Source organism: Squalius cephalus (genome assembly GCF_949319135.1).
Source record: "Squalius cephalus genome assembly, chromosome: 14".
In the NCBI taxonomy this organism is placed as follows: domain Eukaryota; kingdom Metazoa; phylum Chordata; class Actinopteri; order Cypriniformes; family Leuciscidae; genus Squalius; species Squalius cephalus.
Genome location: NC_137135.1, coordinates 4,399,637 through 4,471,725, shown reverse-complemented (window position 1 = coordinate 4,471,725; position 72,089 = coordinate 4,399,637). Strand labels below are relative to the sequence as shown.

At 39.8% G+C, this 72,089-nt stretch overlaps 1 protein-coding gene and 5 long non-coding RNA genes across 6 annotated transcripts; 1 reads left to right on the top strand and 5 right to left on the bottom strand.

Annotated features, from left to right (window-relative positions):
• Positions 1 to 8,413: 8,413 nt before the first annotated feature.
• Positions 8,414 to 9,951, bottom strand: LOC307170709. Its single transcript, XR_013823424.1, has 3 exons — positions 9,787 to 9,951; positions 9,110 to 9,247; positions 8,414 to 8,841 (listed from the first exon to the last, which is right to left on the bottom strand). It is a non-coding gene; the product is annotated as an uncharacterized lncRNA (long non-coding RNA).
• A 3,136-nt stretch (positions 9,952 to 13,087) lies between these two features.
• On the bottom strand, positions 13,088 to 14,334 carry LOC307170712. The gene is made up of 3 exons (XR_013823427.1): positions 14,111 to 14,334; positions 13,434 to 13,571; positions 13,088 to 13,164 (listed from the first exon to the last, which is right to left on the bottom strand). It is a non-coding gene; the product is annotated as an uncharacterized lncRNA (long non-coding RNA).
• A 12,338-nt stretch (positions 14,335 to 26,672) lies between these two features.
• On the bottom strand, positions 26,673 to 28,221 carry LOC307170711. The gene is made up of 3 exons (XR_013823426.1): positions 28,079 to 28,221; positions 27,402 to 27,539; positions 26,673 to 27,132 (listed from the first exon to the last, which is right to left on the bottom strand). It is a non-coding gene; the product is annotated as an uncharacterized lncRNA (long non-coding RNA).
• Positions 28,222 to 33,919: 5,698 nt separating this feature from the next.
• LOC307170698 (uncharacterized protein) lies at positions 33,920 to 35,740 on the bottom strand. Its single transcript, XM_079891918.1, has 3 exons — positions 35,621 to 35,740; positions 34,923 to 35,060; positions 33,920 to 34,661 (listed from the first exon to the last, which is right to left on the bottom strand). The coding sequence occupies exons 1-3, from the start codon at positions 35,703 to 35,705 to the stop codon at positions 34,006 to 34,008; spliced, it is 879 nt and encodes a 292-aa protein (XP_079748044.1). The 5' UTR covers positions 35,706 to 35,740; the 3' UTR covers positions 33,920 to 34,005.
• Positions 35,741 to 37,219: 1,479 nt separating this feature from the next.
• Positions 37,220 to 37,791, top strand: LOC307170717. Its single transcript, XR_013823435.1, has 3 exons — positions 37,220 to 37,305; positions 37,527 to 37,595; positions 37,726 to 37,791. It is a non-coding gene; the product is annotated as an uncharacterized lncRNA (long non-coding RNA).
• A 21,748-nt stretch (positions 37,792 to 59,539) lies between these two features.
• On the bottom strand, positions 59,540 to 61,192 carry LOC307170710. Its single transcript, XR_013823425.1, has 3 exons — positions 60,978 to 61,192; positions 60,281 to 60,418; positions 59,540 to 60,015 (listed from the first exon to the last, which is right to left on the bottom strand). It is a non-coding gene; the product is annotated as an uncharacterized lncRNA (long non-coding RNA).
• Positions 61,193 to 72,089: the final 10,897 nt, after the last annotated feature.

The window sequence follows — 72,089 nt, the reverse complement described above, 5'->3', positions numbered from 1 at the left end:
TAGCAGGTTCTTGCGTATGAGTTAAGAAGGCTATAGGTGCTTTTCCGTCTCTATTTGATAAGGTGAGTGCTACTTCGTCTTCTGCCTCTCTCACCTCAACGATTAATGGAACAGTTTCATCGCGTCGTTCCAATTCTCCGCTGTCTAACGCCATTCTTATCAGTTTTAATCTGGCTGACTCCATCTCATCAGTCCACTGCCATTTTCCTTCTTTTGTGCCCTGATATAGCACTTTGGCCTCCCTAGAATACTTAGGAATCAATTCTCTGATATAATTCAGCGTCCCTAGCAGTGATTGTAGTTGTTTTTTGGATTTCGGAGGACTGGAACTCAACAACTCCTCTAGCTTACTTCTCGTGCTAGTCGTCAGAGTCTTGGTATCCTTTCCTAATTTGAATCCTAAAAAGTCTACTTCATGTTTTCCAATTTCCATCTTTTTTAGACTAGGCTTTAGACCGGCTGCGGTCACCCTGTCTAAAGTTTGCTCTAGCAGTTTCATGTGTTCTGCCTCCGTTTCTGTGGCTACCAGAATGTCATCAATATAGACTATTACCGGTATCCCTGCGAGTGTTTCGATCATCATGCTCTGGAATACGTTAGGGGAGTTCTTGTAGCCTTGCGGTAACCTGGTATATACGAATTGGTCACCCCGGTATGTAAAGGCTGTTTTGCCCTGACTTACCTTTGCTAACGGGACACTCCAGAACCCGTTTGCTAGGTCAATCTTTGATAACCACGTTTTGTCTCGACCAATACCTCCACTAGCCTCTCCGCAGTTAATTAGATATCTAGTATCTGGCACTGTGACTTTGTTCAGGGCTTTATAGTTATTTACTAATCTCCAGCCTCCCCCAGCCTTCGCCACCGCTTGGATTGGGGCATTGGTGACGGCTGTTTCATTTTTCTGCAGCTTTCTGATTATTCCCTGATCTGTTAGTTCTTTAATAGTCTCGCCGATTTCTTTTTCAGCTTTGCTATTAATTTTATATTGCCTCTGTGGCGGTGGGATTCCTCCGTGAATTATGTGTTCATAATTCGATTGAACTTTCCCACAATCATTTTTGCTCTTTGAGTAATAGGGCAAATACTTTTTCAAAAGTATTTCCAGCCCCCCTTTGTCTTTTAAATCTGAATCTTTTACAATTCTTTGGATTTCCTCATCTTGATCCACAATCCCTAACTTTCCTATTTTCACTAGGTCATCTGGGCAAAGCAAATTGTCACTTCCTATTACTACGTCTATTTTCTTTTTCTTCCAAACGCGTTTGTCACTTACACGACCATCAAAATCCTCGACAGTTATCATGTCAATCATTTCTCCATGGTTTTCTGAAGGTTTAATTACACTAATATCGGCCCCTGTGTCTACACGGAATGTGGTATCATCGTAAACTTTGTATAGTCGTTTATCTTTTTCTACTGTTTTTAGTAGGGCCGTCTTTAGGGGGGCCGCTTCTTCCTAGTCTTCAGGATCTACTCTCTTCTTCTTCTTTGGTTTTTGCTTCCTAGACTTTTCATCTCTAATCTCTGTGTTACGGTAGGCTTCGTCAACTTTAACCCTGCCTACCTTAGCAGCTGGTGTGTTCTTTTCTCTGTCTTTTCTAACTCGTGCCCTTTCTTCGTGGCTAAGTTTATCCCACTTTTCGGGACTGATAAATGTCCCCCTCTCTTTGCTGTTTTCTCCCCTATTCAGGTTAGATCTCGATCGATCTCTGTACCTGTCTCCTTCTCGACTCATGCTTCTACGATAATTATTTTCTCCTAGATTCCTTTTCTGATCGAATCTAGGAGTATGGGGTAGTGCGGGCCTTCTCTCTGGCTCATGCCGATTGTATGGTTTTCTTTCACGCTCTGACCTCCGGGTCTGAGTTTTTGATGGATGCTGCTTGTTACTTGGTTTACCTTTTTCTGTCTGAATTAGTTCGGTTTTACGATCATATCTGATCAGGGCTTTCTCTAGCTCCTCTGGTGCTGTCTCAGGGCCATATAAGAGGAATTCTCTGGCTCCAGTAAGAGCATTACTCTTTACTCCCCTAAATATGTGTCGCAATAGCCCCTCGACGCCCTTTTGTGCCATTTCCTGGCATGCGGATAGGGCTCCTACAGCGGCCCACTTCTCCTCGAACTGCTTTTGCTCTAACTCTTCTTTATCTGTCGGAATCAATCCTTCTAATGTTTGAGCTAATTTTCTTCCCCCATGAATTCCAAATTCAGCCAAAATATGCGAATCTATGGATTCACCTGTTATTCCCATCTGTTCTCCATAACGTACTATTTCTCTAACCTTTCCCTTTACAGTGATGTTCTTCAGTTTTGCTTTTTTAAGCATACGCATCTCCTGATCGCGCTTTAAAAGGTCCTCCAAGGTTGCTCTAGCTCTTACTGAACCAACCTCTGGTGACTGTGAGGACCGCCCTAAACCACTGGGAGTTTTGGGCCTCTGTCCTGGCGTTCCCAGATGCAGAGCTTCTAAGTGCTGATTTAACTCATGCACTCCAGCAGGACAATCTCTTTCTTTATTATACTGATCGTCTGTGTCAATGGCTTCATCTCTGAACCGCAACTGTCGAGGAACCTGTGGCTTTCGAGCAGGGGTATCCGCCCTCGCACTTTCAACCCTATTTGGTACTTTTGGTTCTTTATCTGTCGGTTCCTCGCTATCTGAGTCACAAGGTGAATCATCATCACTATCATTATCACTCTCTGTACCCACATCAGAGTAATACTGATCATACCATGAATCACCTACACTTCCTTTGATTATTCTCTCTAGGGCTGCCTTGTTTGTTAGATCTTTTTGTGCTAATATAGCCCTTTTAGCCCTTTGAGTTAATCTGGTGTCTGCAAGGATTTCCTCTGCGTCACCGCCATTGAGCAGACACCAAACCTGGCCACAGGTAATGCCTGGTGCATATTCAGTATCCCACATGTCTCTTTTTTCTAAAAGAGTTTCTTTCTTTCTACTTTTTGCATGAGTGGGTCGGTATGATCCCTTACCTATTCTGAAGGTCTCATAACTCTTACCGAGCTTTAATTTGGGGAAGGGATTTTCAACCGGGTCTTTTGCACCTCGGGAGGTGGCTGTTCGCCTTAATACTGGCCATTCCGGGTCCCTTTCGCATTCTGGGGCTTCTGCCCTAAGCTTGTTCGCTATATGACCCTGTCCTGCTCTTTGATCTGATCCCCCTTCGCCCGCTGCTTCATTTTGATTCACCAGTTTTGCTACGTTTTTTAGCACTGCTGAGTCAGGGTGACAGATCATCCATGTTTTAGGCCAGCTAGTCTGGCTTGCCTTTCTTAACAATGCAGTTACAAGGTATGCACCTAACTTAACTCCATTAAATCCGAACTCTTCTCCGGATATTATCGGCATGGCTATTACACGATACTTATTATCTCTAGCACAGGCACAGATTTTGTCTATTAAAATGTCTAGGGCTATTAAGGCTTGTAATTCCTCTTCGAGGTCATGGCCATTACCTCTCTTATACCCTATTGCATGTATTACTGGTTTGCCATTTGGTCCTCCTATTTTTTGTAGGAGGATATCTCCAGTATGGAGAGAGGTTTTTCTACGTTGCATTAACTTGTCTGATTCGTCTTGAAACTTTCGACCTGCCTGTCTTAAAAAGGCTGCGGCAACGCCATCCTCATGGCTGAGATGCTTGTTAGCGGCATTAACCAAAACGTCTGCCTCTTCTTCAAACTGTAAAGATCCTGCTTTTAGGACAACTAAATTAGATCCCTTCGCAAAGTATAATCTGAGGGGTCCTTCGACCTCTGCTATTGCTTCTTCATACGGGCTTTCAGGGTCTTCATAGAGTGGCGCGTCAGGTTCGGTAAAATCTGTACCCATCTCTTCTTGAGAGATGATACTAAAAGCTACCGAGCCTTTGTCTGATTCTTCCTCAGAGCCATCTCCAGCTAGGGTGGGCCAACTTTTCGTTGGTATACCTTTTATCTCTTTCCCTGCTGAATTAAAGACTCGTACTTTAGGGTTTTCATCATTGCCTCCTTTGTTGGAGTAGATGAAGTTTGGAGCCTCCGCTCCTTCCTTTACCCTTAAATTTACCACTGGCGCAGCCTCTCTGACCTCTTGCCAGGGTATATTTCTAAAGCCACATTTACACTTAGTAGAGTCAGACCATTCCAACTTTCCTGCAGTGTCACTCGCAACTAAATCTATAGTCACCATTCGATTCTCCATTTTTTCTAAAGTGTTAGGATTCACTTCCAACCTCCTATTTTTTTCCCAAGTGTTTGGATTCACTGGCTTTGCATTAAAACTTCCCGTTGCTTACACCGAATCTGGTGTTATTATTAGATTTATCAGAAATGCCTGCCCGCACTTCCTTGTGACATGTGCGGCCAAGAAACCAGTGCCCACCAACAACACAACCCGAAGGGAGCAGCGTTCGAGCCGTGTTGAAAGCATGCACTGAAAACTTAGACACCCATGTGTTGCATACAAGTGACGCAACTCTTCACAAATCTATATGTCTCCTTACTCCCTTATTTTCTGCAAGTGTTTGGGTTCACTCAATCCCTTATTTTCTGCAAGTGTTTGGGTTCACTCAATCCCTTATTTTCTGCAAGTGTTTGGGTTCACTCAAAACCGGTTTCTCTCTCTAGACTAACTCACCCTTCTCTCCTGGGCTTCGAGTTTTTGTCTGTCATAACAGGTCTTCATATGAGCCTGCGCGCGCTTATGTTCACTCAGTTCCCTTGAACTCTGCGAGTGAAGTGTGTTCAATATTAGTTTCTCTGAACTATGAACACGGACAGTGGCTGTGGTATGTGGACTTTTCACCTATACGTGTTATTATTCCTGAACAATTGTCTTTTAATTTCCCCTACTAGCAAAATGCCCCACACGTTTGGGCGCCATGTTGTATTTCTATACCGCTGTAACATCCAAATCCTTCTATAACATTCCCATAACCTATTACAATCAAAGATTGCCCTTACCTCTTGGTTAAAGTTGCTATAAATGGCTTCAGGGTCCTCGGCGGTGTCCGATCCAGTTCAGTCCGGGGTCCGTTTCACGGGGCTTTTGCTTAGTAATAATATCTTAACTATATCAAAGTAAAGATATTTCCAGGAAAAAATCACTCTGAGACTTGTTTAAAAAGTTTTTCGAATCACCAAAAAATGGTTTCGTTTTACTTAAAAAGGTTTCAGAATAATACAAAGACAATGAATTCAAAAAGGAAAAAATAACAGAAATGCGTATAGGTCTTCACCTCGAATTGCGGCCCCGAGCAGCTGGAAACAAAACCTTTTATATGGTTTGATGGGGGCCGTCTTAAGCATTTTAGGGCTGTCCCTTACAATGAAATAATTCTTAGAAGAATAAAACAATTGGTCTGGAATTTTCCATGACCCCAAAGCTGTTATGCAATAAGCATGCGTGTATAGGCTATCTCATATGTACCACCTACGCTAAAAGCTTAATATACATTTTGACCGTTTCTTGGCCTGCAGGTGTTAAAACCACAGCTCGCTTCTCGCCTCGTCTCTAAATGCGAGGAGGCCTCTTTCCATCTTCTTTAACCGTGTTAAAAGGTCAACTAAGCAGGCATAGCCTTAACACCTGTTGTTCCACTGAACTCACTCAGAGAGATCAAAGAAAACCACAAACACTGTGGTTGCAAAGCAAGCTTGCAACATGCATCTAGCGTTGCAAACTTCTTTTGCAAGCAATGACATTTAAACTATAAGACATTATCACAGGGCAAGTTTGCATCTAGTGATTCAAACTTCTCCTGTAAGCATGATATTTCACAATTTGGACATTTAAACTGATTCTCTAACATTACTCCCCTTACAATACTAAGTAATCTTTTATGCAATTTCTCCATCTGTCTGAGAATCCTCATAATCTGTTGGCTTTGATCTGTCAGCTTGTTCTGTGGTTGTTGGGTCCTTCTTCTTCCTCTTCTCCGTTTTCTTAGCTTTATGAAGTTCTCTGGCGTGGTCTTTCTGGAGTCGTGCAACTAAAAGATCGTCCATAGATATTTCAATTTTGTCAGTTACTTTTGAGATATGTAAATCATTTAGGAGAGGTTCCAAATCAAGGGATTTATCAGAAGATTTCATATTAGAATCTGGCAACACAACAGTGTGTGTATGTGTCATGTTTTTGTCTGATGTTCGTTTGATTGTTGGTTTGCTGTGTTTCGATTGTATTTTTTAACATAATAGTATTTCTTACTAAATGTATTGTAATTTTTATATTGTTATGTAAATATGTAATTTTACTCCCATTTAGGGTGACTTTTACCATCCGTCTCTAGGGACTGCAGATGCAAAATAGCCTTTTGGCTAATTCTGGCATATTGACAGAAATGTTTATTAATATTCACTGTCCCAGTAATAAAAATAAATAAAAATAAATTATTTAGGGGTGAACTATCCCTTTAAGGACAAGCGGCAGCATGTTTAATAGGTGCTGTCACTTTGAGATTTTCTCTCAACTGTTTTTGTTCACTTTAGGCATAACCAACTGTGTTACAACTGTGAATTACAATAGCTGATTGACTTGCAATGCGGATCCAAGTAATTTTGACTAACAACTAGGGAATACAGCCATGCTCACATCAACGCCACTTTAAAAAAAAAAAAAAAAAAAAAATATATATATATATATATATATATATATATATATATATATATATTGATGATGAACAGATAGAATTTAGGCTGAAACATTTTTATTCAATGGGGGAATACAGAGCCATAAAAACACTTGAATCTATAAAACAATGAAATCTAAATTTTGTATCAAAATCATACATCTAAAACATAAGTTATCTTTTTCAACAGCCTGTTTGTCTTAACAGCTTTACAGTTGTCCTCTATTGAGGTTAGGGAATTGTAAAAGATATTTAAGTCAGTGGAAAACTGTCTACCATTCGGTACAGTTGACGTACTTTGCTTTATGTATATTATATTTCCCAAATAAAATAAGAATTTTAATTAGATTGTCCATTCCCAATAAACCAGTATCACATTCCATAAACAAGACCATAGATATTGCACCTTGGAAACTTTGGAAGCACCAATTACACCACAGCTCACAGTTACAATCACAGCTCATGATAAGGAGCCTATCCCCTCTCTATATATACAGCTATGAAACCCAAAACGGCATTCTAAGACTTGTTCCGGGTGTGGGTAAAATATTTGCCAGTGCAGTGTATCTGACAGTGCAGGTCCAGCTGGACAATCTCTGCCAGCCACAGCCTCCCCGGCCAACGAGGGGCTATCAGAAGGATAGATCATTAGTTTTCTCTTACTCTGTCCAGGGTGGGAGAAATTAGACTCAGCGGTGGGAATGCATAGCAACACGTTCGGCCACAAATGTGCCAGCGCACCCACACCCAAAGGCACATTTTCATCCCTGAAAGAGAAACATACAGAGGACACTTTGCATTTGCCTGCAAGGCGAAGAAATCTACGGCAGCCCTGCCACACATCCCCACAGTTGATTCTGGACCCCAGATTTGTGAGATGAGACGTGAGCATCTCTGTGTCCCATTGAGTGAGCGCCTATCAGAAAATCGTCCAGATAAGCAGATATTCTGAGCTCATTGTGTCTCAGTGGTGATAACGCTGCCTCTCTGCACCTGCTGAACCCATGCGGAGTTAGGCTGAGCCTGAATAGAAGAATAAAAAAAATCTGTACACTTCGCTCTGAAAGGAAAAACTGATATATTTCCAGTGTGCAGGATAGATGCTTATATGAAAGTAAGCATCCTTGAGATCACCCCTGCAGATTGTGCGAGCGAGAGCTTTGTACACACTACTGCAACTCTTTACTTTGGAATTGACAACAAAGCATTGGCACGTCTTCAAAATACAGAATGCTGGCGAGAATGATCCAGTCAGAGTCAATTACTCCTTTTTTAAAATAGTTGCCATTTTGACAAAATTATCTAAGATCATGTTACTTGTTTATAAGGTGTCACAATTTTGCCAGTTATCTTTCTAGTATGCTGGCATTTTAGAATCCATTTTGAGATAATGGTGACAGACTGTTCTCATGTCAGAACCAAACTTTGGAATGAACTCCCACTATCTGTACAGTCACTACTCAAATTTAAGGCCATGTTAAACCCACATCTTTTAAGACTTCCTGAGCATCTTCATGATGGGTGTTTGATCATGTCCTTGTCTATGTATATTTTTTCTCTGTACTGTTATTTGTGTCTAGTTATTGTGAACCACTTTGGGCAACAGCTGCTGCAATAGAAGATGAAACTCTTCAGGCAAATTAATAAAAAAAATAAAGAGACTTCTTATTCTTAAGTATGAGATTTATTTGTTAAACAGAAAAAAACATCCCATACATCAATGGTAAAATCAACGCCATTAACTGCATGCATAGCCACATTCTTTATGGTCAGGAAGACCCCCCCTTAGTGCCAGGACATTGGCCATCAGGGTGAGTTTTTTGGCAGTTTTCAGCACACACTGCAGGCTTTGCTGGTTCAGACGCAGGCTTCACTACAGGCTCTGGAGGACCCCCCTTAGGGCCAGGACATTGGGTATCAGGGTGAGTTTTTTGGCAGTTTTCAGCACACACTGCAGGCTTTTCTGGTTCGGCCCCAGGCTTCACTACAGGCTCTGGATGACTCCCCTTAGGGCCAGGACATTGGGTATCAGGGTGAGTTTTTTGGCAGTTTTCAGCACACACTGCAGGCTTTTCTGGTTCGGCCCCAGGCTGCACTACAGGCTCTGGAGGACCCCCCTTAGGGCCAGAACATGGGGCATCAGGGTGAGTTTGACGACAGTTTTCGGCACACACTGCAGGCTTTGCCGGTTCAGCTGCAGGCGTCACTGCATGGATTCAGATAGTCAGCTTTAGTCAGTCTGTTTTGCAACATTCAGTCTTAGATGTACAGCACAAAACATACAAAGCATGAACAGCAAGTTGTACTTACAGAAAGAATTGTATTTGAAGTATTATTCATCATCTATTAAATTTGTAAAGCAAACCTGTGCTTGAAACTGTGCTATCAGCTCTATACGTTTGACACGGTGAACGATAAAATAAATCCAACTGAAATCGAGAAGGCTGACTCAAACACTAATAGAACATAAATACCTGTAAATGGATCCATACACTGACGTCCACATCCATTGCTGCAGCATTTCTCATGTTTCGGACAGTCACTATCACAGGAACACAACTCAGCACAATTTCCTCCTCCAGATTTTATGCTTGGACACTGTCCTGGCTTTGCTGTGATACAGACACATGACAGAAACATACAGTAATGAGACTTTCAGCATTCAGTGATATGAAAAAAAGTGGTCAAAGATCAGAGTAGGTTTTACAAGAAAAAAACTAGTTTAGTCTTTCTACTTTATGGTTTCACTTTTAGTTCAGTTTAAATAACATTGTCCTCCAGAGGAGTCTAGATCACAAGAACATCCTCCACGGCACGACCGTCATGTTGTTGAAATAGTTTCAGTATTTATAAGTCAGGGGTTTTGCAGTGCGCATCTCAAACTTGAAAATATTCATACATTTATCTGCTTCAAATCAAGTAGAAATACCATTTATAACTAAACTGATAATTAGTTTTAAAGACACAGAGTGCCATTACAACCTACCCCACTACTGGTGAGGTGTGTTTTAGAAGCACAATGCAGAAAGACATCCATCAATGTTTTTCAAAAGTTTACTATTACAACTAATTGTACGGAACATCATATTTTGTAAGGCATTTATTTATGCATTTCTTTGGGTGGTGTACTGAAGCTGAAAGATCTTCTCACCTATGACTCCAGCATGGTTTGTGCTCAAACATGCAGACAGACACAATAAAACAACACTCAATGAGCAGTACACTCGAGCTGTCATCCTCTTGACCTGTGATCTCACAATCAACTCTACTGGAAAACACGCTGCACACAAAACTACACTATAACATGTGTTGCTGAATCCCTTAACATAAATTGCTGTCCAAAGATTTATAGATCCAAGGAAGTCTGGGTAACTCCAACCCTGATGAAACTCACCTGCGTGTAGCTTTCTAGTAGCCTAATCTTGAAGACCTTGATTAGCTTGTTCAGGTGTGTTTGATTATGTTTGGAGGAGTGGAGCACTGCGGTCACACCAGATGACATAATTAGAAGATTGACTGTTTCTATGGCAACACTATCAATGACAAAATGGTCAGGTGGTACAGCGATCACATGGTACAAGTCGGATCTCTCAGAAAATTCCACGTTTACTAGTTGTTGTTATGAATAACCTCTTACACCTAAACTCTACAGGAAGTGGATCTCTACTGGCATAAATCTGTGTAGAATATGAAGAGACACAGCATACACAGACACAGAGGCATGTCTAGAATTGGAAACTGAATTACAATTGCTGATTGACTTGCGATGCGGATCCAAGTAATTTTGACTATCAGCAATGTTTCAAGCAACTAGGGAATACAGCCATGCTTACATCAACGCCACTTAAAAAAAAAAAAAAAAATATATATATATATATATATATATATATATATATATTGATGATGAACAGATAGAATTTAGGCTGAAACATTTTCATTCAATGGGGGAATACAGAGCCATAAAAACACTTGAATCTATAAAACAATGAAATCAAACTTTTGTATCAAAATCATACATCTAAAACATAAGTTATCTTTTTCAACAGCCTGTTTGTCTTAACAGCTTTACAGTTGTCCTCTATTGAGGTTAGGGAATTGTAAAAGATCTTTAAGTCAGTGGAAAACTGTCTACCATTCGGTACAGTTGAGGTACTTTGCTTTATGTATTTTATATTTCCCAAATAAAATAAGAATTTTAATTATATTGTCCATTTCCAATAAACCGGTATCACATTCCATAAACAAGACCATAGATCTTGCACCTTGGAAACATATATGTTTCTGGATATAACTATCATAAACGACAACACTTCTGTCATCTCTCAATAATATTTCACCTCATTCACTCCTGTCGTCATCATCTTAAAATCTGTAAATATGCACAGTGTTAGCAAACCTTAGGTTACTTGTGTAACCCTGGTTCTCTGTGACCAGTGCGATGTATCTCACTATACATCCCCAGGCGTGATAGACTTTGGAAGCACCAATTACACCACAGCTCACAGTTACAATCACAGCTCATGATAAGGAGCCTATCCCCTCTCTATATATACAGCTATGAAACCCAAATCGGCATTCTAAGCGCGCTCTTCCCCTGTGTTATGCGAGTAGGGAAGCTTGGTCAGATACCTTGCTCTGTTCCCAGAGAACCAGGGTTACGCAAGTGACCTAATGTTCTCTTTCAAGCAAACGCTATTTAAGGCCATACAGTTGATGGGGCTCTAGCGCTTTGGATACTGTTTATAACCTTCTGCGGAAGCCCGAATGTGTTTAAATTTAACCCTTCACGGGCGTAGACACAAAGATAGACTTGTTCCAGGTGTGGGTAAAATATTTGCCAGTGCAGTGTATCTGACAGTGCAGGTCCAGCTGGACAATCTCTGCCAGCCACAGCCTCCCTGGCCAACGAGGGGCTATCAGAAGGATAGATCATTAGTTTTCTCTTACTCTGTCCAGGGTGGGAGAAATTAGACTCAGCGGTGGGAATGCATAGCAACACGTTCGGCCACAAATGTGCCAGCGCACCCACACCCAAAGGCACATTTTCATCCCTGAAAGAGAAACATACAGCGGACACATTGCATTTGCCTGCAAGGCGAAGAGATCTACGGCAGCCCTGCCACACATCCCCAAAGTTGATTCTGGACCCCAGATTTGTGAGATGAGACGTGAGCATCTCTGTGTCCCATTGAGTGAGCGCCTATCAGAAAATCGTCCAGATAAGCAGATATTCTGAGCTCATTGTGTCTCAGTGGTGATAACGCTGCCTCTCTGCACCTGCTGAACCCATGCGGAGTTAGGCTGAGCCTGAATAGAAGAATTAAAAAAATCTGTGCACTTCGCTCTGAAAGGAAAAACTGATATATTTCCAGTGTGCAGGATAGATGCTTATATGAAAGTAAGCATCCTTGAGATCACCCCTGCAGATTGTGCGAGCGAGAGCTTTGTACACATTACTGCAACTCTTTACTTTGGAATTGACAACAAAGCATTGGCACGTCTTCAAAATACAGAATGCTGGCGAGAATGATCCAGTCAGAGTCAATTACTCCTTTTTTAAAATAGTGGCCATTTTGACAAAATTATCTATAAGATCATGTTACTTGTTTATAAGGTGTCACAATTTTGCCAGTTATCTTTCTAGTATGCTGGCATTTTATAATCCATTTTGAGATAATGGTGACAGACTGTTCTCATGTCAGAACCAAACTTTGGAATGAACTCCCACTATCTGTACAGTCACTACTCAAATTTAAGGCCATGTTAAACGCACATCTTTTAAGACTTCCTGAGCATCTTCATGATGGGTGTTTGATCATGTCCTTGTCTATGTATTTTTTTTTCTCGGTTCTGTTATTTGTGTCTAGTTATTGTGAACCACTTTGGGCAACAGCTGCTGCAATAGAAGATGAAACTCTTCAGGCAAATTAATAAAAAAAATAAATAAGAGACTTCTTATTCTTAAGTATGAGATTTATTTGTTAAACAGAAAAAAACATCCCATACATCAATGGTAAAATCAACGCCATTAACTGCATGCATAGCCACATTCTTTATGGCCAGGAAGACCCCCCCTTAGTGCCAGGACATTGGCCATCAGGGTGAGTTTTTTGGCAGTTTTCAGCACACACTGCAGGCTTTGCTGGTTCAGACGCAGGCTTCACTACAGGCTCTGGAGGACTCCCCTTAGGGCCAGGACATGGGGTATCAGGGTGAGTTTTTTGGCAATTTTCAGCACACACTGCAGGCTGTTCTGGTTCGGCCCCAAGCTGCACTGGAGGCTTTGCTGGTTCAGCCACAGGCATCAATACAGGCTCTGGAGGACCCCCTTTAGGGCCAGAACATGGGGTATCAGGGTGAGTTTGACGACAGTTTTCGGCACACACTGCAGGCTTTGCTGGTTCGGCCCCAGGCTGCACTACAGGCTCTGGAGGACCCCCCTTAGGGCCAGAACATGGGGCATCAGGGTGAGTTTGACGACAGTTTTCGGCACACACTGCAGGCTTTGCCGGTTCAGCTGCAGGCGTCACTGCATGGATTCAGATAGTCAGCTTTAGTCAGTCTGTTTTTGCAACATTCAGTCTTAGATGTACAGCACAAAAAACACGAAGCATGAACAGCAAGTTGTACTTACAGAGAGAATTGTATTTGAAGTATTATTCATCATCTATTAAATTTGTAAAGCAAACCTGTGCTTGAAACTGTGCTATCAGCTCTATACGTTTGACACGGTGAACGATAAAATAAATCCAACTGAAATCGAGAAGGCTGACTCAAACACTAATAGAACATAAATACCTGTAAATGGATCCATACACTGACGTCCACATCCATTGCTGCAGCATTTCTCATGTTTCGGACAGTCACTATCACAGGAACACAACTCGGCACAATTTCCTCCTCCAGATTTTATGCTTGGACACTGTCCTGGCTTTGCTGTGATACAGACACATGACAGAAACATACAGTAATGAGACTTTCAGCATTCAGTGATATGAAAAAAAGTGGTCAAAGATCAGAGTAGGTTTTACAAGAAAAAAACTAGTTTAGTCTTTCTACTTTATGGTTTCACTTTTAGTTCAGTTTAATTAACAGTGTCCTCCAGAGGAGTCTAGATCACAAGAACATCCTCCACGGCACGACCGTCATGTTGTTGTAATAGTTTCAGTATTTATAAGTCAGGGGTTTTGCAGTGCACATCTCAAACTTGAAAATATTCATACATTTATCTGCTTCAAATCAAGAAGAAATACCATTTATAATTAAACTGACAATTAGTTTTAAAGACACAGAGTGCCATTACAACCTACCCCACTACTGGTGAGGTGTGTTTTAGAAGCACAATGCAGAAAGACATCCATCAATGTTTTTCAAAAGTTTACTATTACAACTAATTGTACGGAACATCATATTTTGTAAGGCATTTATTTATGCATTTCTTTGGGTGGTGTACTGAAGCTGAAAGATCTTCTCACCTATGACTCCAGCATGGTTTGTGCTCAAACATGCAGACAGACACAATAAAACAACACTCAATGAGCAGTACACTCGAGCTGTCATCCTCTTGACCTGTGATCTCACAATCAACTCTACTGGAAAACACGCTGCACACAAAACTACACTATAACATGTGTTGCTGAATCCCTTAACATAAATTGCTGTCCAAAGATTTATAGATCCAAGGAAGTCTGGGTAACTCCAACCCTGATGAAACTCACCTGCGTGTAGCTTTCTAGTAGCCTAATCTTGAAGACCTTGATTAGCTTGTTCAGGTGTGTTTGATTATGTTTGGAGGAGTGGAGCACTGCGGTCACACCAGGGGTCCGTTCTTCGTACGTCGCTAACTCACTTAGCTGGATTTGATTGTTGGCGATTTGGCATGATCTTGGATTGTTTGGTTCTTCAACGCTCATCCTGGACTTGCTGTCATAGCAACATGTGCGCAAACTTAAACCTGCTCGGGAGCAGGCTTATTTCATGTTAACAGGATTAGATCCCGGCTTCATAAGCGGAGCTGATACGGGAAGTCCAGCGCAGCGCGATAGTGCACTTTCTTTCTGAGATATATATTTTTTCTCGTGATTCGTGAAATTGTCGTTTTTTGTCGCTTTTATGTTTAAAAAGTTTTAGGTTTTTTTGTTTGTTTGTTTTTTTGTGGCATTTCCAAACCACTTAAGACCCAATGTTGTAAAGCAGTTTTTTTTTTTTTTAGGCTATCATAATTTTTTATGAAGATCATACAATCATGACCATGCCGATTACAGATATGTCACTCAGGCTTCACTAACGTGATTGGTACCATAGACTGCCATCAAGGCCTCAATGAAGGGGATTATGTGAACAGAAAGGGGATTCACAATGTAAATGTGCAGCCCAGTTACTATTGTGATTCTTAATATTCCAGATTAGTAATATTATATCAAATTAAAAAAAGGCAGTTGACTAAAATCTTCCATATCACAAATGTGAAAGCAAAATGGCCAGGATCTGTGCATGACTTAAGTATTTTCAGAGATTCACATTTATGCACATTATTTGAAAGTGGTAAGAAAAGTTCCACAATTATATATCAAGCTCACTGTATTACATACACTTATGCTGATCCTAACAGAACTGCATTTTTTTCATAGGTGATTATGACATGTTCCTGCAGACAGGTGTTTTATGACCCCATTCCCTGACCCAAACCAGTTACAATGCAGCTCTAGCCAGGACAAAGGCACAATGAAATGAACTTTGGCTAACTAAAGGGAAGATTTCAGTGTCTGAAAAGTCTGAGGGTTGCACACCTGACAGGGCCTGTGACATTGTTGCATGTGCCATATTACACAACATTGCCAAAAAAAAAAAAAAAACACTTTTCATTAAATGTTTAATAAAAGACAAATATGCTTAGTTCCTTGAGTTTTATTTCAATTATTCTTTGTAAAGAAAAGCCAGTGGTCAGGTGCCTGCAACAAGAGATATTAGACACAAGCCTCATGCAACAAATAAAAAGGAAAAGTTGTCTATACACTGCCCACCTGTAGGCCTATGTCTCCTCTGTCTGTGCAGACTCTTCTGTAGGCCTTTCTGTAGATGTGGAATCCTGCAACTTATATTGCAGCCATAAAGCATACAAGTATAAATGAAGTAAAGTTATTTATGCACTTGCAGGTAGGCTAGTTCCTCCATATGACAGTTATCTGAGAGGGTTTATTCACTGTCCAGTGCAATGGAAACAAATGGACATTACAAAGTCTTACTTTCTTTTCTTTTGGAAAGTTAGAAAATGTCCACTTACTGCACATATTTCAGCCACCACTTTCTTGGGAACAGATACAAGTGTGTATTATGTAAAAATGCACAAAAGAGGAAAACACAATGTCATTACAATGAACTACACTGGGGAAAGATGTGATCAATAACTCATGGCAAAATATGTGTACATTAACATAAGTTTATCAGTTCTCACTTTCACAAGTCAAAGCAATTCATCATTACTCAAGATTTAACAGTTGAAAGGACTATACGGCCTTAATTTAATGCAGCAAAAATGATTTTACAGTGTAGGCTACTAAGATCTTTTCTATTTTTTTCTCAGCCTTTTTCTTGGTTGCTTTTATAAACAGAACACCATTTATTTAACAGTGCCTTTTATAAAAGAGACTATAATATAACTAAAAATGACCATTATGTAGAATATTTTTGTACTTCACTTTTATTTGTTCCCATGTTCTAGTGTGGTGACTGACATTACAATGCACAAAGTAATTATGCAATTATTAAAATACAAAAATATAGGCTAATAAGTGATAAAAACATCTAACATGGCCACTTCTAATGGATTTAAATAGTCTGCTACTTTTTGCCAGCCCTCTCTCCTGGCTTTTGCAGACTTTGAGGTGTTCCCTGGCGTTTTGATTAAACATTAAAATTCCGAATAAACTTGCTGAGGAGAAAAACTGAGCGCGCTTTTTGGCCACGCTGAGCAGCCAATAGCAGCGTTGCTGATCAATGTTTCTACTATCGATACATATCCCCTTTTAACCAGCGCATGAACGCGCAATTATCTCAGATAACTCAATCCAGCGATACTAATCATATCCAGCAAGTGTGTTCGAAGAACCGAGTTAGCCAGATCATGATTCGCACGATGATATCATCTTGGATGTGTCATTTGATCTCGGATGTAATAAGCAACGTACGAAGAACGGGCCCCAGGGGCCTGTACCATGATGGTAGATGAACAAACTCAGGGTTGCAGGATTAGTTTAGAGTTGACAAAACCAAACCGATGCTATCAGGCTTTATTGGTACCATGATGCAGCTCATCAACTTTCTCTGTCAACTCAGGCTTTGATACTTAAGCTATGATTACTCCACGCGCGCGTGCACATAAAAGAGTGACATCGACACTGAACAACCAATCGCGGGTAGTAGAACGAGAGCGATATATTTTTCCGCGGAGGAGTAAGAGATAATCATTCAGAATTACGATGAATTTAAATATGTATTTCAACCTCGAAACAATACGGTCTCTGCTGCCAAAGCAAGAGAAGACTGTTGGAGAAAGATTGCTGATTGTTAATGTGTAAGTTAAACAAATACGTTCTAGATTTATGTAAAATTATGTATGTATATATATGTATGTGTAGCCTATATGTGTAATATAGCCTATAGCCTATTTTTATAATATATAAAAAATGTGCATGTGTGTACTAAGAAAGATTAATATTCATTGATTTTTAGATGCAACCTTAACTCCAAATGTTCTTGGCAGCAGATAAAGAAGCAGACAGAACACCAAACATAACCTGCTTTACAACAGTTATGCTTTACATTGACCTATTTTTATTTATTCGGGTGGAGGAAATGATGAAGACACTCTGTCTGTGTGTTCTGCGACAGTTGCTGATGTGAATGCACTGGGCTTTTTATTATGGCAAACATTTGAATGTGTGGCATAAAGGGACTGGCCCTTACACATCTCTTTTATTGTAGGATTTTTCACAACCTGCCCCAGAAACTGAGGCCTCCACCTCAATGGGCTTCAGAAGAAATGTGAACAAGGTAATGCTTTAAACCCTTGACATAAATTACAGTCAGTCCTGTGTTTGTAGGAAGTCAAGGACATTTTTGTGATTTTATGAGCCTCCAGAAAACTTGTAATGAATTATGTTTCAGGTGGAAACAGACTCAGTCAGGGCCCTGTACAAAAGGAGTCTTGAACTAGACTGTTCTCTAAAGGAGTCTTGAACTAGACTGTTCTCCAAAGGAGTCTTGAACTAGACTGTTCACTAAAGGAGCTGGACTGTGAGCTGAGGAGGCTCCAAAAAAAAAAAAAAAAAAAAAAAAAAATATTGGAGATCAAACAGCTGGATAAAACTGATCTCAGTATGTGAACTTATTTAACCAAGTAACACTTTAGTATGAATATTTATTAATGCAACTTTCTCTTGCTCTCCATCTCCCGCTCATCCCACAAAACCAATAAAACAGTTTGAGACCTATCTGCAGTTTCAATGTGCTTTTATTAAGTGTGAGGTTGTATGGTGATTGCATCTACATCTGCACCAGCTGGGTGGTCAAGTGTGATCGGGTCAGTTTCATCAGGGAGAAGCTGGTTTTGTGGTGTTTCTCGCTTCTTTCTACTGGTGGCTATATTGTGCAGAATGGCACATGCAGCCACTATCTGTGATGCCCACTCTGGTGACTCTTAAGCGCCGAACACAGTTGTAATGTGCCTTTAGGATGCCAAAGGTCATCTCTATCTTCACTCTGGTTTTACTGAGGGCCACATTGAAGCGGTGCTGTGGCCCTGTCTGAGGGTCATGATAGGGGGTTATTGTGTAGGTTTTTCTATCTCAGTTCAAATGAACAGTTTTGTGCTGACACAACACAGACTCACGGAAATTTGTGAGACAAGCACTGGAGCCAGGCCATTTGGTATCCAAACTTGTGATCATACGTTCATGACCACAAGTCGTCTGCAGATGAAATGTTTAGTAGATCATTGTTATATCTGTTAATGTTACTATTAATTTAAAGATTCATCTCACAGAAAATAATCATCTCACATATTCACATCTCTACCTGAACATTAAGGCTGTGATAGGATTTCCTATTAACATAATCTGCCTCATATTCCCCTAGAGCAGTGGAGACTGGAGCAATAGACTGCATACATGTTGCAATGACTCTAGGGAATCCTATCATAAGATTAACAGAATAATAAAGATTTAAAATAATTCTTAACATGTATTATATTGTATAGTACATTTGTGAAATTTGCTTTCTGAAAAAAAAACGAAAATAATGTGTTCATGTGATGTCACCCTATCAATATATCTTACTGGCAATTTTATAAAAACCCTCTTTTATGGACATGGTCGATAAATGTCCGGGGAACACTATTAATGAAACTATTCATGTACTCCTGCAGAGCGAGGACCACCTTATGATTGGTTCGACAAACTGTGCTTTCCCCTAGCTTCTGTGGGTCACCCACCGTGCAAGTATGTACCACTTGCAAAAAAACGCAACGCAATACCATTTGCGGTACAGTAAGTGCATGAATTTGACGTGTTAAATTCTTTATGTGTGGCTCAAGAAGTTCGCAAAGATAAGACATTCCTTCCGCGGAAAATCTGTATCTTTCATACAAGCAACTATCAGGAAAGGCAAGGGGATTGTGTCTGGCTAAAAACTCTTTCTCTATTCACAACGCTATTTTAGAACGGTCTATAGTGTTAGACAAGTCTAAAATTTGCACATAGACTAGTCTAACTTGCATTAGACTTTCACAAAAATAAAGACTGACTTAATTTAGGCCAAAAAAATTAAACACCTGACCCCCAGGCTAACTTAGGTCTAAGACTCTATGTTACCTTGGCAAACAGCCAATCAGTTACATTACAAACAGCCAAAAGAAAAGGGAAAATGGCTCATAATTTAAATATTTCTTCTTGTTACTACATTCTCCGCTAAATTTCCCAAGTAAAACGTCCTTGTAACTGTTATACTCCTCCAACAAACACATATTTTCCGCTGGGGTAAACTGCACTGAGCGGTTGAATGTGCTTACTCGATTCGCCATGTTTTTTTGTTTTTTTTTGAAAAGTGTCTTATTTTACCCAGAATACATTGCAGTGTAGTCCTACTTAAGATAGTCAGAGTCTTAAGCGCTTTGTGCAACGGTCTGATTTAGATGTCTATCTGAAGTCTGACTATCTACTATATCTAAGCCATAGTCAAAGCCTATCTTTGAAACCGGCCCCAGATGACATAATTAGAAGATTGAGTGTTTCTATGGCAACACTATCAATGACAAAATGGTCAGGTGGTACAGCGATCACATGGTACAAGTCGGAGCTCTCAGAAAATTCCACGTTTACTAGTTGTTGTTATGAATAACCTCTTACACCTAAACTCTACAGCAAGTGGATCTCTACTGGCATAAATCTGTGTAGAATATGAAGAGACACAGCATACACAGACACAGAGGCATGTCTAGAATTGGAAACTGAATTACAATTGCTGATTGACTTGCGATGCGGATCCAAGTAATTTTGACTAACAACAATGTTTCAAACAACTAGGGAATACAGCCATGCTTATATCAACGCCACTTTGAAAAAAAATGATATATATATATATATATATATATATATATATATATATATATATATACACTGTATATATATATATATATATATCTTTTTTTTTCAATATATATACAGTATATATTGATGATGAACAGATAGAATTTAGGCTGAAATATTTTTATTCAATGGGGGAATACAGAGCCATAAAAACACTTGAATCTATAAAACAATGAAATCAAAATTTTGTATCAATTCAATTCAATTCATTAAATTTATTGCCATGTCAACAAGTTGATAGGAATTTGTCTTGGTACAACTCTCAGACGTAAATAACCTAAAAGAAAAACATCATAAGTACAAAAAAACAGACAATGTTCACCAACAATACCCAGCAAACAGTAGGACATTAGACCAAAACCCCGCAGAAAAAAGACAATACCCCTCGGCAGAGAAAGTGCACAGTGCATACAGTGATAAAGTGCTGCTAGCAGTCAGTGCAAGTTCAGATGTCTGATAGCCAGAGGGTAAGTGCTGTCTCTGAAACGTGATGTGGAAGTCTTAACGCTCCTATATCTTCTTCCTGATGGAAGGAGATTAAAGAGATGGTGAGCAGGGTGAAAGTGGTCCGCTATGATGTTTTTAGCCTTTCTGATTATTCTGGTGGAGAAAAGTGAAGAAATTGAACGGAGACTACAGCCTATAATTTTTGATGCTCTGCGTACTACTCTTTCCATCCTAGCTTTGTCCTGAGCAGTTGTGTGACCGAACCAGACAAGCATGGAAAAAGTGAGCACGCTTTCAATAGTTGACCTATAAAAGTGGGTCATGGCAACTCGGCTGACTCTAAACTTTTTGAGCTGCTGCAGAAAGTGGAGTCGCTGGTGAGCTTTGCTGATCTTAAAATTAGTGTTGAGCTCCCATGATAAAGATTCCTGCATTGTGGTCCCAAGGAACTGGAAGGAAGTGACCCTCTCCACCTCCACCCCATTAATGGAGAGTGTAGGGAGGGGACTAGGGGTCCTTCTAAAATCCACAACCAGTTCCTTGGTTTTTGAGATGTTAAGAATCAAGTTATAGCTTTCGCACCATTTCACGAGCCCCTCCACTTCTCTGCGGTAGTCAGACTCATCTCCGTTAGTAATAAGACCAACTACAGAGGTATCGTCAGCAAACTTAAACAACAAAACTGAACTGGTGTGTGATTGACAGAACTGTGTATATAGAGTACAGAAGTGGGGAAAGGATGCAGCCCTGAGGGGCGCCAGTGTTCAAAAACTTTGACTGTGAGACGTAATCACCCATTTTAACCACCTGCTTCCTATCGCATAGAAAGTTGAAAATCCATTTGCAAAGTGATGTTCTAACACCTAGCTCCTGTAAAGTGTTGATCAGCTTCACAGGAACGATGGTGTTGAACGCAGAGCTAAAATCCACAAAGAGGACACGTACATATGTAGATTTTAACTCCAGATGTTGAAGAATAGAATGCAAACAGAGTGAAACTGCATCATCAACACTCCTATTTGCTGGTAGGTGATTTCCGCTATCAAAACGACAGTAGAAGTCATTAAGCCTCCCAGGAAGAGAGGGGTCACTAACTGGAGCATGGTGTTTGATCTTATAGTCAGTAATGTCCTGCAGCCCACGCCAGACACCTTTGATGTCATTTGCATATCGTTTATTTTCAAGCTTAGCTTTATAGGAAGCCTTGGATTTCAACACAGGTCGCTGAAATTCATATTTCAGTAATTTGTTTTGTACCATATCACCACTCTTAAAAGCAGCCTGTTTTTTCTTATATAGCACTCTCACTACATTATTGAACCAGGGCTTACTGTTATTAAAGACATGAACAGCTCTTGTAGGAATACAAACACTCTCACAGAATTGAATATAGGAAGTGACGGTATCAGTAAAGATGTTACAGTTTTTCTCAATTGCTTAAACACTATAACCAGGCTTTTGAACTAAAAATTCAAAGCCATAATGCCATTTATCAAAAAGCACACCCATTTCACTAAACTATAAACACTATTCCCTGTTTTGACACATGAGTCAGATTTGTTGAACTTTCACTGCAAAACTCTACACACAAATCCCTTCATTTCTCATTGCCTACACCATGTTGTCATTTAGAAAGCACTAGCATTCAATATTGTTCACTCAAGTCAGCACAGCTTCAGCTCAGTTAGCACACAATTACCCAGGTGGAAACACTAAGAGTCAAAATTTAACACACATCAACCAGATCCTTCAATAGATATATAAAAGGGCCCAAATCAGTTTATTGAGATTTGGAACAATGTATCCAGAAAGACATGAAGGAAGAGATGGAGGAGGGATAAGGAGGAGGAGGAGGAGGAGGAGGAGGAGGAGGAGGAGGAGGAGGAAGGGCAAGAAGACAAGCAGTCTCAGATGAAGTTCAAGCCACTCTAGTTGCCCATGTCTTTATCAATGGTATGACTATGAGGGAGGCTGGGCTACGAGTAAGGCCAAATTTGAGTCGCTTTACCGTCACCTCGAGAGCCTTCAGGGAGGTGTGGTGACAAACAAAATTCACTGAATAAAAGACAAACATTTCCAATAGTCTTTGATGAGGTTTATTTTCTTGCAAGAAAAGGCCAGCAGTCATACAGTCACACAGTGTGGCTGCAGAGTGTGACAGTGAAGGGAGGGCATCCTTTCTCCTTTAGAGTCTTGACTCCCAGAATGTTATCTTTCTAGGCAAATGATGGTATTTCAACCATATGTGGAACATTCTTAGACGTGTTCATCATATTGTCTCCTTGAGTGGAGAACCTCCTGTCACGACCAACACTCTTTACCATTCCAATACAATTCCATATTAGAATAAGGTTTGTGTGTGCTCTTTTACTGTCATATGATGGTCACACACATCTTAAGTAAATATAAAAAAAAAAAAGAAAAAAAAAAATATATATATAAAAAAATTAGAGGAGAAAAAAAAAAGAAAAAAAATAATAATAAAAAAATAAATAAAACAGGGATAAAAGTTTTTTTTGTTGTGTGTGTGTTTTACTGTGTAGTACATGAATGAATAAAAATGTGCCAATATATCTATTGGTTGTGTGTTTTGTGTTCATCGTGTGAAAAGGTTTGTGATGGGGGGAACCACAAGCAACATAACTTACCAGTTTTGAGAATACGAGGCATAGTTTCAAGAAATGTGTTTAAGCAATCGAGAAAAACTGTAATATCCTGACCATCAGACCAAAAATTACTCCATACCGTGGAGTCTAGGCAGTCCTGTAATGTATCTATGGCTTGTGGGGACCATTTCCTAAAAAGTTTGACAGTTGGTTTCGCCACTTTATGTTTCTGGCGATATTTTGGTATAAGAAAAATAGTGTTGTGGTCGGACTCACCCAAGGGGGCCCTGGCTACAGCATGATATGCCTCAGGAATAGGAGAATAGCATTGATCCAGTGTTTTATCCTTCCTGGTAGCGATCTGGATTTGGGGTTTGTATTTGGGGAGTGCCTTCCTCAAGGAGACATGGTTGAAATCACCCAGCACAAACATGGCAGCGTCGGGATTGTTGTTTTCAACCTCCGTGATATTATCCACAAGTTGCTGCAGAGCAGCCGGAGCAGAGGCGTCCAGGGGAATATAAATAACCATCAGGACAACAGAAGAAAACTCACGAGGCAAGTAGAAGGGCTTACACATCACAGTGAGAGACTCCAACTCTGGAGAGCGGGTTTGTGACAAGTTTTTGCAGTCCGAACACCAGTTGCTATTGATGTAGCAGCCAACCCCACCCCCACATAGTTTTTGTGAGCACGCAGTGCAGTCTGCACGGTGTAGAGAAAAGCCTGCTAGTTGTAACATGGAGTCCGGGAAACTTTCAGCCAACCAGGTCTCAGACAAGCAGATAGCGGCGGCGTCCCTGAAGTCTCTCTGTGTACGAATGAGCATAGAAAGTTCATCCATTTTGTTTGCCAGGGAGCGGACATTGGAAAGAATCAGGCTAGGTAGAGCTGGGCGGTAGATGCGATGCCTAAGCCGGACAAGAGCGCCACCCCTCACACCCCGCTTCCGAATCTTCCAGCATTGTTTAAGCCGCTCCTTATGTAGTTGGCAATCCGGCGGTAGATCGGGCAGGAAAACGGGCATGCTGTCCCGAATATGAAGTAATGCAGATCTGTCATACTGAACAATACCAGGGTTGGGTTCTAGGAACGTGCAGGACAACACCAAACAAACAAACAAAACAGAGAGTAGTACCGAGTCGCCATTGAGCGGCGCCATCTTGGATCAAAATCATACATCTAAAAAATAAGTTATCTTTTTCAACAGCCTGTTTGTCTTAACAGCTTTACAGTTGTCCTCTATTGAGGTTAGGGAATTGTAAAAGATATTTAAGTCAGTGGAAAACCGTCTACCATTCGGTACAGTTGACGTACTTTGCTTTATGTATATTATATTTCTCAAATAAAATAAGAATTTTAATTATATTGTCCATTTCCAATAAACCGGTATCACATTCCATAAACAAGACCATAGATCTTGCACCTTGGAAACATATATGTTTCTGGATATAACTATCATAAACGACAACACTTCTGTCATCTCTCAATAATATTTCATCTCATTCACTCCTGTCGTCATCATCTTAAAATCTGTAAATATGCACAGTGTTAGCAAACCTTAGGTTACTTGTGTAACCCTGGTTCTCTGTGACCAGTGCGATGTATCTCACTATACATCCCCAGGCGTGATAGACTTTGGAAGCACCAATTACACCACAGATCACAGTTACAATCACAGTTCATGATAAGGAGCCTATCCCCTCTCTATATATACAGCTATGAAACCCAAATCGGCATTCTAAGCGCGCACTTCCCCTGTGTTATGCGAGTAGGGAAGCTTGGTCAGATACCTTGCTCTGTTCCCAGAGAACCAGGGTTACGCAAGTGACCTAATGTTCTCTTTCAAGCAGACACTATTTAAGGCCATACAGTTGATGGGGCTCTAGCGCTTTGGATACTGTTTATAACCTTCTGCGAAAGCCCGAATGTGTTTAAATTGAACCCTTCACGGGCGTAGACACAAAGATAGACTTGTTCCAGGTGTGGGTAAAATATTTGCCAGTGCAGTGTATCTGACAGTGCAGGTCCAGCTGGACAATCTCTGCCAGCCACAGCCTCCCTGGCCAACGAGGGGCTATCAGAAGGATAGATCATTAGTTTTCTCTTACTCTGTCCAGGGTGGGAGAAATTAGACTCAGCGGTGGGAATGCATAGCAACATGTTCGGCCACAAATGTGCCAGCGCACCCACACCCAAAGGCACATTTTCATCCCTGAAAGAGAAACATACAGCGGACACTTTGCATTTGCCTGCAAGGCGAAGAGATCTACGGCAGCCCTGCCACACATCCCCAAAGTTGATTCTGGACCCCAGATTTGTGAGATGAGACATGAGCATCTCTGTGTCCCATTGAGTGAGCGCCTATCAGAAAATCGTCCAGATAAGCAGATACTCTGAGCTCATTGTGTCTCAGTGCTGATAACGCTGCCTCTCTGCACCTGCTGAACCCATGCGGAGTTAGGCTGAGCCTGAATAGAAGAATAAAAAAAAATCTGTACACTTCGCTCTGAAAGGAAAAATTGATATATTTCCAGTGTGCAGGATAGATGCTTATATGAAAGTAAGCATCCTTGAGATCACCCCTGCAGATTGTGCGAGCGAGAGCTTTGTACGCACTACTGCAACTCTTTACTTTGGAATTGACAACAAAGCATTGGCACGTCTTCAAAATACAGAATGCTGGCGAGAATGATCCAGTCAGAGTCAATTACTCCTTTTTTAAAATGGTTGCCATTTTGACAAAATTATCTAAGATCATGTTACTTGTTTATAAGGTGTCACAATTTTGCCAGTTATCTTTCTAGTATGCTGGCATTTTATAATCCATTTTGAGATAATGGCGACAGACTGTTCTCATGTCAGAACCCAACTTTGGAATGAACTCCCACTATCTGTACAGTCACTACTCAAATTTAAGGCCATGTTAAACGCACATCTTTTAAGACTTCCTGAGCATCTTCATGATGGGTGTTTGATCATGTCCTTGTCTATGTATATTTTTTTCTCTGTACTGTTATTTGTGTCTAGTTATTGTGAACCACTTTGGGCAACAGCTGCTGCAATATAAGATGAAACTCTTCAGGCAAATTAATAAAAAAAAATAAAGAGACTTCTTATTCTTAAGTATGAGATTTATTTGTTAAACAGAAAAAAACATCCCATACATCAATGGTAAAATCAACGCCATTAACTGCATGCATAGCCACATTCTTTATGGCCAGGAAGACCCCCCCTTAGTGCCAGGACATTGGCCATCAGGGTGAGTTTTTTGGCAGTTTTCAGCACACACTGCAGGCTTTGCTGTTTCGGCCCCAGGCATCACTACAGGCTCTGGATGACTCCCCTTAGGGCCAGGACATGGGGTATCAGGGTGAGTTTTTTGGCAGTTTTCAGCACACACTGCAGGCTTTGCTGGTTCAGACGCAGGCTTCACTACAGGCTCTGGAGGACTCCCCTTAGGGCCAGGACATGGGGTATCAGGGTGAGTTTTTTGGCAGTTTTCAGCACACACTGCAGGCTGTTCTGGTTCGGCCCCAAGCTGCACTGGAGGCTTTGCTGGTTCAGCCACAGGCATCAATACAGGCTCTGGAGGACCCCCCTTAGGGCCAGAACATGGGGTATCAGGGTGAGTTTGACGACAGTTTTCGGCACACACTGCAGGCTTTGCTGGTTCGGCCCCAGGCTGCACTACAGGCTCTGGAGGACTCCCCTTAGGGCCAGAACATGGGGCATCAGGGTGAGTTTGACGACAGTTTTCGGCACACACTGCAGGCTTTGCCGGTTCAGCTGCAGGCGTCACTGCATGGATTCAGATAGTCAGCTTTAGTCAGTCTGTTTTTGCAACATTCAGTCTTAGATGTACAGCACAAAAAACACAAAGCATGAACAGCAAGTTGTACTTACAGAAAGAATTGTATTTGAAGTATTATTCATCATCTATTAAATTTGTAAAGCAAACCTGTGCTTGAAACTGTGCTATCAGCTCTATACGTTTGACACGGTGAACGATAAAATAAATCCAACTGAAATCGAGAAGGCTGACTCAAACACTAATAGAACATAAATACCTGTAAATGGATCCATACACTGACGTCCACATCCATTGCTGCAGCATTTCTCATGTTTCGGACAGTCACTATCACAGGAACACAACTCAGCACAATTTCCTCCTCCAGATTTTATGCTTGGACACTGTCCTGGCTTTGCTGTGATACAGACACATGACAGAAACATACAGTAATGAGACTTTCAGCATTCAGTGATATGAAAAAAAGTGGTCAAAGATCAGAGTAGGTTTTACAAGAAAAAAACTAGTTTAGTCTTTCTACTTTATGGTTTCACTTTTAGTTCAGTTTAATTAACATTGTCCTCCAGAGGAGTCTAGATCACAAGAACATCCTCCACGGCACGACCGTCATGTTGTTGAAATAGTTTCAGTATTTATAAGTCAGGGGTTTTGCAGTGCGCATCTCAAACTTGAAAATATTCATACATTTATCTGCTTCAAATCAAGAAGAAATACCATTTATAATTAAACTGACAATTAGTTTTAAAGACACAGAGTGCCATTACAACCTACCCCACTACTGGTGAGGTGTGTTTTAGAAGCACAATGCAGAAAGACATCCATCAATGTTTTTCAAAAGTTTACTATTACAACTAATTGTACGGAACATCATATTTTGTAAGGCATTTATTTATGCATTTCTTTGGGTGGTGTACTGAAGCTGAAAGATCTTCTCACCTATGACTCCAGCATGGTTTGCGCTCAAACATGCAGACAGACACAATAAAACAACACTCAATGAGCAGTACACTCGAGCTGTCATCCTCTTGACCTGTGATCTCACAATCAACTCTACTGGAAAACACGCTGCACACAAAACTACACTATAACATGTGTTGCTGAATCCCTTAACATAAATTGCTGTCCAAAGATTTATAGATCCAAGGAAGTCTGGGTAACTCCAACCCTGATGAAACTCACCTGTGTGTAGCTTTCTAGTAGCCTAATCTTGAAGACCTTGATTAGCTTGTTCAGGTGTGTTTGATTATGTTTGGAGGAGTGGAGCACTGCGGTCACACCAGATGACATAATTAGAAGATTGACTGTTTCTATGGCAACACTATCAATGACAAAATGGTCAGGTGGTACAGCGATCACATGGTACAAGTCGGAGCTCTCAGAAAATTCCACCTTTACAAGTTGTTGTTATGAATAACCACTTACACCTAAACTCTACAGCAGTGGTTCTCAACTCCAGTCCTCGGGACCCACTGCTCTGCACATTTTGTATGTCTCCCTTATTTAAAAAGGTTACAATTACAACAATTCAAGTGTAATCTTTCTTTGTAAAAACTAAAGTATACATTTTATCATACATATTTCAAAGTTAAGGATTTGATTGATTATTTGATTACTTTATTTTTGACAAAACATACTATATTTAACATGAGCAAATATTGACAAACAAAAGCTTATTTGAGGTGGCAGATATTTTACAGTAAAAATGTATAATCTATCCAAAACTAATCAACGAAATGTTGTCTTTCATATGTCTGTAACATAGGTCTTTCATTTTTATTATAAGAAATATAAATGTTAATTTGCAGTTTAATACGTTGCTTATACAAATACATTTTATTTCAACATATTTCAGTCGATTTTTACTCAGTATAGCAATACAGTTTGCTAAAACCGAAACATTCATTCACAAACAGAAACGCCTGACTTTAACGTTGTTTTTATGAAATATTAGGGCATATAAATGTTAATTTGCAGTTTAATACGTTGCTTATACAAATACATTTTATTTCAACATATTTCAGTCGATTTTTACTCAGTATAGCAATACAGTTTGCTAAAACCGAAACATTCATTCACAAACAGAAACGCCTGACTGTAACGTTGTTTTTATGAAATATTAGGGCATATAAATGTTAATTTGCAGTTTAATACGTTGCTTATACAAATACATTTTATTTAAACATATTTCAGTCGATTTTTACTCAGTATAGCAATACAGTTTGCTAAAACCGAAACATTCATTCACAAACAGAAACGCCTGACTGTAACGTTGTTTTTATGAAATATTAGGGCATATAAATGTTAATTTGCAGTTTAATACGTTGCTTATACAAATACATTTTATTCAACATATTTCAGTCGATTTTTACTCAGTATAGCAATACAGTTTGCTAAAACCGAAACATTCATTCACAAACAGAAACGCCTGACTGTAACGTTGTTTTTATAAAATATTAGGGCATATACATGTTAATTTTCAGTTTAATACATTGCTTATACAAATAGCCTACATTTTATTTCAACATATTTCTGTCGATTTTTACTCAACTCAGTATAGCAATACAGTTTGCTAAAACATCATTCATTCACACAGGGACGCAATTTAAATTTAAACTGTCTTTTTGCGAGCTGTGATAAACAGCGCGCATCTCTGCGGCTGCCGTTCATTCATTCACAGAAACGCGATTAACTTGAGAAGGAAAAAAAACTTACTACATATTCGGATCCTCTCTACTGCAATACCCGCACTCTGATGTAGATTTTCCATTATTATTCCTCACAGCACTGCCAGATGGTGTAAACAGTAGGTTACAATGATATGATAAAACTTGTGTTTTCTCGAGCTGATATGGGGGCGTTCACAGGTTTGCTTGGATTGCCTCAGTAATTTGCGTTTGAATAGCACGCGCTCTCCGTGGGCGGAGTCATATTACATTTGAATTAGCTCTAATGAGCTCGACTGGAATCGCTCTCTTTTAATACAGATTTCACAAGATGAGAATATTTGTTTTTTATATAAATTACCTCATTTAAAAGAATAGAATTCAAGCTTCATGCCTGTGTGTCTGTATGCCTGTTTGACTGAGTATTCGCTGAGTTACAGTTCATTTTCGGACGCGTTTCAGAATGGTCTTCACTGACAGAGAGAAGGCAGAACTCGCATCACGTTTATTTTTCTTTATTTGGCAAAAAGCACAACACTTTGTTTTTATTGTGAGTATACACAAAAATAATACACATTTAACGGAATCGATTGATGTATGAAACTTGCTTGTAATATCAAAGTCCACAGAGCAAAATTAATTTCTTTTGAACTGAACTGAAAAAAGCGAGCTGGTATCGCCGGCGATACCGTCGACCCCAGGGGGTTAACCCTCTGGGGTCTAAGGTGTTTTTGGGGTCCTTGAGATGTTCTGACATGCCCTGACATTTGTGCTTTTTTCAGTTGCTTATAAACATATTAATGGAAAAAAAATTGTACACACTATTTAGCACAAACAGGGCTTCACAAATATGTGAGCAACAAGAATGTACATGTCTGCATTTTTGAGAGAATAATGTTTATGCATGGTTATTGAAAAACTAAAAACTAAAGTTTCTGAAATAAGGCCATAAAACACATTCTAAATATGTGCCAATAAGACTTTTGTCTAATGGATGTCATCACCTAGTGTTTTTTCTTCAAAATGATGTGAAAATCACCCTGCCTTATCATTCACATAACACAATACATTGATTTGAATTTTGCAAAGCACTTTCTGTTTGGAAAGGCAATATGCGGAGTGGGCGTCAACGATCCACATATTTAGTGGTTCACACCTTAGGAGACAATGGGGCCTGCATACTTAATTAGCCATTCATTCAGGTGAGTCACTGAGCCACAAGAATGCAAGAGCAACAGTTGGAAGCATCTCAATTCTTTTTTATTTTTCCACATATTGTGCTTGCAATTTGGCCTATAATATCCAAGGAAAACATGTCTAGTAATTGTGCAGTTAATTCTCATACTGTATTTTCAGTTTTGGAATATGTATCCTCTCCCCAAATTTGTCACTAATAAAACACAATAAAAATTATTTAAAGAAAAGGCTTATATTTACCTTTTAATAGTTTGTTTACATCTACCTTGTAAATATATTTTTTTATTAACACACCTGAATCAGATCTTCAGCTCGTTAAGAGAGACTCCATGAACTGAACTGAGTGTGTCAGATAAGAGAGACATACAAAATGTGCAGAGCAACGGGTCCCGAGGACTGGAGTTGAGAACCACTGCTCTACAGGAAGTGGATCTCTACTGGCATAAATCTGTGTAGAATATGAAGAGACACAGCATACACAGACACAGGGGCATGTCTAGAATTGGAAACTGAATTACAATTGCTGATTGACTTGCGATGCGGATCCAAGTAATTTTGACTAACAACAATGTTTCAAGCAACTAGGGAATAAAGCCATGCTTACATCAACGCCACTTAAAAAAATAAAAATAATATATATATATATATATATATATATATATATATATATATATATATATATATATATATATATATTGATGATGAACAGATAGAATTTAGGCTGAAACATTTTCATTCAATGGGGGAATACAGAGCCATAAAAACACTTGAATCTATAAAACAATGAAATCAAACTTTTGTATCAAAATCATACATCTAAAACATAAGTTATCTTTTTCAACAGCCTGTTTGTCTTAACAGCTTTACAGTTGTCCTCTATTGAGGTTAGGGAGTTGTAAAAGATCTTTAAGTCAGTGGAAAACCGTCTACCATTCGGTACAGTTGACGTACTTTGCTTTATGTATTTTATATTTCCCAAATAAAATACGAATTTGAATTATATTGTCCATTTCCAATAAACCAGTATCACATTCCATAAACAAGACCATAGATCTTGCACCTTGGAAACATATATGTTTCTGGATATAACTATCATAAACGGCAACACTTCTGTCATCTCTCAATAATATTTCACCTCATTCACTCCTGTCGTCATCATCTTAAAATCTGTAAATATGCACAGTGTTAGCAAACCTTAGGTTACTTGTGTAACCCTGGTTCTCTGTGACCAGTGCGATGTATCTCACTATACATCCCCAGGCGAGATAGACTTTGGAAGCACCAATTACACCACAGCTCACAGTTACAATCACAGCTCATGATAAGGAGCCTATCCCCTCTCTATATATACAGCTATGAAACCCAAATCGGCATTCTAAGCGCGCACTTCCCCTGTGTTATGCGAGTAGGGAAGCTTGGTCAGATACCTTGCTCTGTTCCCAGAGAACCGGGGTTACGCAAGTGACCTAATGTTCTCTTTCAAGCAGACGCTATTTAAGGCCATACAGTTGATGGGGCTCTAGCGCTTTGGATACTGTTTATAACCTTCTGCGGAAGCCCGAATGTGTTTAAATTTAACCCTTCACGGGCGTAGACACAAAGATAGACTTGTTCCGGGTGTGGGTAAAATATTTGCCAGTGCAGTGTATCTGACAGTGCAGGTCCAGCTGGACAATCTCTGCCAGCCACAGCCTCCCCGGCCAACGAGGGGCTATCAGAAGGATAGATCATTAGTTTTCTCTTACTCTGTCCAGGGTGGGAGAAATTAGACTCAGCGGTGGGAATGCATAGCAACATGTTCGGCCACAAATGTGCCAGCGCACCCACACCCAAAGGCACATTTTCATCCCTGAAAGAGAAACATACAGCGGACACTTTGCATTTGCCTGTAAGGCGAAGAGATCTACGGCAGCCCTGCCACACATCCCCAAAGTTGATTCTGGACCCCAGATTTGTGAGATGAGACGTGAGCATCTCTGTGTCCCATTGAGTGAGCGCCTATCAGAAAATCGTCCAGATAAGCAGATATTCTGAGCTCATTGTGTCTCAGTGGTGATAACGCTGCCTCTCTGCACCTGCTGAACCCATGCGGAGTTAGGCTGAGCCTGAATAGAAGAATAAAAAAAATCTGTGCACTTCGCTCTGAAAGGAAAAACTGATATATTTCCAGTGTGCAGGATAGATGCTTATATGAAAGTAAGCATCCTTGAGATCACCCCTGCAGATTGTGCGAGCGAGTGCTTTGTACACATTACTGCAACTCTTTACTTTGGAATTGACAAAGCATTGGCACGTCTTCAAAATACAGAATGCTGGCGAGAATGATCCAGTCAGAGTCAATTACTCCTTTTTTTAAAGTAGTGGCCATTTTGACAAAATTATCTATAAGATCATGTTACTTGTTTATAAGGTGTCACAATTTTGCCAGTTATCTTTCTAGTATGCTGGCATTTTATAATCCATCTTGAGATAATGGCGACAGACTGTTCTCATGTCAGAACCAAACTTTGGAATGAACTCCCACTATCTGTACAGTCACTACTCAAATTTAAGGCCATGTTAAACGCACATCTTTTAAGACTTCCTGAGCATCCTCATGATGGGTGTTTGATCATGTCCTTGTCTATGTATTTTTTTTTTCTCTGTACTGTTATTTGTGTCTAGTTATTGTGAACCATTTTGGGCAACAGCTGCTGCAATATAAGATGAAACTCTTCAGGCAAATTAATAAAAAAATAAAAAAATAGAGACTTATTCTTAAGTATGAGATTTATTTGTTAAACAGAAAAAAACATCCCATACATCAATGGTAAAATCAACGCCATTAACTGCATGCATAGCCACATTCTTTATGGCCAGGAAGACCCCCCCTTAGTGCCAGGACCTTGGCCATCAGGGTGAGTTTTTTGGCAGTTTTCAGCACACACTGCAGGCTTTGCTGTTTTGGCCCCAGGCATCACTACAGGCTCTGGAGGACCCCCCTTAGGGCCAGGACATTGGCCATCAGGGTGAGTTTTTTTGGCAGTTTTCAGCACACACTGCAGGCTTTGCTGTTTCGGCCCCAGGCTTCACTACAGGCTCTGGAGGACTCCCCTTAGGGCCAGGACATGGGGTATCAGGGTGAGTTTTTTGGCAGTTTTCAGCACACACTGCAGGCTTTGCTGGTTCAGACGCAGGCTTCACTACAGGCTCTGGATGACTCCCCTTAGGGCCAGGACATTGGGTATCAGGGTGAGTTTTTTGGCAATTTTCAGCACACACTGCAGGCTTTTCTGGTTCGGCCCCAAGCTGCACTGGAGGCTTTGCTGGTTCAGCCACAGGCATCAATACAGGCTCTGGAGGACCCCCTTTAGGGCCAGAACATGGGGTATCAGGGTGAGTTTGACGACAGTTTTCGGCACACACTGCAGGCTTTGCTGGTTCGGCCCCAGGCTGCACTACAGGCTCTGGAGGACCCCCCTTAGGGCCAGAACATGGGGCATCAGGGTGAGTTTGACGACAGTTTTCGGCACACACTGCAGGCTTTGCTGGTTCGGCCCCAGGCTGCACTACAGGCTCTGGAGGACCCCCCTTAGGGCCAGAACATGGGGCATCAGGGTGAGTTTGACGACAGTTTTCGGCACACACTGCAGGCTTTGCCGGTTCAGCTGCAGGCGTCACTGCATGGATTCAGATAGTCAGCTTTAGTCAGTCTGTTTTTGCAACATTCAGTCTTAGATGTACAGAAAACGCAAAGCATGAACAGCAAGTTGTACTTACAGAAAGAATTGTATTTTAAGAAGTATTCATCTATTAAATTTGTAAAGCAATCCTGTGCTTGAAACTGTGCTATCAGCTCTATACGTTTGACACGGTGAACGATAAAATAAATCCAACTGAAATCGAGAAGGCTGACTCAAACACTAATAGAACATAAATACCTGTAAATGGATCCATACACTGACGTCCACATCCATTGCTGCAGCATTTCTCATGTTTAGGACAGTCACTATCACAGGAACACAACTCAGCACAATTTCCTCCTCCAGATTTTATGCTTGGACACTGTCCTGGCTTTGCTGTGATACAGACACATGACAGAAACATACAGTAATGAGACTTTCAGCATTCAGTGATATGAAAAAAAGTGGTCAAAGATCAGAGTAGGTTTTACAAGAAAAAACTAGTTTAGTCTTTCTACTTTATGGTTTCACTTTTAGTTCAGTTTAATTAACAGTGTCCTCCAGAGGAGTCTAGATCACAAGAACATCCTCCACGGCACGACCGTCAGCTTTACCAGACGCTACAGGAGTGTTGTTGTAATAGTTTCAGTATTTATAAGTCAGGGGTTTTGCAGTGCGCATCTCAAACTTGAAAATATTCATACATTTATCTGCTTCAAATCAAGTAGAAATACAATTTATAATTAAACTGACAATTAGTTTTAAAGACACAGAGTGCCATTACAACCTACCCCACTACTGGTGAGGTGTGTTTTAGAAGCACAATGCAGAAAGACATCCATCAATGTTTTTCAAAAGTTTACTATTACAACTAATTGTACGGAACATCATATTTTGTAAGGCATTTATTTATGCATTTCTTTGGGTGGTGTACTGAAGCTGAAAGATCTTCTCACCTATGACTCCAGCATGGTTTGTGCTCAAACATGCAGACAGACACAATAAAACAACACTCAATGAGCAGTACACTCGAGCTGTCATCCTCTTGACCTGTGATCTCACAATCAACTCTACTGGAAAACATGCTACACACAAAACTACACTATAACATGTGTTGCTGAATCCCTTAACATAAATTGTTGTCCAAAGATTTATAGATCCAAGGAAGTCTGGGTAACTCCAACCCTGATGAAACTCACCTGCGTGTAGCTTTCTAGTAGCCTAATCTTGAAGACCTTGATTAGCTTGTTCAGGTGTGTTTGATTATGTTTGGAGGAGTGGAGCACTGCGGTCACACCAGGGGCCTGTACCATGATGGTAGATGAACAAACTCAGGGTTGCAGGATTAGTTTAGAGTTGACAAAACCAAACCGATGCTATCAGGCTTTATTGGTACCATGATGCAGCTCATCAACTTTCTCTGTCAACTCAGGCTTTGATACTTAAGCTATGATTACTCCACGCGCGCGTGCACATAAAAGTCAAGTCAAGTCAAGTCAAGTCAAGTTTATTTATATAGCGCTTTTCACAACATAGGTTGTATCAAAGCAGCTTCACAGTAATAAATTAAAACAATACATCAATGTTTGTTTCTAGTGGAACGTCCACGTTTGGTAATGCTGATCAATGGTATCGTTGATTGATTAATTCAATTAAATATCCCCAAATATCCCCAACTGAGCAAGCCAAAGGCAACAGTGGCAAGGAACCGAAAAACTCCATCAGGTGACCTAATGGAGAAAAAAAAACCTTGGGAGAACCCGGGCTCAGTCGGAGGCCAGTTCTCCTCTGGCGTTTATGAACTAGAGACCGGATTTAACTGTAAGATTAAAAGTATTATATAAATGCCTGGCTGAAGAGATGCGTCTTTAATCTAGTTTTAAAGATTAAAAGAGTGACGTCGACACTGAACAACCAATCGCGGGTAGTAGAGCGAGAGCGATATATTTTTTCGCGGAGGAGCAAGAGATACTCATTCAGAATTACAATTAATTTAAATATGTATTTCAAGCTCGAAACAATACGGTCTCTGCTGCCAAAGCAAGAGAAGACTGTTGGAGAAAGATTGCTGATTGTTAATGTGTAAGTTAAACAAATACGTTCTAGATTTATGTAAAATTATGTATGTATATATATGTATGTGTAGCCTATATGTGTAATATAGCCTATAGCCTATTTTTATAATATATAAAAAATGTGCATGTGTGTACTAAGAAAGATTAATATTCATTGATTTTTAGATGCAACCCCAACTCCAAATGTTCTTGGCAGCAGTTAAAGACAAAATATAGAAATATAATTCAAAGTGGTGAGTATTTAACACAACCTTTTATTACTTTTGTGAACATCACAAACACTTGTTTGCAGCAAACAGAAATAGAGTTAAATTCAGAAAACCAGAATACAGTGGCGGAGGAGTTGGCTCTGAGTAGGCAATAAGGGACGGCCGATTATGGATGGGATTACAGGTGCTGTACAATCTGACCCTGGTGCTGGCTCCTCTAAACAAGTAACACTGGGTACGTGTGCAATACATTACTACTTTAAGTTTTAAATATGGCTGACTGTATGTTCTGCAGTAGAGGGAAGTGCAGTGTCCCTGTTGAAGCCAGCACACATACACACAGTCTCCCACACAGAGGTCAGTATGCAGCAGACAGAACACCAAACATAACCTGCTTTACAACAGTTATGCTTTACATTGACCTATTTTTATTTATTAGGGTGGAGGAAATGATGAAGACACTCTGTCTGTGTGTTCTGAGACAGTTGCTGATGTGAATGCACTGGGCTTTTTATTATGGCAAACATTTGAATGTGTGGCATAAAGGGACTGGCCCTTACACATCTCTTTTATTGTAGGATTTTTCACAACCTGCCCCAGAAACTGAGGCCTCTACCTCAATGGGCTTCAGAAGAAATGTGAACAAGGTAATGCTTTAAACCCTTGACATAAATTACAGTCAGTCCTGTGTTTGTAGGAAGTCAAGGAACTTTTTGTGATTTGATGAGCCTCCAGAAAACTTGTAATGATCATGTTTGTGGTGGAATTATGTTTCAGGTGGAAACAGACTCAGTCAGGGCCCTGTACAAAAGGAGTCTTGAACTAGACTGCACACTAAAGGAGTCTTGAACTAGACTGTTCTCTAAAGGAGTCTTGAACTAGACTTCTCTAAAGGAGTCTTGAACTAGACTGTTCTCTAAAGGAGTCTTGAACTAGACTGTTAACTAGACTGTTCACTAACGGAGCTGGACTGTGAGCTGAGGAGGCTCCAAAAAATATATATAATAATAATAATAATAATAATAATAAAAATTGGAGATCAAACAGCTGGATAAAACTGATCTCAGTATGTGAACTTATTTAACCAAGTAACACTTTAGTATGAATATTTATTAATGCAATTTTCTCTTGCTCTCTTTCTCCCTTTCATCCCACAAAACCAATAAAACAGTTTGAGACCTATCTGCAGTTTCAATGTGCTTTTATTAAGTGTAATATTGTATGGTGATTGCATCTACATCTGCACCAGCTGGGTGGTCAAGTGTGATCGGGTCAGTTTCATCAGGGAGAAGCTGGTTTTGTGGTGTTTCTCGCTCCTTTCTACTGGTGGCTATATTGTGCAGAATGGCACATGCAGCCACTATCTGTGATGCCCGCTCTGGTGACTCTTAAGGGCCGAACACAGTTGAAATGTGCCTTTAGGATGCCAAAGGTCATCTCTATCTTCACTCTGGTTTTACTGAGGGCCACATTGAAGCGGTGCTGTGGCCCTGTCTGAGGGTCATGATAGGGGGTTATTGTGTAGGTTTTTCTATCTCAGTTCAAATGAACAGTTTTGTGCTGACACAACACAGACTCACAGAAAATTTGTGAGACAAGCACTGGAGCCAGGCCATTTGGTATCCAAACTTGTGATCATATGTTCATCATGAAAACCCTCTTTTATGGACATGGTCGATAAATGTCCGGGGAACACTATTAATGAAACTATTCATGTACTCCTGCAGAGCGAGGACCACCTTATGATTGGTTCGACAAACTGTGCTTTCCCCTAGCTTCTGTGGATCACCCACCGTGCAAGTATGTACCACTTGCAAAAAAACGCAACGCAATACCATTTGCGGTACAGTAAGTGCATGAATTCGATGTGTTAAATTCTTTATGTGCGGCTCAAGAAGTTCGCAAAGATAAGACATTCCTTCCGCGGAAAATCTGTATCTTTCATACAAGCAACTATCAGGAAAGGCAAGGGGATTTTGTCTGGCTAAAAACTCTTTCTCTATTCACAGCGCTATTTTAGAACGGTCTATAGTGTTAGACAAGTCTAAAATTTGCACATAGACTAGTCTAACTTGCATTAGACTTTCACAAAAATAAAGACTGACTTAATTTAGGCCAAAAAAATTAAACACCTGACCCCCAGGCTAACTTAGGTCTAAGACTCTATGTTACCTTGGCAAACAGCAGTAACAATCAGTTACATTACAAACAGCCAAAAGAAAAGGGAAAATGGCTCATAATTTAAATATTTCTTCTTGTTACTACATTCTCCGCTAAATTTCCCAAGTAAAACGTCCTTGTAACTGTTATACTCCTCCAACAAACACATATTTTCCGCTGGGGTAAACTGCACTGAGCGGTTGAATGTGCTTACTCGATTCGCAATGTTTTTTTTTGTTTTGAAAAGTGTCTTATTTTACCCAGAATGCATTGCAGTGTAGTCCTACTTAAGATAGTCAGAGTCTTAAGCGCTTTGTGCAACGGTCTGATTTAGATGTCTATCTGAAGTCTGACTATCTACTATATCTAAGCCATAGTCAAAGCCTATCTTTGAAACCGGCCCCAGATGACATAATTAGAAGATTGAGTGTTTCTATGGCAACACTATCAATGACAAAATGGTCAGGTGGTACAGCGATCACATGGTACAAGTGGGAGCTCTCAGAAAATTCCACGTTTACTAGTTGTTGTTATGAATAACCTCTTACACCTAAACTCTACAGCAAGTGGATCTCTACTGGCATAAATCTGTGTAGAATATGAAGAGACACAGCATACACAAACACAGGGGCATTCTAGAATTGGAAACTGAATTACAATTGCTGATTGACTTGCGATGCGGATCCAAATAATTTTGACTAACAACAATGTTTCAAGCAACTAGGGAATACAGCCATGCTTATATCAACGCCACTTTAAAAAAAAAAATTATATATATATATATATATATATATATATATATATTGATGATGAACAGATAGAATTTAGGCTGAAATATTTTTATTCAATGGGGGAATACAGAGCCATAAAAACACTTGAATCTATAAAACAATGAAATCAAAATTTTGTATCAATTCAACTCAATTCAATAAATTTATTGCCATGTCAACAAGTTGATAGGAATTTGTCTTGGTACAACTCTCAGACGTAAATAACCTAAAAGACAAACATCATAAGTACAAAAAACAGACAATGTTCACCAACAATACCCAGCAAACAGTAGGACATTAGACCAAAACCCCGCAGAAAAAAGACAATACCCCTCGGCAGAGAAAGTGCACGCTTTCAATAGTTGACCTATAAAAGTGGGTCATGGCAACTCGGCTGACTCTAAACTTTTTGAGCTGCTGCAGAAAGTGGAGTCGCTGGTGAGCTTTACTGATCTTAAAATTAGTGTTGAGCTCCCATCATAAAGATTCCTGCATTGTGGTCCCAAGGAACTGGAAGGAAGTGATCCTCTCCACCTCCACCCCATTAATGGAGAGTGTAGGGAGGGGACTAGGGGTCCTTCTAAAATCCACAACCAGTTCCTTGGTTTTTGAGATGTTAAGAATCAAGTTATAGCTTTCGCACCATTTCACGAGCCCCTCCACTTCTCTGCGGTAGTCAGACTCATCTCCGTTAGTAATAAGACCAACTACAGAGGTATCGTCAGCAAACTTAAACAACAAAACTGAACTGGTGTGTGATTGACAGAATTGTGTATATAGAGTACAGAAGTGGGGAAAGGATGCAGCCCTGAGGGGCGCCAGTGCTCAAAAACTTTGACTGTGAGACGTAATCACCCATTTTAACCACCTGCTTCCTATCGCATAGAAAGTTGAAAATCCATTTGCAAAGTGATGTTCTAACACCTAGCTCCTGTAAAGTGTTGATCAGCTTCACAGGAACGATGGTGTTGAACGCAGAGCTATAATCCACAAAGAGGACACGTACATATGTAGATTTTAACCCTCTGAGGTCTGGGGTGTTTTTGGGGTCCTTGAGATGTTCTGACATGCCCTGACATTTGTGCTTTTTTCAGTTGCTTATAAACATATCAATGGCAAAAAAAATTACACTCTATTTAGCACAAACAGGACTACCATGATATGTGAGCCACATGTATGTACATGTTTTCATTTTTGAGAGAATAATGTTTATGCATGGTTATTGAAAAAACTAAAAATGAAAGTTTCTGAAATAAGGCCACAAAACACATACTAAATATATGTCAATAAGACTTCGTCGCCTAGAGTTTTTTTCTTCAAAATGATGTGAAAATCATGCTGCCTAATCATTAACATAAAACGATACATTGATTTAAGTTTTGTGAAACACTTTTAGTTTGGAAAGGCAATATGCGGATGGGGCGTAAACAATCATGCATATTTAGTAGTTCACACCTGATGAGACAATGTCCCTGCATACTTAATGAGCCATTCATTCAGGTGTGTCACCTATAGCTAACTTAAATATACAAGCTTCATAAAAATGATCATTCTAGAAGAAAATTTCAGATGGCATTTAGAGGCTTTTGCATCTGAACTCTTCATATACACACACACACACACACACACACACACACACACATATATATATATATATATATATATATATATATATATATATATACATACACACATATATATATGCATACACACACACACACACACATATATATATATATATATATATATATATATATATGTGTGTGTATATATTTATACACAAATATACATTTTATTTATAATTTTTTTTTTTGTTTTTTTTTTTTTTTCACAAATTGTGCTTGCAAATTGTATAATATCCAAGGTAAACATGTCTAGTAATTGTGCAGTTAATTCTCATACTGTATTTTCAGTTTTGGAATATGTATCCTCTCCCCAAATTTGTTACTAATAAAACACAATACAAATTATTTAAAGAAAAAAATTATATTTACCTTTTAATAGTTTGTTTACATCTACCTTGTAAATATATTTTTTTATTAAAAAGGTTACAATTACAACAACAATTCAAGTGTAATCTTACAGTATATTCTACAGTAAAAACTGTACCCAAATCTAGTCAACAAAATGTTGTCTTTCATATTTCGCCTGACTGTAACGTTGTTTTTATGAAATATTAGGGCATATAAATGTTAATTTGCAGTTTAATACGTTGCTTATACAAATAGCCTACATTTTATTTCAACATATTTCAGACGATTTTTACTCATCTCAGTATAGCAATACAGTTTGCTAAAACATCATCATTCATTCACAAACGCTATTTAAATTTAAACTGTCTTTTTGCGAGCTGTGGTAAACAGCGCGCATCTCTGCCGTTCATTCATTCATAAACAGAAACCCGATTCACGTGAGAAGGAAAAAAAACGTACTACTGTATTCCTCAGCTCAGTCTGATCCTTGCTCCTCGAAATACCCGCACTTCTGAGGTATTTTCCATTATTATTATTCCTCACAGCGCTGCGAGACGGTGTAAACAAGTAATGATCTGAATAAACTTGTGTTTTCTCGAGCTGATATGGGGGCGTTCACAGGTTTGCGCCGTGGATTGCCTCAGTCATTTGCGTTTGAATAGCGCGCGCTCTCCTTGGGCGTGTCACATTACATTTGAATCAGCTGTAATGAGCTCGACTGGAATCGCTCTCTTTTAATAAAGATTTCACAAGATGAGAATATTTGTTTTTTATATAAATTACTTCATTTAAAAGAAGAGAATTCAAGCTTCATGCCTGTGTGTCTGTATGTCTGTTTGACTGAGTATTCGCTGAGTTATTGTTCATTTTCGGACGCGTTTCAGAATGGACTACACTGACAGAGAGAAGGCAGAACTCGCTTCTTGTTTATTTTTCTTTATTTGGCAAAAAGCACAACACTTTGTTTTTATTGTGAGTATACACAAAAATAATACACATTTAACAGAATCGATTGATGTATGAAACTTGTTTGTAAAATCAAAGTCAAAAGAGTATTTCGGGTCTCAATTCAACTGATAAGGAAAAAAGCGAGCAGATCACGCCGGCGTGATTGCCGACCTCAGAGGGTTAACTCCAGATGTTGAAGAATAGAATGCAAACAGAGTGAAACTGCATCATCAACACTCCTATTTGCTGGTAGGTGATTTCCGCTATCAAAACGACAGTAGAAGTCATTAAGCCTCCCAGGAAGAGAGGGGTCACTAACTGGAGCATGGTGTTTGATCTTATAGTCAGTAATGTCCTGCAGCCCACGCCAGACACCTTTGATGTCATTTGCATATAGTTTATTTTCAAACTTAGCTTTATAGGAAGCCTTGGATTTCAACACAGCTCGCTAAAATTCATATTTCAGTAATTTGTATTGTACCATATCACCACTCTTAACCCCCTGGGGTCGGCTATCGCGCCGGCGCGATAGGCTCGTTTTTTTCCGTATGAGTGCAAAAAAAAAAAAAAAAAAAAAAAATATTTTTTTATCTTATATGCTTGTGTTATACATCAATCGATCCTGTTTAGTGTGTATTTTTTTTGTGTATGCTCATAATAAAAACAAAGTGTTGTGCTTTTCGCTAAATAAAGAAAAATAAACATGATGCGAGTTCTGCCTACTCTCCGTCAGTGAAGTCAATTCTGAAACGCGTCCGAAAATGAACTGTAACTCAGCGAATACTCAGTCAAACAGGCATACAGACACACAGGCATGAAGCTTGAATTATCTTCTTTTAAATGAAGTAATTTTTATAAAAAACAAATATTCACAGTTTATATAATATGTATGTAAAGAGAGAGATGTCAGCAGGGCTTAATTTGAGCCGGAACACGCCGGAACATGTTCCGGCACCTCCGACATTGGATCCGGAACCTTTTTTATTGGATCCGGCACCTCATAAAATTAATTGCCTAAATGAAAAAAAAAAAAAATTACTGTTTGTGTAGTGTTCAATGTTTGCGACACATGACTTGCGCGCTTGTTGTACGAGTTGAGATTGCTGTTAGCCTCGATCGTTTCACTCAGGGGAAAAATGTCAAAAAGACAGGAAAGTTTGCTTAAACTTTTTCAAATACGCTGACCAGTCAGATCCCAAACAAGCAAAAATCGTTTCTGCTGATCAAAAAGGAGACCACGGTGGACAGTAGCCTAGTGTCGACATAATATCTCGTTATTTCGACATAATAAGGGGACATTCTGCATTAAGCCACATTAAGCGTTCTTATAATGGTTTTCTATGGGAGGAAAATGCTTAACGTGTAAATGAGTTCATATTATGGGCTCATCTGATTTTTTTGTACATAGCCTATTTGTTAGGATTTTAGTATCATAATGATTAATAAATGCACGCACAATTATCCGTGAACTTGATTTGAACAAATGCCTTTCAACTTGTGTGTGCAAAATTCAGAATTAAATTAATGTGCAGAAATTTGTACAAATAGAGACGCTATGTATAGGCCTACTTTACTGTTGTAGCCATTAAAAAAGCGCATTTAGTTTCATATTTGTTAAAATATTATAATGTTTTTTTTTTTCCATTTATGTTGATTTATGAAAAGTGAACAGCACGACCGAGTAAGATAGGATGCGCAATTTGAGACATGGAGCGGGTCAGACATGATTTTGACCACTTCATCAAGTTGTTTTGTAGAAAGCCCTTTCTTTAAAGTGAATTTCGTTTTGTATAAATTGTATCTTAATTTGTATCAATTTTTCATCAACCAATTGCCTGTATTTAATGAATAGGCCTACGAAACAAATATAACGGAGGCGCCCGCGTGCTCACTTGCATTGCACGTGAACTAGAGCACATCCTAACTTAACGAAACTCAGTGTATGCCTCACACAGAAATGACAAATACATCAAATACACAAAGCTTGAAATGTCTTTAAACGAAATAATTCAAAACGAAAAAAGAAAAAGGCTACTCTCTGATTATGTTATCCATTAGGCTTATTTACCAGTATGTGCATTTCTCTCTATAAGCGCGTTCACACGGAGATGGCGATCGTCAACTTCATCTTTGCAGCCGAGTCGACACTTTTAGAGAAAACACTTGTTTATTAATAAAAATCAATACACGCGTCACCGGATTTACAGATGCACGCACACATATTATTTCGAAATAACGAGATATTGTGTTGAAATAACATTATTATTAATAATAGCCTACATCTTTTAGAATAGGCCTATTTGATTGAATGCTGAATGTTGCGCTTGTTCAATTTAATAAAATTAAAACTTTAATTGTGATCATTAACATAACTGAATATTAAATATTTAGTGGCCAAGTTTTGCGCAGCTCCCCCCGTCAATGATCTAGCACCCACTCAGCATGCGTTAAAAATTCTCTGGCGCTGTCCCTGCAGAGAATCTACGTAGGCAGTGTAATTTTTTTTTTTTTTTTTTTTTTTTTTTTGTTCCGTTACCTCCAACCCCGGTTTTGAGTCGCCGGATCCACCCCCCCTCTGCGCTCCGGGACCTCCCACTTTACAAATTAAGCACTGGATGTCAGTCATTCTCATCTCAGCTAATTAAGTTTTAATGTGACTCCGCCTACGGAGACCGCGCTATTCAAAACCAAATGTGAGGCGATCCATACAAACCTGTGAAACGCCCACATCCGCTGGAGAAGGCCGGTGAAACACTGGATGCGTGGCGTAAGCGTCTCAGCTGCGTGGCGTGTCCGTTTTTATTTCGGCTCCCATGTTAACAGTTTAGAGTTTGCACACTGCCTGTGTGAGACGCGCGTCTCAAGTGCGGCACGAGCCGCGTGGAAAACGCGTGCATTCTAGAAATAGAACCGACGCCTATTTTTCACTCGACACGCAATCGTCTTGGAAGCGTTTCCATGCAAAATTGAATAGGAAAATCTGTTTATTTGTCATTTTGACACGAATACATATTAATAAATGTCCTTTTGATGTTTAAAAGTGTCTAGGTTTTGACATAAATGCAAATATAAATGTAATTTTACAAAATATGATCGATTTTCAAATACTGCTGTATTGAATGAACAGCTTTTAGCAAACTCTATTGCTATACTGAGATGAGGAATATATACTGTATGTGTTTTGTCAAAAATAAAGTCATCAACTAACTAATGAATCCTTTAAATATACTTTGAAATACGTATGATAAAATGTATACTTTAGTTTTGAAAGATGTTGACTAGTTTTGAAAAGATTATAAAGTATGTATGTGCATGCATATATATATGTGTGTGTGTGTATATGAAGAGTTCAGATGCAAAAGCCTCTAAATGCCATCTGAAATTTTCTCCTAGAATGATCATTTTTATGAAGCTTGTTTAAGTTAGCTATAGGTGACACACCTGAATGAATGGCTCATTAAGTATGCAGGGACGTAGTCTCACCAGGTGTGAACTACTAAATATGCATGATGCTGTTGGAGCGTTTACGCCCCATCCGCATATTGGCTTTCCAAACTAAAAGTGTTTCACAAAACTAAAATCAATGTATCGTTATATGTGAATGATTAGGCAGGATGATTTTCATATCATTTTGAGGAAAAAACACTAGGCGATGACATCCATTAGTCAAAAGTCTTATTGCCACATATTTAGTATGTGTTTTGTGGCCTTATTTCAGAAACTTTAATTTTTAGTTTTTTTGATAACCATGCATAAACATTATTCTCTCAAAAATGAAAACGTACATACATGTGGCTCACATATTATGGAAGTCCTGTTTGTGCTATATAGAGTGAATTTACACCTTTGCCATTAATATGTTTATAAGCAACTGAAAAAAAGCACAAATGTCAGGGCATGTCAGAACATCTCAAGGACCCCAAAAACACCCCAGACCCCAGAGGGTTAAAAGCAGCCTGTTTTTTCTTACATAGCACTCTCACTACATTATTGAACCAGGGCTTACTGTTATTAAAGACATGAACAGCTCTTGTAGGAATACAAACACTCTCACAGAATTGAATATAGGAAGTGACGGTATCAGTAAAGATGTTAATATCCTGACCATCAGACCAAAAATTACTCCATACCGTGGAGTCTAAGCAGTCCTGTAATGTGTCTATGGCTTGTGGGGACCATTTCCTAAAAAGTTTGACAGTTGGTTTCGCCACTTTATGTTTCTGGCGATATTTTGGTATAAGAAAAATAGTGTTGTGGTCGGACTCACCCAAGGGGGCCCTGGCTACAGCATGATATGCCTCAGGAATAGGAGAATAGCATTGATCCAGTGTTTTATCCTTCCTGGTAGCGATCTGGATTTGGGGTTTGTATCTGGGGAGTGCCTTCCTCAAGGAGACATGGTTGAAATCACCCAGCACAAACATGGCAGCGTCGGGATTGTTGTTTTCAACCTCTGTGATATTATCCACAAGTTGCTGCAGAGCAGCCGGAGCAGAGGCGTCCGGGGGAATATAAATAACCATCAGGACAACAGAAGAAAACTCAAGAGGCAAGTAGAAGGGCTTACACATTACAGTGAGAGACTCCAACTCTGGAGAGCAGGTTTGTGACAAGTTTTTGCAGTCCGAACACCAGTTGCTATTGATGTAGCAGCCAACCCCACCCCCACATAGTTTTTGTGAGCACGCAGTGCAGTCTGCACGGTGTAGAGAAAAGCCCGCTAGTTGTAACATGGAGTCAGGGAAACTTTCAGCCAACCAGGTCTCAGACAAGCAGATAGCGGCGGCGTGAAGTCTCTCTGTGTACGAATGAGCATAGAAAGTTCATCCATTTTGTTTGCCAGGGAGAGGACATTGGAAAGAATCAGGCTAGGTAGAGCTGGGCGGTAGATGCGACGCCTAAGCCGGACAAGAGCGCCACCCCTCACACCCCGCTTCCGAATCTTCCAGCATTGTTTAAGCCGCTCCTTATGTAGTTGGCAATCCGGCGGTAGATCGGGCAGGAAAACGGGCATGCTGTCCCGAATATGAAGTAATGCAGATCTGTCATACTGAACAATACCAAGGCTGGGTTCTAGGAACGCGCAGAACAACACCAAACAAACAAACAAAACAGAGAGTAGTACCGAGTCGCCATTGAGCGGCGTCATCTTGGATCAAAATCATACATCTAAAAAATAAGTTATCTTTTTCAACAGCCTGTTTGTCTTAACAGCTTTACAGTTGTCCTCTATTGAGGTTAGGGAATTGTAAAAGATAGGTTAGGGAATTGTAAAAGATATTTAAGTCAGTGGAAAACCGTGTAAAAGCAATTTTCAGAGGTTAAATGAAAACAGCATCAAGGGTGTAAGAAAACTTTCAAGGCAAATTGTAATAAAGAGAAGAGGTTTATTATTTGAGGATTCTTTTCATAACAAGTCGCAGCCACCCAACTTGGAAAAGAACTCCTCCTGGACTCAATAAACATAGACATTTTATACAGGTTTCTGACATCACAACCCCTCCTTCCCAGTTTCTGTATCTTTAGCTGGTTTGGACTGGTTTCTACCCCCTGGGCAGGTCAAACTGTTCTTTATCCCTGAGAAGCCAAAAGGCCTTCATTTACGACCTAAATTACCTCCTGCTTCCCTCAGGAGGGGGCATGGGACTTCTCTAAATGATCCCTGTATTCTCCTGATCGAACCATTTCTCGGGCCCAGGTGTTTTTACTATCTTCCTGGCCCATCTGGTTTATAGCCTGTTCTTTCATGTCCCTTCAGCTATTAGAAACTCTCACAGAAACACATGATTAAATGAAATTAACAGTTTGGAAACAATGAATATAAGTAATGCTGAATTTTTACCGTTACAGTTTCCTCCTCTTTATCATTCTCTGATAAACTATATATATAAAAAAATTCACCCTTGTTTTCTGATTTTAATCAAACCCATTATACTATTAAATCTTAAGAATAGAATTAATTCAAATCTTTACATCACAGTTATACCCTTCATGTCTGGTTTTCGTATACCTGATCATTTTACTTGAACCTTGTTAAAAGTTCAGAATGAAAAAGCTTAGGTTGTTTTCGTAAGGATAGGCCCATAATTATTTAGCAAGCAAATAAATATTTATATGAAGCCGGGCTAAATGAATAAACACTGTCATTGCACTCTCGACCTGGATCGAACCCTCAGTCACCTCAGTATAAACAAGAAATAGTATAGATCATATTAGTAGGGAAAAACATCATCACCCCATGGTTGATTCAACAATCTTAAAAAGGTACAAAGAAATAAAAGAACATGAATAAAATCCCTCATTTCAAACCCTGCATCCTTTTAACCAATGTAGTTGTTCAAAATGAACTCTAATACTTCCATTACGGACTGTCTTTCATAGCTTATTACACATCAGTTAATAGATTTTCTACATTTGCACCAATCAAATCAATACCTAGTTTGATTCAATCAAATAAAATCACAAAACTTTTCTTCAACCATTAATTGGTCAACATTTTTCTCCAGATGTGTTGATCATCTCGTTGCCCCATGGACGTTCCATCTTCACCATTTTGACACTTTGCGCGCCGTTGAAATGGTCTTTCCCCCGTAGGCAGGAGAGGTATGTTTCTAGCACATCCTTGATCCCCCACTTTATTCTTTTCGTTGGCGTGTGGGGTTGCTGACGTTGGTTGGTGTAGTTTAAGGTGAGATGCTTGGACCCAGGTCTCACACTCTTCAATCATTTTCAAATTCTTACAAGATTTTCCCTTAGATCATGATCGCACCCCCACTGGAATGAGTAATTTACTGTCACCTGCGAATGGAGACCTTAAGTGATTTTGTTAGTGACCGCTTGTCTTGTCGTCCCTTTGGTGTGACCTGTAGAATTTTCAACCTGAAACATATCATCGGATAATTTCTTGCTCATTGAATAGCACTCAGGGTCCTTTCTCCTGAAAAAACTCTCAACCCACGTTGCTCATGTTAACAAAACAATATTTATACATTTGGAACAGAATCAGTTCTGTTTGATGCAATCCATTCTGACATCCTGAAAAATAAAAATTTTAAGTTATGCGCTGCGCAAGTGTTGCACCTTTCTTTCTGACACAATAATAGCATAGGCCAGGATGTTTAGCCAACTTTATCCATAGCCATTATTTTATTGGGCACATTCTGCCCTGATTTTGTCTGTTGTCATGCCACGGCCTTTGCTGCCGCTTCTGCCCTGGTGTTTCCTGTTGAAACAATCTTTGTCATTTGCACACTTACAGACAGATCCCACCTGTGCGATGGCTTTTAGCAAATCCCAAACCCATCCCCCTTTTTGATGCACAATTCAACTTGTGCATCAATTTAACATAAAGGTTTTTTGGATTTAGTTTGCCATTAACACTAAACCAAAATTGTTCTCAAGACATCAATCCTCCAGACATCTTTCTTTGTTTCTGGAACAGAAAATATTACGTAAAGACAAAATCTTATCTTCTTATTAAACTTATTTTAAGGGCAATGGCCCTTAGCCTCAGCGTTTCTTGCTTTTCAGGCCTATTGTTTGGTTTCTTAAGCAACTGTCATCTACGAACATTCTCCAGGTCATCAATTTGTCAGGTCAGGTCGTGCTGTACAGACTTTGTCAACGTCAGTCGAACAACAATCTCATAACTGTTACAATACATAACTGTTAAGGGCTCTCTAGATAATCTGAGATTTACTTAGCCTACGTGTTTGTTGCTGTCAAATCTATAACATTTTCACAACACATGACTGACGGCTATCTACGACTTCACAATTCTAATTTACACATCAATACTTAAACTTGTCCGGAAAGTAATTCAAATCTACTGCACATCATAAATTACCAAAGTAATAACTAACAGACAGAGCTCGATGATCAATCAACTTAAAGCTCGTCCCATGTTCTGTGTTGTCTTCTCATCAGATTGAATCACAATTCTCAGCATACTTTCGAATTTGGTATTTGCCTTAACCCATCTATAATGCTAAAGCATTCACTCCAGATGTTAATGACACGTACATAGACACTATTCAGACAGAATAGTTGTCCTAAACTAACACATACTGTACAAAACATGAATTAACACTCACACTCATCCCTGACCATGAACTGCTCATATTTCTTATTCATATCTTTTCTCTAAAAAGATTTAAATTTTAAATGACATTTTAGCCTTACATTTTCCTGTATCTTTTATCTAATGTTTTTATGGCCTCTTAACCAGTTTCAAAGCATGTTTGTTCATTATTCATTTGATTTTAGAAAAGTCAGCTGGATTGTTTTTGGTACATAATTATTACTTTGCTTCAGCTTTCTTTGGCTGACTGATAACAGAAAGACAGACAGAGTACCATCCCTTCCTCCACTCAAGCAGTCTCTTTCTCTCTCACTATAAGCAATTCATCTTTTCAACAGCCTCCTAGGACTGTAACTAAAATAATCATAGTCATAGTCAATCCTTAAAAGTTCACACATGTCAAAATACAAATGTTTGACTCAAATTAGAACCATTACAACAATCTAAAATACATTATGCTATGATCTTTTTTAAGGTTATCTTTAGTTTAAATTCTCAATTTACCTAACCTTTGTTTTCCAGAAAATTCTCTTGACTCATCACAAGCTGTTCTCATCTTTAGCCACCACCATATCGTATAATGGTCCTTTGTCATGTCTAATCATCTATAGGAGTCAGAACTGACACATTAGTTCAACATCAACACAATCTCTGCATTTTCCTTGCCCATCAGGCCACTAAAATTACAAAAGTTTTTGTTACTGTCTCCACAACAGATAATTAGATTAGTTCAATGGTCTCTGCTGGCTCTTGAATGCCCATTCAGATCAGCTCTTAAGCTATAATTGTCTTTTCTTCAGGGTGTTGTCCCCTGGCATAGTTGTAGACGCTTGTCACGATGAAAACCAAGCCATACAATCAACGCGTTTTCTTTGTGAGTGATATAGAGGAACTCACATTTTCTGGGGCAGACAGCCGTAACTTCTCACAGCTCATCTCCCCTCTCAATGATCTGCTGATGCTGGTGGCCTCTCTCAGTCAATCAGCGCCACTCTCATACCCATCTCACATAAAACACCTCCATCAGGAGATGCCCAGTGTTTGTGGCGTGACCCCCCTGTCTTAGGTTGCCCTTTGAGCCAAAGAGGATCTTACCCGTCCCTGGGGTAATCACTTCGTACACACTGGTAACCACTCTTTCCCATCAGGAAATCAGTTTTCTTCAACATAATCTGTTGTTCTCTGGAGCTTAGGAAAGGCACATTCAAGAGTCACACAGAGCCATTCGGACCTAATAGTGTTCACAGGGAGACAGGTTAATAACAACAGTATTTAATCACTTAAATTCATCTTAAAGGTAGCAACCTAGCTGCTTAGATTATAATCAGTGAATTTAGATCACAACCGTACATTCAGTGTACTGTTACTTCTGTAGCCGGAGCCATCGGCCCTGTTTCATGGTGGAGGCTAATATCAGACAAAGAAGTGGTCCTAAAATAAACTAGTCAAAAATGTCACTTCTATCATTTAAGGTCTGCATTATTATTTTAAAGACTTCTTTTAAATCATTCAGTTTTATTTCTAAAACATTTACAAATTGTCCTCTAAATTTGTCAAATCTGAACTGCCTGTAGCATGATTTGTTTTAGCTTTTCCATTTCTATGATTTTGAACTGAAACACTGTGCTTTACACAGGTTCAGACAATAGCTTTCAGCTGACATTGAATGAGAGAGAGACTCTTGAGGCATTCAGGACTGGTACACTGCATTCTCATAAACTTTTAACTTCAGACTTTATCTACCATCTTTTTTAACTGTAGCCCATCTTAAGGCATCTCTTCCATAAATTACATGTATTGTAATTTAGACATTACAAATTTCCACTCAGAATGAGTCTCTGTTGCACCGAAACTGTGGCAGTTTCAGTCACAGCACATGCCATATTTAGATAAGCAATTTGTTTCAGCAAATCACAAGCTTATCTTTTAAAATCAACATTAACAAGCTTTTGTTTAATCAAATGCCTTTTTTACACATTTTACATTTAGCAACTGATAATCCTGTAACACTGCTTCTGTTGATTTTATCTTAAATAAATAATAATAATTATTCTATTTCTTAACGTTTAAAATTTCATTTTAATTTTAGTTGTCAGGTTTTCAATTGCCATAATTTAATTCCCGACTTCAATGTTTTCTCTAGGAGTTTATCAATCTGCTTCTATGATTCATACTAACTTTTGAGGCTGCGCTCTCTGCTTGTGATACATTTTTTTTGATTATCATTATAAATCATTTGTTAGATTCGTCTCTCTGTATCATCTAAAACCTTATCAAAGCGTTTCATTCAAAACACAATCATCCTTTTAGTGACCGGTACTTTTAAAATATTTTACAACTCATTTAGTCTTATCTGTAATTTTATGTCAACCGGTACTTTTTATAGTTCTTTCCTTTCAAAAGGAATTCCTTACACTTAAATCTTTCAATCTTCTTACAACTTTCAAAAGTTCCATCTATCAACTTTCTTTTCTCCCTCATTTACTTTTACAGACATACAGTGGGCATTTACAGTCACTGAATGACCCCGCTGACCGCAATAAAACACTCTCTGTTATTCTGCCTACAGTCTTATCACCGTGATCTCTCTAACATCTCCACCCTACTTTACACCCCTGAAACAGTGTGTTCTATTCAGGAAAAGCAAACAGAGCCATTGATAAGCAGTTCTACCAGAAAGACTCGGGAGAATAAATACTGTGACAATTATCCATTTATTAACAACCCAGCAAGCAATAAAGTACTTTGGCATAGGCCCCGTCCGTAGCTCGCAATCTGAGGGTCCGGACTCTGCATATCCTGCCTGAAGATGAAGGCAGAGGCGCAGCCGACCCCCGTGAGGTATGGAAGGGACCATCCTGGTGGTGGTGATGGGGAGGATGGAGGGAAGAATTAGACTTGGAGGTGGTGGGGAGGATGGTGGTGAATTGGAGCGTCAGCATCTGCGAACTCAAACATGAGTAAGTACCGATCTTTTATACCACGAGTGTGATAATGTGATTGGATAGATGAAAGGTAAAGTGACGTAACAATTAAGTCTTCCCGGCAGAACTTTATGCTAAAGCTTTCATTTCTCTGTATTTTCTTTTACAGTCCCAGTTGCAAATTCAATTACAATAGCCAAATCATAATCTTCATCATATTAACATTGATCTACTTTCTAACCCATATTAACACAGACTTTTCTTTAAATTTGTGTCATTTTGGCACTTTCTTTGTTTGGAGCCAGTCAAGTTATTGTTTATCTTTCCAATCAAAATCAAACTTTTACAAAAACATCATCTGCAAATCTCTTTAAATTGAGAGCTTCAGAGCAGAGCTGCTTACAGCATTTGCTCTCTTTTATCTCACTATTTATCAGGACTGTTCAGTTACTTTTCATACAGTATTAAAACTTTAACGTGTCATTAATTTCATCAACACTGGTTTTAAAAGCTTATTCTTCTATCAAATGGTTAGTTTGCAGATTCAACTTAAATCACAAGATTGTATTATAATTATTCAGTCCCACTTATCTCTACTGTTTCAAAGAAACCACAAGATTCCCTAAATCTTCTCAGTCTCTAAATTACACAGACAGCTATCCTAGATGCTTGCACCTTCAACTCTTGTTACAAAAATATGGCAATCTATTCTTAAATACCCTTGTTTTCATAACATTAATACAATAAAGCACATTCACATCATTATTATTGGCAGAACATTAATTTTCATAAGCGACACGGAAAATCGAAATATTCTAAACGGGTTTCACAAAGTTTCTGATTAACTTTAGTAACACGTGTCTAGGGAAATGATCTCCAACCCATAATTTCCTTTATAAAACAATATATTTTCCTTAAATGGCTTAATATCCACAAAATATCCAATCTTTGGACATTTCTAATTTGGTATTATCATCAACAACACTGATTACAAAACAAATATACATTTAACATCCAGAAGCTGGGTTAAACAAGCAAGCGCTGTTGCTGTACTCCCAGCATAGCTGGACCCTTTAGGTTCAAAAGACAATGGTTGTCAAAATAAACATCATTTCAATAATTATTTTACCACTAAAATATAGAATTTTTCCCGTTTTGCTTAATGAAACATTCCTTATCTTTATATCATGTTAATCCCTGTTAATCATACTCAATGCCTTATTTTTTATCTAAAACTAACTTTTCATACCATTTCAACTTAATTTGACTTAATCAGGTGTTCATAAACAGTTCCATGAATTCTATCTTTCCCTACATTCAAGTTCCTTCTGTATCGACTCTGTTCTCCTTTATCTGCTTCTTTCCCATCCAACAATTCACTGTCCGTTCACAGTTTTACACTCATGAACAAACTACAACAACCCTTTCTCTCATTCAACACCGCAGATAGTGCACACACATTTTCTTTCCAGAAAATCTTGCCAAATTTCACACTTTCATTCTCCACAGAGTTAAACCACATCTTTTCAAAGTCTGAATCTCGCTCTGCCACGACACGTGATGTACAATGCATTTTATCTTTTGTAAATTTTCATCTCAAATCATCAGTCACAGCTTTGCTCAAAACTTCATCAGCCACACATAAAGATTTGCAAGCAGTTTTTTCATTGCAGGTAGCAGAAAGTAAATCAGTGTATGTGTTTGTGTGTGCGTCGTGTTAGAAAAAATAATTTCACTTCCCTTTGCTGTAGCCAGAGATTGACTTTCCAGAGCTGAACCCTCTCCGTCCTGCTCTCCTGCCCTCTCGGTTCAATCCGACTTCACGTTTGGACACGCGCTGCTCCAGTGTCCGTCCTTCCTGCACAATCTGCATCTTGTACAGTCTCGGAGCGCGTGTGCATTTGTCGAGCAAACATAACAGTTCCATTTTCCTCCAGCAGCTTTTCCTCTCTGTCCTTTTCGATGAGCCGGGTTTGAATGGGAAAACACAGGTTTGTTAGGTTGTTGTTGTTGTTGCACAACTACGATTGTGAGGGGCTTTTTCTTGTCTTTCTTCATTCGGAGTGTCTGGAACTGCATCAGACGCTTCTCCGGAAACTTCCCCCTCGTCTGCTTCGCTGCTTGTTGCGGCCTGTGCTGAGGAGTCTGCCTTCCCCTGCTGCACTGGCACCGCTGGCAATGTGCATGAAACTGCGCTGTTAGTCTTTGTGCCATTCACTGTCTGTCCTGCTCCAGTTCTTGTGCGGTTCTCAGGGGCGGTGGAGAGCGGTCCAGATCGAGGTCCAGCTTGAGGGCCGTTATCTCTGCTACGGGATAATGGTTTGTGTTGTAGGCAGGCGGCGGAGCCGTTGCCAACTCGGTCACATGTGGGGAAACACATACATTCGGTTCATTAGTAGCATTCTGTTCCCGTGGAACTGTTTTCACACATACAACACTCTTCACTTCGTTCTCAGGATTATATGCTAGTTCTTTTTGTATCTGTTTTCGTTCTCGCCTGTCAGCCTCTTCCACCCAACACATTATAGTCTGTTCACATCCCTTGCATACATGTTTAACACACACACAGCAACCATTCTGTTTTCTCTCGTTCTTTTCTATTGATTCTTTTACGACATTGAGTCTTATCTTACTCAAGGTTCCCGCCTCAGGGAAATCGTGATATTTGAGCAGTTTTTGTATGTCAACCATACATTTACCCCCTTAATTATTTCTTATTTGACAGAAAATCGGTGTGTAAAAATGGTCTAATTTACTGTTAGATGACCCCATTTTGGCTGAATCTCCTCTCTTTGGATTTTTTCCTTTTGACGCGCGTCTTACTAATCTGTCAAACGTCTTCAACAGATCCGATTTTTTTCACCCAAAATCGGCCAGGTTTTAGCAAATATGATCTTTGATTCAACTGTGGCTCTTCCGTCCATTGTGGTACTTCAGTCCACCTACGAGCTAGTTTTCGGACAATTGACCTGACTTCCTCAGATCAATTTCCCGCTTGAAAACTCAGCTCGCACCAAAGAAACAGTCTCAGCCAATATGGTTCACTCACAGTTATCAATTTACGCTCAACATCAATAAAACAATTTGCCGTTTCTTACCCAGAGATGCTTTCTCTTTTCTGTAATTGCCGCGGATTCTTTTCGATCCTGGTGGGAGTTCTTCCCTTGGTCCTGAATACGGGTATTGGCTCTCTCTCTCTTAACCCATTGAATTCTATCTCAAGCCGTCGAGGTATGAGACCGGCCGCCTGGTGCTGCCGGGGTCGTGCACTCCCGTCAACTCCATTCTCAGGACCAGGAGAAGAAGATTCCGCACAGGATCCCACTTCTGACACCAATTTGTAAAAGCAATTTTCAGAGGTTAAATGAAAACAGCATCAAGGGTGTAAGAAAACTTTCAAGAGGCAAATTGTAATAAAGAGAAAAGGTTTATTCTTTGAGGATTCTTTTCATAACAAGTCGCAGCCACCCAACTTGGAAAAGAACTCCTCCTGGACTCAATAAACATAGACATTTTATACAGGTTTCTGACATCACAACCCCTCCTTCCCAGTTTCTGTATCTTTAGCTGGTTTGGACTGGTTTCTACCCCCTGGGCAGGTCAAACTGTTCTTTATCCCTGTGAAGCCAAAAGGCCTTCATTTACGACCTAAATTACCCCCTGCTTCCCTCAGGATGGGGCATTGGACTTCACTAAATGACCCCTGTATTCTCCTGATCGAACCATTTCTCGGGCCCAGGTGTTTTTACTATCTTCCTGGCCCATCTGGTTTATAGCCTGTTCTTTCATGTCCCTTCAGCTGTTAGAAACTCTCACAGAAACACATGATTAAATGAAATTAACAGTTTGGAAACAATGAATATAAGTAATGCTGAATTTTTTCCGTTACAACCGTCTACCATTCGGTACAGTTGACGTACTTTGCTTTATGTATATTATATTTCCCAAATAAAATAAGAATTTTAATTATATTGTCCATGTCCAATAAACCGGTATCACATTCCATAAACAAGACCATAGATCTTGCACCTTGGAAACATATATGTTTCTGGATATAACTATCATAAACGGCAACACTTCTGTCATCTCTCAATAATATTTCACCTCATTTACTCCTGTCGTCATCATCTTGCACATTAAGATGTGCACAGTATTAGCAATATGCACAGTGTTAGCAAACCTTAGGTTACTTGTGTAACCCTGGTTCTCTGTGACCAGTGCGATGTATCTCACTATACATCCCCAGGCGTGATAGACTTTGGAAGCACCAATTACACCACAGATCACAGTTACAATCACAGCTCATGATAAGGAGCCTATCCCCTCTCTATATATACAGCTATGAAACCCAAAACGGCATTCTAAGCGCGCTCTTCCCCTGTGTTATGCGAGTAGGGAAGCTTGGTCAGATACCTTGCTCTGTTCCCAGAGAACCAGGGTTACGCAAGTGACCTAATGTTCTCTTTCAAGCAAACACTATTTAAGGCCATACAGTTGATGGGGCTCTAGCGCTTTGGATAGTGTTTATAACCTTCTGCGGAAGCCCGAATGTGTTTAAATTTAACCCTTCACGGGCGTAGACACAAAGATAGACTTGTTCCGGGTGTGGGTAAAATATTTGCCAGTGCAGTGTATCTGACAGTGCAGGTCCAGCTGGACAATCTCTGCCAGCCACAGCCTCCACGGCCAACGAGGGGCTATCAGAAGGATAGATCATTAGTTTTCTCTTACTCTGTCCAGGGTGGGAGAAATTAGACTCAGCGGTGGGAATGCATAGCAACACGTTCGGCCACAAATGTGCCAGCGCATCCACACCCAAAGACACATTTTCATCCCTGAAAGAGAAACATACAGCGGACACTTTGCATTTGCCTGCAAGGCGAAGAGATCTACGGCAGCCCTGCCACACATCCCCAAAGTTGATTCTGGACCCCAGATTTGTGAGATGAGACGTGAGCATCTCTGTGTCCCATTGAGTGAGCGCCTATCAGAAAATCGTCCAGATAAGCAGATATTCTGAGCTCATTGTGTCTCAGTGGTGATAACGCTGCCTCTCTGCACCTGCTGAACCCATGCGGAGTTAGGCTGAGCCTGAATAGAAGAATAAAAAAAATCTGTACACTTCGCTCTGAAAGGAAAAACTGATATATTTCCAGTGTGCAGGATAGATGCTTATATGAAAGTAAGCATCCTTGAGATCACCCCTGCAGATTGTGCTGTCTTCAAAATACAGAATGCTGGCGAGAATACTCAAGTCAGCCAAAAAAAATTTAGTCAATTACTTCGTTTTTAAAATAGTGGCCGTTTGGACAAAATTATCGGTAAGTTCATGTTACTTGTGTCACAATTTTGCCAGTTATCCTTCTAGTATGCTGGCATTTTATAATCCATCTTCAGATAATGGCGACAGACTGTTCTCATGTCAGAACCAAACTTTGGAATGAACTCCCACTATCTGTACAGTCACTACTGAAATTTAAGGCCATGTTAAATGCACATCTTAAGACTTCCTGAGCATCCTCATGATGGGTGTTTGATCATGTCCTTGTCTACATATTTTTTTTCTCTGTACTGTCATTTGGGTTTAGTTATTGTGAACCACTTTGGGCAACAGCTGCTGCAATATAAGATGAAACTCTTCAGGCAAATTAATAAAAATAAAATAAAGAGACTTATTCTGAAGTATGAGATTTATTTGTTAAACAGGAAAAACATCCCATACATCAATGGTAAAATCAACACTGTTAACTGCATGCATGGCCACATTCTTTATGGCCAGGAAGACCCCCCCTTAGTGCCAGGACATTGGCCATCAGGGTGAGTTTTTTGGTAGTTTTCAGCACATACTGCAGGCTTTGCTGGTTCGGACGCAGGCTTCACTACAGGCTCTGGAGGACTCCCCTTAATGCCAGGACATTGGCCATCAGGGTGAGTTTTTTGGCAGTTTTCAGCACATACCGAAGGCTTTGCTGGTTCGGACGCAGGCTTCACTACAGGCTCTGGAGGACTCCCCTTAGGGCCAGGACATTGGCCATCAGGGTGAGTTTTTTGGCAGTTTTCAGCACACACTGCAGGCTGTTCTGGTTCGGCCCCAGGCATCACTACAGGCTCTGGAGGACTCCCCTTAGGGCCAGAACATGGGGCATCAGGGTGAGTTTGACGACAGTTTTCAGCACACACTGCAGGCTTTGCCGGTTCAGCTGCAGGCGTCACTGCATGGATTCAGATAGTCAGCTTTAGTCAGTCTGTTTTGTAACATTCAGTCTTAGATGTACAGCACAAAACACGCAAAGCATGAACAGCAAGTTGTACTTACAGAAAGAATTGTATTTTAAGAAGTATTCATCTATTAAATTTGTAAAGCAATCCTGTGCTTGAAACTGTGCTATCAGCTCTATACGTTTGACACGGTGAACGATAAAATAAATCCAACTGAAATCGAGAATGCTGACTCAAACACTAATAGAACATACATACCTGTAAATGGATCCATACACTGACGTCCACATCCATTGCTGCAGCATTTCTCATGTTTCGGACAGTCACCATCATAGGAACACAACTCGGCACAATTTCCTCCTCCAGATTTTATGCTTGGACACTGTCCTGGCTTTGCTGTGATACAGACACATGACAGAAACATACAGTAATGAGACTTTCAGCATTCAGTGATATGAAAAAAGTGGTCAAAGATCAGAGTAGGTTTTACAAGAAAATACTAGTTCAGTCTTTCTACTTTATAGTTTCACATTTAGTTCAGTTTAATTAACATTGTCCTCCAGAGGAGTCTAGATCACAAGAACATCCTCCACGGCACGACCGTCAGCTTTACCAGACGCTACAGGAGTGTTGTTGTAATAGTTTCAGTAGTTATAAGTCAGGGGTTTTGCAGTGTGCGTGTCAAACTTGAAAATATTCATACATTTATCTGCTTCAAATAAAGTAGAAATACCATTTATAACTAAACTGATAATTAGTTTCAAAGACACAGAGTGCCATTACAACCTACCCCACTACTGGTGAGGTGTGTTTTAGAAGCACAATGCAGAAAGACATCCATCAATGTTTTTCAAAAGTTTATTGTTACAACTAATTGTACTGAACATCATATTTTGTAAGGCATTTATTTATGCATTTCTTTGGGTGGTGTAATGAAGCTAAAAGATCTTCTCACCTATGACTCCAGCATGGTTTGTGCTCAAACATGCAGACAGACACAATAAAACAACACTCAACGAGCAGTACACTCGAGCTGTCATCCTCTTGACCTGTAATCTCACAATCAACTCTACTGGAAAACACGATGAATTAGTCAGTCAGTAGGGACAGTGAGGCACACAAAACTACACTAAAACATGTGTTGCTGAATCTCTTAACATAAATTGCTGTCCAAAGATTTATAGATCCAAGGAAGTCTGGGTAACTCCAACCCTGATGAAACTCACCTGCGTGTAGCTTTCTAGTAGCCTAATCTTGAAGACCTTGATTAGCTTGTTCAGGTGTGTTTGATTATGTTTGGAGGAGTGGAGCACTGCGGTCACACCAGATTACATAATTAGAAAATTGAGTGTTTCTATGGCATCACTATCAATGACAAAATGGTCAGGTGGTACAGCGATCACATGGTACAAGTCGGAGCTCTCAGAAAATTCCACGTTTACAAGTTGTTGTTATGAATTACCTCTTACACCTAAACTCTACAGGAAGTGGATCTCTACTGGCATAAATCTGTGTAGAATATGAAGAGACACAGCAGCATACACAGACACAGGGACATGTCTAGAATTGGAAACTGAATTACAATTGCTCATTGACTTGCGATGCGGATCCAAGTAATTATGACTAACAACAATGTTTCAAGCAAATAGGGAATACAGCCATTCTTATATCAACACCACTTTTTTAATATATATATATATATATATATATTGATGATGAACAGATAGAATTTAGGCGGAAACATTTTTTACTGAGTTAACAATAGGGGAATACAGAGCCATAAAAACAATTGAATCTATAAAACAATGAAATCAAAATTTTGTATCAAAATCATACATCTAAAACACAAGTTATCTTTTTCAACAGCCTGTATGTCTTAACAGCTTTACAATTGTCCTCTATTGAGATTAGGGAATTGTAAAAGTTCTCATTCACTTTAGACATAACCAACTGTGTTTATGTAAACCTTGTGTGTATTTGGCAGTATTAGCACAATCAGACACGGTTTGATAGTGCGCCCACGCTTCGGGTGTAAACACTCAGAAAAAGTGCATCATGTCAGAACAGAATGCCACTGAAATGTTTACCCAGCAAAGCTTTAAAGCCCACGCAAATAATGATCTTCTGTGATTGCGAATAAGTGCAGTGTCCTGTGAGCAGTGTTGGGAAGGACACTTTCAAAATGTATTCCATTACAGAATACATGCCCAAAAATGTAATTTGTAACGTATTCCGTTACGTTACTCAATCTGAGTAATGTATTCTGAATACTTGGATTACTTCCACATTGAATTGCATTTTATAAGTGTCGGCCATCAAATCCTGCTTAATAAACAGGCCTATTCTTGTGGGGTGGGGGTGCGGTGATGCGGTGGTGACGCGTATGTCAATAAAGCACCTAAAAGCTGTCACAAAGAACCGGAAAAAGTAATAATCATGAATATGTCAAATTGTTTATTAATAAACAAGTGTTTTCTTTGTCAGTGTCGGCTACAAAGATGAAGTTGACGATGCTGACTCGCGATCTGCGCAGTAGCCTAGTGAACACGCCAGAGAGAAATTCACATTTCATACGGATTACATATGCAGAGAGCAGTTCTTTCGTGTTGAATTGTTCTGTTTAAAAGTAGACATGTCTGTGAGGCAAGTAGGGTCTACTACCTTATACGCTGAGCGCCCGTTTCACTTATACTCCATGTGCAGTGCGTATGCGCTGCATGTTGCAGTGCGTATGTGGTACAGGAGCAGCACGCGCTATAGTGCTTTCACATATGATGCGTTTGCATCATCTCTGTACCACAAACACATACACAATATTTGTATTTCAAATCCAGAAGTTTTCAGCAACTTTTATTTAAAAAAAAGTTTTGTCACCGGTGCAATTTTCTTTGTAGCCTACACATATTACATATACACTCTTTAATAGACGTATTCAAGTTTAAACAATTTAAACAACATATTAATCAATGCATTACTTCTATATACTGTAGATTACGTTGTTCAAGCAAGTGGTAACATATTTAACATGTAGGCTATTAAAATCGCAAACATTTTAAATTAAAACTTAAAATTTACAAAAACAGCCACCTCTCATGCCTTTTCTTTTGCATTTAAATTTTAATACAATAAATCTTGCATGCCACAAAAAACTTTCAACTTCCACGAATCAGACGAGTGTTGTTCATTATTTCGCCTTGTTAAAGTAAACTGTAGGCCTAGTTTTCATTGCTTTACCCCGGTCTTAAAGTAAAAAGATGACTGTGAAAAAAAGCAGTATTTAATTAAATACATTTATGATGGTATTACTACATTTTCAGCTCAATCTGTGTTCATTTTTACCACGAAACATGCGCTGTCAATTTAATTCAGCGTTTGCGGCACAGCAGAAATAGACTTGGTGCGGAAACGATCGCTGCACTGTTGTATACGCAACGCAAATGGGACAGATAAACGGACTGCAGTGTGAAAGCTCTAATCTGTTAACATGGGTACGGAAAAAAATTATAAAAATACGCACTGCAAACAGAGTAGGCTATGTGTGAAACGGGCGTTGATTTATGAGACCAGCTCCAGTTCACGCGCTGGCACCTCCTGATTATCTTTTGTCTGCTATATTTACTTCTTATTTAATCCAGGCAATTGGTTGATGAAACATTGATTAAAATTAAGATACAATTGATACAAAACGAAATTCACTTTAAAGAAAGGCTTTGAGCTTTTTGTTTGAGGTCTCTGTGAAAGTTTTAAAGCAGTCTTTTAGTGTTGCGTTCAGAGCGGTCACGTCCGTGACGGACGACAGTAACATTGTTTTGTTTTTTTTCTCATAAATGCGAATACGAAAAATAAAATAAAATTAATATTTTATGTTCTTTGGAGAGCCAACCCTTCTTCATCCGGTGAGTAGTATTACTTTTGGTTTGCGCAGTGTAGCCTAATTCACAGAATAACAAAAAATATATATTTTGCCACCTAAAAGTTAAAGTTTTTGTGTCACGCATGTTTATTTCCCTCATATAAAATATAAAACGCATGTAGACCGATATTTTTCTAATGTTTTTCTAATGTTCCAATGCCTTTATTAAGGGAGTATTGATATATAAACAGACGTTTCACTATTGGTATTAATGCATTTTCTGAGAATTTATATTTCAAGTTTTGACTGCACGTATTTGAAAAAAAAAAACGTAGGCCTACTTTAAGATGCTTCTTCAGGTTTGAGGTGGAGTCTTTGGACGCTGAAAGGAGGTTGGTTGCTGGCAAGCAGAGGTTGCACTGCACAGTTATATTTTGTTCTCCCTGATCTTTCTTTAATGTGAAATGCTGTTTGAATTTCCAAGATATAACGCATTCTTGCCCAGGCTCTGTTGTTCTCTACCTCTAGCTCCCGCTGCTCCTCTTCCGACTCCATTAATGGATTGTGACTGGTCACGCAAACCGCGCATTTTTTTCGTTTTCATATTGGGGCTTCTGGGAAATGCATGGAGTTGCCTTAATTTATTTAGAGAGTGAATAAACTCGTGAAACAGAGAAGTATCGTCATGTAATCCATTGATTTCAACAATGTAACTGTATTCTAAATACCAACTATTTAAATTGTAACTGTAACGGAATACAGTTACTCATAATTTGTATTCTGAATACGTAACGCCGGTACATGTATTCCGTTACTCCCCAACACTGCCTGTGAGTGTAACTCTACCGCTGCATTAACATGTGATGTGAATGTACATCGAGTTGTACAGTATTGGGACTGAGGCGCCAGAACTGCAGCTGATAGAATGTGCGCTGTAGCACGATACTACCATATTTCTTCAAAAATCGTGATATCGCATAAGCACAAGTATAAAACGACTGTTATCATGTCTGAAAACAAACACAAGTAACGGAGTTTGCAAAACTGTATTGCACGCGTGCTACAGTGGTACATTTATTCATCGCACAGACCAATCTTTTCATAGCACGTGCAACATATATGTTCCACTGTACAGCCCTGTATCTGCCATCTGGGCCTTCTGCATATGCGACCACTGCAGTTTTGGCTGAAAACTCGAGTCCCTTTGAGGGTATGGACCTCAGGTTGTATGCGCATTCTGGTCTAACAAAGCTGCGTCATTGCCCTAAGGTCGTGGTGCGACCCAGATATGTTCAGTCAAGGGGTGCCCTTAGGACTGGTGACAGGACGCACTGTAGTTACGACAGATGCATCAACCTCAGGCCTCATGTGTTGTTTCGCATCGACAACATGTCTGTGGTTTCGTACAGAAATCGCAGAGGCAGCTTGCGCTCTAAAGCCCTTTTCAAGCAGGATGCGAGCCTCCTATTGTTGGCGTAATGACATCTTCTCTCCATCAGAGCGATGCACATCCCCGGTCTTCTAAACCGCAGAGCAGACATGCTTTCAAGGAACGGGATTCCTCACGGAGTGTGGAGACTTCATCCCAGGTTGGATGATATGGGACCTCTTCTGCATCTGTTTGTAACGAGGAGCGTTGTGTGGCTGCTTCAGAGACCTTAGGGGAGCTAGTGCTGCCCTACTGAGTGCTGGACACACTCACAGAGTCGTGCAGTGACGCAGATAACGACCCAGAGAGCTGTCCCGTGTCGGATGTTTTACATTTCTTGCTCTCTCTTTACCACCGTTCGAGCCCTTGGCTTCTATCACTGTTAAGGAGCTCTCTCTGAAAACTGCTCTGCTTCTTGCCCTGGCTTCTGCCAAGTGCACTGGGGATTTAATTGCTTTCTCAGTGGATGGTGATTGTATTTGTTTTGGACCCGGCGACTGCAGTGCCACTCTCCGGCCGAGATGGGGTTACGTTCCTGAGTCTCTATCCCCTTTAAAGAACAGGTCATTTCTCTACCTGCTTTATCTGCCAAGCCATCAACCTCACAGGACGCTGACGCTAAGAGTGCTGTTTGCCCTGTCAGGGCCGACAGTCGGAACGGCTTTTTGTGTGCTACAGTGGCTGTACTAAGGGACATGCAGTCTCTAAGCAGATGCTTTCTGGCCTGGTCAAGAGGCATGCCTATACAGGATATATGCCTTTCTGGGCCTGGTCAAGAGGCATGCCTATACAGGATATATGCCTTGTGACTGGCTTGTCTTCACAGAACACTTTCGCCAGGTTTTACAAGTTGGAAGTGCCGTCTGTGACGTCTCAGGTGCTTCCAGTGAGTAAATATCCTCACTTATGTTAAAGTGCCCATATTATGTTTTTTCAAATATTCCCTTTCAAAGCAGTGTGTAATACTGTATAGCTGTTTGTGAAATGTAACTGTTCTGCAAAGTTGTAAAGTTGTAAGTGCATGATACAACTGTTATTGTTTTCAAAAAAAAAAAAATCGAATCTAAACTGCCTTTAGGAGTCGTTTGTGTTTCGAATCCTACTGCTTTACAGTTCTACGTCACTAGAAGATACATTTGCATAACGGCCGCCTATTTTGTACATTGTCTGCCCGTGAACAACTTGACCAGCCCACAACAGGTAATTTTACTGATGACTGCTTCCCAAATCTTGGAGTTCAATGTGGGATTCGCAAAAAAATTGCTCTAGAAAGATGAGTCAGTACGCAGTTTATTTATACCAGCTTGCTCCTCAGCATCACAACCTGTAAGTATGAATAATTATTGATGTATTTTCAACGAAAAACTACCTTAAATAGGTAGTTTTGTGTTTTATATTATAACTGTCCCAGCTATTTCAAACCAGGCCTGCTACAGAAGAATGAGGGCCGAATCAATCTTGCACTCTACCCTACCGGATACTGCGTTCAGGGTACGCATGAATCAACAAAAGACAACAAAAACAATTCACCATAAACACCAAACAAACAAGTGGATGAGTGTGAAACGTCCCATAAAGATGTTGATGAATAATGGGGGTTGATAAAGTGAGCAGTCTTTAGAATGAACAGTCATATCTGCAAATGGTAGGAATTGATGAAAGGAAGTATTTGTCCTTCTGGTTGTAGCCCGGAAGTCTTTGAATAAAATCCTTGGGCAGTTGCACCCAAGCAAACTCCCAATCCAGCACTCAAGGGCAATGTAAGTCACGTGTAATACAAAAATCCTCTACAAAAGAAAACAACTCATTAACATTTTTACAAATTCTTCACCAAAGCATACACAAAAGATGAAATATAAGAACTACAAACTCACAGCTGAGCAGCAAACTAAACGTAAGCCAGGATTATTAGTGAGAACAGCAGATATCAGCTGTGTCCCAAAGTGAAGGCTGTGTCCTTCGAAGGACCCAGCCTACCCAGCCGTCGAAGGATCCAGCCTACCCAGCCTTCCCAGCATTCGAAGGACGCTCCGAGTCTAGCCTTCATAGGATTTGTAATTGCCACCAGGTGTTCCCCATTATGCTGTCGCCTAGCAATGCTGCGACAGGAGAGCTGCCATCCTACGCGGCATTTATTAAAAATATGGAGTATATGGAGAATAGTAAACTACTCAACAGTAAATTGTAAATTACTTTAAATATAACAACCTTCAACATATTCAGAATTAAAATGCAGTATACACATAGCCAAGCAGTAATATTAATGCAACAACATATCTAAAAACCCTGACAAGGAAGTTTTTTATGCAGAATACATAACTGTACTTTTACTCTTGATATCTTAGGTAAATTAAATACAAGTATGCAAGATAACACTTGTACATAAGTAAGGTTTTAAATATAACTACTTAGATTTCCCCAATGTGCCATTTATACTTACTAAAAGTAGTTTAAGTATCACTATATCGTCCAACAATTACTCTAAACAATTTCTCTTTTGTTTGTTTCTCTAAATCAGACCAGGGAGGCCCTGAGAGTGCTGCTGGACCTGTTGAGAAGTGACCGGCAACACGGATGGGGTTCCACAATAGAGACCCTGGTATTTCTTTCCTGACTGGCGTGTGGTACATCCTACAGGGTCGTCTCCGGAGTGTTTGACATGCCTCGTTCCACTGTCCACCGCATTGTCCACCGGGTCGCTGAGGAGGTGGTGGCCATCCACCACCAGGTCATTCGGTTCCCCAACACCCCAGAAGACCTGGAGGCAGTTTGCCGTGGGTTTGCAGGGCTGGCCAGACACAGAGCTTTCTTGAAAGCTGCAGGAGCAATCGACGGCTGCCATGTCCGCATCAAGCCTCCAAGCGGCCCTGTTGGTCAATGCTACAGGAACAGGAAACTGTTCCCGTTCATAATCCTGCAGGCTGTTTGTGACCATCAGGGCCGCTTCATTGACACCTACGTGGGCTGGCCCGGGTCAGTGCATGACGCACGAGTGCTCCGGTACAGCCAACTGTACAGGAGGTCAGTGTACCCTCCTCCAGGGCACTTCATCCTCACACACGGAGGGTACCCATGTCTCCAACACCCACTCCCCCTCATCACTCCCTACAAGAGGCCAGTACGAGGTGTGGGAGCCCAGCGCTTTAATCTTCATCATTCCAGGGCACGCTCCATTATAGAGCGTGCTTTTGGGATGATGAAGACCAGTTTCAGGGCCATCTTCCTGCAAGCGCAGCCTTCACATTGGGACACAGCTATCATGTGGTTACTCAAACTGAATCTACCTCTTACTCTTCTACTTCCTCTTTTATCCATAAGTTATAGGTGCTACTGTTGTCCCCTAGTGGATGGGATGGGATCTTTACCTGTATGGTCCCCTTCATTGATGCTAAACCGGAGATCATGAGAGTTCATCGCATCGTCCCACCCAACAACTCTGGCAGGCCTCGCACGGTCATTATGAAGATGCTACGTTATACCGATCGTGATTCAATTCTCCGAGCTTCTAGGAAATCTCCAATCAAGGTGGATGGGAAAGACGTCTGATTTGCTACAGACTATTGTGCGTTCACAATGAACCGGCGCCGTTCCTTCATGGAGGTAATCAACAAGTCTCAGAAAATGGGCTTTCAGACCTTTTTGATGTACCCCGCACAGCTGAAGTTTACTCAGCACATTTTCAAGTCCCCTTTGGAGGTTGAGGACTTTCTGAATGGTTTGTCCACACAGGAGAATGAGGAAGGGTAAAGTGACATTACCCCCCTCTCTTTCTTCATTTGTTTGGTCTTTCAGATTGATTGTCTAGCGTAAACTGTCTAGTCACAATCTGCTCTTTAGGATAAACACATCTGTAAATTTTGTTTATTAACACTTAATAATGAGTGGGGAGCGGGGACATTGTGTCTGCCGCCTTTCTCAGGGTCACGTTGTTCATAAGGTGGTTAATGTTTCACTTGATTTTTTTTTTCTTTTTCTTCTTTTTTTATGTTTCTTTTTATCATTACTTTTCCTTTTTAGTGGATGTTCTGTAAGAGGTTTATTTGTTTTGTTATGCTCCTCCTCATTTTGACCCCAGATTTTTTTCTGCCCTCACTACAACATTACTGCGCATTCAAGATTGTTTTCTTATCATCGGTGCAGATATGAACACGGTAGTTGATGTCTCTCTTGATCGTCCTTGTGTGCAGAATTATTCAGCGTCATCTTTATCATCTATTGAATTATGTAAGTTTATGTCTGATCTTAGTCTTATTGATGTATACCGCATTTTTTATCCTACAAAAAGACAGTACACCTTCTACTCGGCCTGACATAAAAGATATTCTAGATTGGATTATATTCTTATATCTCATGCTGCACACTCAGTAGTACACAGTGTTGATTTAAAGTCATGCCCTTTATCTGATCATAATGTGGTCTCAGCTAAAATCTCTCTTGTGTCTGCACCTCCTAGAGCATCACGTTGGCGTTTTAATACCACACTGCTTCAAAATAAAGGTTTCTGTGCAATGCTCAAAAAAGAGTTGAGATGGTTTATAGAGATAAATACTGGTTCGGTGGATGATCCCCGCTTTCTCTGGGACGCTATTAAGGGTTGGATACAGTCGGCTTCTATTTCTTTTGCATCCCAATAAAATAAATCTACATTGAAGGAAATAGGCACTCTCGGGACAAAACTAAATAGGCTGGAGAATTGTCAGCAAATTTTTCACACTGAGGATGTTCAGAAGGAAATAAAGGTGATGCGTACAGAACTTAAATCACGGTTACGGCATAGAGCTTAGAGTTTATAATGCACAAAGTTAGAAGAACTTATTATTTCAATGACGCCAAGAAAAAGTCACCTTTTAGCTCTTAGGTTAAGGAATGGTGAAAAGTATTCAAATATTATGGCAATTCAATCTTCTAATGGCTTGATAAGTGAACCCAAAGTTACTTTTTTCAAGATTTGACTCTTACATGTCTCTCTGAAGCAGAGGCTGCATCTTTGGACTCTCTTACTTAATTAGATGAGTTAAAATATGCTCTTGTACGTATGAAGAGGGGTAAGTCTCCGGGATGGGATGGAATCCCACCTGAACTATACCTTTCTTTCTGGGATGAGCTGGGACAGCCTTTGTTGAATATGATTCTTTATTCTATTCAGGTGGGTTAATTTAATAATAGTGCAAATATGGCCATTATTACACTGTTACCTTAAAGAGAAAACTCTGTTGCTGAGTCAAGTCCTAATAAAGACTTGACTCAGTGCTGGAATTATAGACCTTTGTCTCTTTTAAACTGTGATGTGAAACTGTTCGCCAAAGGCCTCTTGTTTAGATTCACTCATGGTTAAATTGGTGTATAATGATCAGACTGTTTAATTAAATCTCGCCTTGCGGTCGATAATGTTCGCCGGTTATTGCATATTATACACGTGACCAGTGGTATGGAGATACACTGTGCGCATCTTTGTCTTTGGATGCTGAGAAAGCCTTTGACTGGCTTGAATGGCATTACCTTTGGTCAGTTTTGGAGTGCCTTGGTTTAGGCAAAAATTATATTAATATGATTAAAGTATTATACTGTAGGACAATCCTTCCACTGTGGTTATGACAGTGGGCATCTCCTCTCCAAAGTTTTCTATATTACGTGGGACTCGTCAGGGATGCCCTCTCTCACCACTCTTGTTTGCACTCTCTCTTGAGCCTCTTGCACAGAAAATTTGTCAGCATTCCTTGGTTAGTCCTATAATTTTTAGTAACACTTCGCATAGAATTTCGTCATATGCAGATGACATTCTTTTATATGTTAGTGATACAGCTGAGTGTATTCATCATTTTTTGTCAGTATTTAACAGTTTTAGCCAAATTTCTGGGTATAAGATTAATTGGAACAAATCTTCATTGATGCATCTAAATAATTCATCCTCTAATTCTGTTTTGCCATCTTTATACCGATATTAACCATCTTTAGATATGTGGGTGTGGACATATTTCCATCTCTACACACAATAGCTCTGAAAAATTTCCAGGGTATATATAATCATGTAGAGACGGACCTGACTCGTTGGTCATCACTTCCACTATCTTTACAAGCTCGATTTTCTGTCATCAAAATGGATATTTTGCCTCGCATTAACTTTTTTTCTGCTATAATACCTCTGTCACTGTTATGAAACGGCTCCGAGACTCAAAAGTGAAGATCCAAATGCAGTTTATTTACAGAGTAGTCGTACAGGCAGGGTCATCAACAGCGAACAGATCAAAGGAGGAAACACAGAGAATATCCAAATAACAGGCAGAGGTCAGGGCAGGCAGCAATAATCAGAGTCCAATAAACAATCCGAGTCAGGCCAGGCAGAGAAACGATCAGGAAACTGTGAAACAGTCCAAGGTCAGCAAAACAAGAATCAAACACGGGTAAATAACGCTCAGAAATGTAGTAACAGTAAAACAAGACTTCGCTCTGAGTGAATGTGAAAACCAGGTATTTATGGTGTGAGTGAAACAAGATGATAAGACACAGGTGAATGAGATGAGTGCTGATGAGTCCGGGCAGTGAGTTATGGGAAATGTAGTTTATGAGGAAGTGATCCTAGTCTATTGTGGAGCGCCCTCTGGTGGCTCTCGAGGGCACTCCAGCTGGTTATCGTTACAGTCACCACCTTTAGATTTCTGGTCTAAATTGCAAAAATTAGTTTCTAAGTTCATATGGAACGGCAAGTCCCCCCATATAAAATATTTAACACTGCAGCGTTGCAAGGATGCCGGCGGACTTGCATTACCAGACTTTAGGCTTTATCA

Excerpts from the sequence above, each read along its gene's own strand:
- LOC307170698 (XM_079891918.1), bottom strand. The coding sequence starts at position 35,705 with ATGACAGCTCGAGTGTACTGCTCATTGAGTGTTGTTTTATTGTGTCTG. Across the intron at positions 35,061-35,620 it reads AAACCATGCTGGAGTCATAG|CAAAGCCAGGACAGTGTCCA; the intron begins GTGAGAAGATCT and ends TCTGTATCACAG. Across the intron at positions 34,662-34,922 it reads GTGTATGGATCCATTTACAG|TGACGCCTGCAGCTGAACCG; the intron begins GTATTTATGTTC and ends GAATCCATGCAG.